Source organism: Zootoca vivipara, chromosome Z2 (assembly GCF_965207765.1).
Source record: "Zootoca vivipara chromosome Z2, rZooViv2.hap1.1, whole genome shotgun sequence".
NCBI lineage: Eukaryota > Metazoa > Chordata > Lepidosauria > Squamata > Lacertidae > Zootoca > Zootoca vivipara.
The window spans coordinates 32,386,930-32,451,255 of record NC_142585.1 but is presented as its reverse complement, the minus strand read 5'-3'; the positions used below and the strand labels follow the sequence as shown (position 1 = coordinate 32,451,255).

The following is a 64,326-nucleotide window of genomic DNA, read 5'->3' as shown; positions in this document are numbered from 1 at the left end:
CACTTTGCATCCTTCAGCCTTAAAACTCGCTGAGAGGACCAACCACTGGGCAGCAATGATCTTATTACTCGCCCTTCACCTTAAGATCCGAGGGCACGTTACAACCATTTAAAATATAATTTTTAAAAAGGAAAAAATAAGAGCATTTCTGTATTAGGCCAGTGGCCCACCTAGATCAGCATCCTCTTCTCAGGGGCCAATCCAGTGAGAAACCTGCAGGCAGGACCCAAGCACAAGAGGAACATTCTCCCCTAATGTGGTTTCCAGAAGCATTGCTGCCTCCAGCTGGGGAGGTAGGCAAGAGCCATTGTGGTTAGTGGCTATGGACAGGCCTATTCAACTCCATGAAACAAGTCTAATCCTCTTTTGATGTCATCTTGCTTGGTGACTGTCACTGCCTCCTGTGGGAGTGAGTTCCAGTTTAACTATTTAACATTAAAAAACAGTTTTCCAAAACTTACAGTTACAGGAGGTAAGGTAAAAGGTAAAGGGACCCCTGACCATTAGGTCCAGTCATGACCGACTCTGGGGTTGCGCGCTCATCTCGCATTATTGGCCGAGGGAGCCAGCGTATAGCTTCCAGGTCATGTGGCCAGCATGACAAAGCCGCTTCTGGCAAACCAGAGCAGCACATGGAAACGCCATTTACCTTCCCGCTATAGCGGTTCCTATTTATCTACTTGCATTTTGACGTGCTTTCGAACTGCTAGGTTGGCAGGAGCTGGGACCAAGCAACGGGAGCTCACCCCGTCACAGGGATACGAACCGCCGACCTTCTGATCAGCAAGCCCTAGGCTCAGTGGTTTAGCCCACAGCGCCACCTGGGTCCCGTTACAGGAGGTACAATAGCAAAAAAAAAAGCATTAAATAAAAATAACATCTAATAAAAAGTAACATACAATATCTTATATTTTAATTTCCAATCTTTCTGCATCAGAAATCTTCAAAGCTCAAAAGAGGGTGAGACCAATTGAAGGAGGAGGCTACTGATAGCTACTAGCCCTGATGGTTAGGTTATGTGTGTGTGCAACAGGACCTCCACTGCAGGATGCTCTTAAGACAGGATGCTCAGTCTAACCCACTTGTGTAGAAAAGGAGGAAGCTGGCTTAAACTAAGTCAGGCTACTAGGTCCATCTAGCTCAAGACTGTATACACTGTTTAGCAGTTGCTCTTCAAAGTTTCTAGCAGGGTTTCTTTCCCAGCCTTGCCTGGAGATGCCAGCAGGGACTGAAACTTGTACCTTCTGTATGCAAGACAGGTGCTCTGTATCTGTATCTACAGCCCCTCCCCTAAAAATAAACTAAGGTTCTGGACCTCATGATTCTTAGTGAAGGGCTGATTTTTCCAGAACTTTTTGGCAGAGGGTCTTTCACCAGTACTGTGTGCAGATGTCACTGAGGACTTAACCTGTGCCTTCTATGTGCAAAGGAGATGCTCTACCCCCCCCCTTCAGCTAAACATAAAATACAATTCTAGTCCTCATAGTTCAATTGAACAGGAACGTGGGGATCTGCATTCTATCGAGTCAGACCATTGGTCCATCCAGCTCAGTACTGTATACACTGGCTTGCAGCAGTGGCTCTCTCCAGCGTTTGAGGCGGAGAGTTTGAGTCTTTCTCCCCCAGCCTCTGGAATAAGATGGATCCAGAACAGCATGGATTCTGAGCAGACTCAGTTGCCTCTGGAATAAGACCTCAGCAAATCCTCAGTCTGATGTTTTCTTTTCCTTTGCAATATTTTTGCCCTCTGAACCGTCTCAGCTCTGCACACCACAAACTGAAGGAGCTCCCAGGAAACAGTGCAAAGGTCACCCACTCTTCAAGAGAACAGCTGTGTTGGAGCGAATCTCCCACAGAGAGGTTGACACACCTGAAATAGCCAGTAGGTGGCATGTTGAACTCAAGAAAAATAAAGTCTCCACCTGCAGAGAGTTTGGAGGTTAAAAGGAAATAACGTATTTACCCAAGTCTAATGTGCCATCGGATCTAATGTGCACCTTAATTTCCACAACGTAATTTGGCCAAAAAAGGTGAGCATTAGATAAAGCAGGCTGCCCCACTTCTAGAGCCCCCAGCAACTCAGCTCTTAGCCTAGAACACCTGTCATGCCATTGTTCCCTTCCTCAGCCTGCTGCAGTCGCCAGGGCCTTGAGTTCGGTTCTCCAGGGAACTGGGTGGCTGATGGTAGCTGAGTCAGGCTCCTTTTTTCCCTTAAAGCACGGGTTTCCACATTTTGCTGAGGCAAGACCTTTAAACCTTGTGATAGATTGGGAAGAGGCAGCTGATCCAGGTTTCTGTATTTTTGTTTCTGAGCTGGCTGGCCTTGGCAACATTAAGTGGAAGAATTTCTGCCCAAGATAGAGGGGAGGGCTTGTTCCAATTGCTTGGGGGCGGAAGATTTTTCTATTCCAGCTAAACTTAGTGTGATGCCTTTGTAAGAGGTCTGGTGCTGACCACAAGCAGTTCCTGGCTGAACCTGCAAAAATGTGCAATCCTACTTTCACTCTTGTTATAGATGGGGGTGTGGCTAAACCCAATAAACTAACAATTTTTCTCTTCACTGGCTGGCCTAGTGAAGAGCAAGTCTGTTGTTATAAAATCATATTGGGGGGGGGGGTTTGCAGGGCACCATTACTAATGAACAGAGAGGGGTGACCGAATCTGACAGCTGCAGTTACCCAGAATCCCTCGCAACACCACCTTCTTCGCCTCTGCTCCACTCCAGAGACCCGCACCCCTCCCGCTCGGATGTAACCCTGCCCTAAGGATCAGCATATGCAAACATCTCCCAAAGATGCCATAAACTTACACATTTCCCCTCTCCACCTCCCCTCCGCCCAGAACAAAACAATGTTTCCAGAAGAAGGAGGGGGGGAAAGCCACCCAAATCCAAAGCGACACTTTTCTACTCAAGTTAATAATACAGTAATACCTCGGGTTACGAACACGATCCGTAACACGATCGCAGTTCATAACCCGAATAGTTTGTAACCCGAACGCGATGCGCGGCGCCATTTTGCGCATGCGCAAAGCGTGATTTTCGCAATTTTCACGCTTTGCGCATGCACAGACTGCACGCGCGCATGGCGAAAACACTTCCGGGTTTGCGCAGTTCGTAACCTGAACTGTTCGCAAACCGAGGTGTTCGTAACCCGAGGTACGACTGTACAGCCTATTATATGTTCTCTTACCATGAACCCTGCCTTTATTATATGTCCTCTTATTATGAAATCCTTATGCGTAACCCTTAATGTACCCTCTATACGTTTCCCTCATTATGTGCCCTTTAACGTTTCTAGGAAATCTATCCACTGCCTCTGTATTAGAATTGCTGTCTTATTCATGACGTATGCTAGGATCTCTCTGTATTAGAATTGCTGTTTTATGTCTCAGAACCTTTATATATCAGGACTACTACCTTTTGCATAGAATTCTCTGTATTAGATATGTCTCCTGTAAAAGGAAATGCTGCATAACCTGTGCATGACCCCAGCCCACCTGAACCTTGCCCCATCACCATCCTGATTCAAAAGACACACATGGACAAAGATGGATTAACTGGCACAGTTTATTCAAACCTCCAGAAGTGTCACCTTTTACATAATCCCAGGGATCATCCTTGCGTGACCTGGGGGAAAACACCTGCCGGCTGGACCCCAACCCCTCTGCAATCGCCAGGAACGGCCCCACCTCAATTCCCATCTAGACTGATCAAACAAAGGGAAACCCATCAGCAACGGAGGAGAACAATTGACATTTCATCATATGAAGAAATAGCCGTATCAACACCCAGTTAATCCCATCAGCACCCATTTTCCTTGTCTTTCCTGTCCCTCCCAGTCCAGGGATTTCCATGTGGGGACAGAAAGGTATAAAAGGGAGATTCACCATTTCCTTCCTACATTCTTGAGGCAGGGACCCTACAGCTGTAGTTCTTTCTTTTCTGTAATAAAAGGATCAGTTTGTTTTTCCTGATAGCATCGTGTGGTCTCTGTCATTTCCCGGCGGAGCTGAACTTAGTGCAAATTTTGGAGCTTCCAACCCGCGTCTGTCCTTCCTAAAAGGCAACGCATTTTGGGGTTCATTTTTTCATAACACTGTTAACATGACAAATGGGCCATCTGAAAGGAATCCTTTGGTCTGGGGAGACAGATGTTGCCAAGGTAAGGTGATGGGGTGTGTGTTTGAAATGACAGGAAAAGAGAGTTTTTAGCAAGGTGTTCTGTGAAAGAGGAGGAGGAGGAGGAGGAGGAGGGAAAGACTGGGATCCATGTTGGGCAGGCTGGCTGAGGGCTGGCTGGGAAAGATGCCTTGGACTCCAGGGCTGCTCTGCTGTGGTGGACAAGCCCCTCTTGAAATGACCCTGCTGTAAGATCTGGACTCCCTCCCTGCAGAGTGAAGGTGTAAATAGGTGAATAAACAATATTTCTTAAAACTATGACATTCTCCGCTGTGTCTCAATTCTTCAAAGGAACACAAACTCTGGGTGAGTGCTGGGAACCCCCTGGCCTCTTGCTACGGCTTAGCAGAGAGAGGGGGGGCACTCGGGTTTTGTAACAACTCTGAGTGGGAGCTAAGTTGGGAAAGGGCTGTAGCTCAATGACAGAGCACCAGCTTGGCATGCGAAGGATCCCAGGTTCAACTTCTAGTTTCTCCAGGTAGAGGTTCTCCATCTGAAACCCTGGAAAGTCACAACCAGTCAGGTGTGAACATTACTGAGTAGAAGGACCAAGGGCCTCAGTAGAAGGCAGCTTCCAATGTTCCTATTTAACTCAGAACTATGAAGACTAGAATCTTACTGGTACTTAATTTTTAGGGGGAGGGCCATAGCTCCGTGGTAGACCACCTGCTTTCTGCCTATGACTCTGGGGAGTCACTGCCAGTCAGAAGAGACAATGCTGAGCTAGGTGGACTGATGCTCTATAACTCTGTGTCATGCAGCTTCTTATGTCTGATCCTTCAGTGGCTTTGCAAAGGTTTTTGGCCCTGAAAACAGCCATAACTGAAATGAATGAATGACTAAATAAATGCATGGACTAGGTGTTTGGAGAGCGGGGGGGGGGGGGATCCATTCACCAGCCTTGCAAGCTCAGCAACTGGTTGGCTTCCACACTCCCTAGGGTTGTCCCTACTATCAGCACAGCATCTTGCTGATAGGCACAATGGCTATGCTCTTGCTCTGCAGATGGAAGCAGCAGGAGAGGAGAGGGCCCTTGTGTTCAGGGCCAGCTTGGAGGTTTCCATTTGGAGCATCTCGCTGGCCACTGGTGAGAATAGGATGCTGGACTAGGTGGGCCATTGGCCTGATCCAGGAGGGCTCCTTATCTTTTTATTTAAGAGGCGCCCTGCTAGATCAGGCCAAGATGGGCAACCCCACCAAACCCAGAATCCTCTTCTCTACAGGAACCCGGGGAGTTTCAAGAAGCCCATTAGCCAGGTATCTCTTTGCAGGGGATATCCCTAGTCAAGAAAACGTAGTTTTGTGGTGCTTTTGTGTGATTGTTCTCGTTTTAAAAACAGGTTTGTCCTGTAAAGGTAAAGGGTAAATGGACCCCTGACCATTAGGTCCAGTTGTGACCGACTCTGGGGTTGCGCGCTCATCTCACTTTACTGGCCGAGGGAGTCGGCGTACAGCTTCCGTGTCATGTGGCCAGCATGACTATGCCGCTTCTGGTGAACCAGAGCAGCGCACGGAAATGCCATTTACCTTCCTGCCGAAGCGGTACCTATTTATCTACTTGCACTTTGACATGGTTTTGAACTGCTAGGTGGGCAGGAGCTGGGACCGAGCAATGGGAGCTCACCCCATCACGGGGATTCAAACCGCCGACCTTTTGACTTGCAAGCCCTAGGCTCTGTGGTTTAGACCACAGCACCACACGTGTCCCAGGTGACCCAGGTGGCGCTGTGGAGGGACCCATGTGGCACTGTGTCCCAGGGACCCAGGTGGTGCTGTGGTTAAACCACTGAGCCTAGGGCTTGCTGATCAGAAGGTCGGCAGTTTGAATCCCTGTGACGGGGTGAGCTCCCGTTGCTTGGTCCCAGCTCCTTCACAAAGTTTTATTCAGGATAACTTCCAGTGAACATCAACATCAGGACAAGGCCCTGTTTCGATGATTCTTCATCAGCGAGGTTTCTCAGGTCTAAGTGTACCAAGTATGTTTGCTTTGCTAACTCCCAAAGCAGTGTGGTGTGGTGCTGAGAAACCTCGCTGATGAAGAATCATCGAAACAGGGCCTTGTCCTGATGTTGATGTTCACTGGAAGTTATCCTGAATAAAACTTTGTGAAGAATTTTTGAAATTATCCTTTTTGGCCCGAGTTCTTGTAATTTTTCGTTTACTTCTGAACTTACCAAGAACTCCAATTTCTACTGTGGTCCCAGCTCCTGCCAACCTAGCAGTTCGAAAGCACATCAAAATGCAAGTAGATAAAAAGGAACCGCTACAGCGGAAAGGTAAACAGCGTTTCCATGTGCTGCTCTGGTTTGCCAGAAGCAGCTTTGTCATGCTGGCCACATGACCTGGAAGCTATACGCTGGCTCCCTCGGCCAATAATGCGAGATGAGCGCGCAACCCCAGAGTCGGTCACGACTGGACCTAATGATCAGGGGTCCCTTTACCTTTACCACACGCGTCCACACAATTTTGTGTGATTGTTCCCATTTTAAAAACAAGTTTGTCCTGTAGATGATGATAATTGCATAAGAACCTGCCCCTGACTTCATCAGAAAAGGAACTTGGCTGGCTGCCTTTCTCAACACGCCCTGCTCGTTTTTTGATTTTGTCAACCCTTAACCCAGCTGGGGAAATTTTGTGTTGAAACCAGAAAGTGTTTCTGCTTGCGGTTTAAGTACAGGGAAGCAGAAGGCACCCTGTGGTGGGCAGAGCCTCTTTAAGATCAGCTTATTACCGGGTGAAATCTGGGCTCTGGCTCCTCAGTGGGTATCAAAGTTCAGATATGAAATGTGAAGCAAGAAGAGGCAACAGTGCTCCTGAGTCAGGTGCAGGCTGCATTTCCCTCCATGCCAAGAAACCACTGAGAGTCTCATGCACACCAAGAACCAGGGAGAAGGATCACAGTTGTGTGTGTTTTCTGGAAGCATTCTGGGTCATGCCATTTCTGCTGGCCACAGAGCCCCCAGCCTTACATCAGGTCAGATCCCCAATCCATCTTGATTAATATTGTCTGCACTGTCAGTGGGGATTGAACATGCGACCTTCTTTATGAAAAGCAGGTGCTATACCACGGGTCTATCTGCTTAAAATTAATAGATTCCAGTCTTCAAGCTTCTGAATAAAGGGATTGAACCTGAGGCCTTCTGCATTTAAAGCAGCTGCTCTGATACCCCAGAGGTACTGCATTTTCTGAATTGGTGTTTATACTGGCAGGCTATGAACAAGGGCTAATTTTGAAAAGCAACATAGACTCAATGCAGAACATGGAGAATTCCCACACAGACCTACCATTTTTTTCCTTTGCAGATTGCATTCTACAGAAAGGAAGAAAACAAAAACTTCATGCTCCTCCCCCCCTTTCTCTTTATAAGCTGCCTTAGATAATATTTCCACCAGGGGCAATAAATCAAAACAAACACCACCAGGTTCTCTCAGTGGTGGCCGAATTTTGGCTAAAATGCAACCCAGCGAGCTTCCCACCCAAAACTGTGATTATGTAATCTTAGCCTTCAACAAAAGCGTTCAAAGTCCATCACTATGGAGAGGCCCTTGGGACAGATCCTGCCGGTGCCTTTTGCCAGAGTCACGATGGAGCAGTCTAACCTGGGAATAGCAGTGCACTTTGGAACACAGCAACACACCCATCAGTACACAAGCAGGGCTGTCACATATAATAAATGATATGTATAGATGCAAATTTAGGCCAATACTCAGGAACCCTTGGGTGCCAGATCTTACTCTGAGAAAAGGGCTGCCAACATGATATTATGGGCCCAGCAAGGAGGGGGCTCTTTCAGCCTGAGGGCCACATTCTCTTCTGGGCAACCTTCCAGGGGCCACATGCCAATGGTAGGTGAAGCCAGAGGCAAAAGCGGCTAGAGCAATTCATGGAATTTTACCTTTTGACACTAAGCTAGATTCTACACTTGTATGAAGAGCCTGCTGGATCAGGCCAGTGGCCCATCTAGTCCAACATCCTCTTCTCACACTGGCCAACCAATACCTGATGCCTCTTCTGGGTGGCACACGAGCAGGACCAGAGCACAAGAGCCCTCTCCCCTCCTGTGGGTCCTAGCAACTGGTGTTACAGAAGCATTGCTTTCTCCAACTGGGGAGGCAGAGCAGAGCCACTGCGGCTTTTGGCCATTGTCAACTACCTCATCCATGAATTTGTCTAATCTTTTTTTTTAAGGCTACCTAGGTTCTTAAAAAGCAGAGACATCACCTTGCCAACAAAGGTCCGACAAAGTTAAAGCTATTGTTTTCCCAGTAGTGATGTATGGAATTGAGAGCTGGACCATAAAGGCTGATCGCTGAAGAATGGATGCTTTTGAATTATGGTGCTGGAGGAGACTCTTGAGAGTCCCATGGACTGCAAGAAGATCAAACCTCTCCATTCTGAAGGAAATCAGCCCTGAGTGCTCACTGGAAGGACAGAGGCTCCAATACTTTGGCCACCTCATGAGAAGACTCCCTGGAAAAGACCCTGATGTTGGGAAAGACTGAGGGTACAAGGAGAAGGGGACGACAGAGGACGAGATGGTTGGACAGTGTTCTCAAAGCTACCAGCATGAGTCTGACCAAACTGCGGGAGGCAGTTGAAGACAGGAGTACCTGGCGTGCTCTGGTCCATGGGGTCACGAAGAGTCGGACACGACTAAATAACTAAACAACAAGGTTGGTGGCCATCACTGCTTTCTGGGGATGAGAGTTCCAAAGTTTAACTCTGCACTGTGTGAAGAAGCCCTTTCTTTTAACTGACCTGAATCTTCCAACATGAGAGAGACTTTTCTCTCCCCACTTTCTCCACACCATTTTAAACACTATTATCATGTTGCCCCTGTTAGGTTTTTCCTTTAAGACTGATGTGGTCAATGATGCTACACAGAGATGTGTGTTTGTAACCTTGATCTGAATATTAACACACCTGTGAGCTTTTGCTATTTTGAATAATTGAAGGTAGAGTTTGCTTACTGTAATGTGATTGGGTAATTGACTATTCATTTTGAATTCTGTATTTAAGCTACCCAAATGGTTCATGGGTGTGGTGGTGATGTAGTGTGAAATCAAGAGGAATGGAGTAGAAGACTGTGGTGTATATAATTGTAAATACAGTAAAAGCAAGCAAAGATACTGAAGACGACTTTGTTATTTCGTCGACCCTGCTGCTGTTGCCACTCGGTTGGTGCATATTGCCCAACAGCCCCATGCATACACACACACACACACACACACACACACACACACCACAGACCACAATAGGTCAATGTTTCCTTATGATTTTTAGTAGCACCAAAGAAATCACTTGTGCAATGGGGGTAGTGAAGCTGCAGATTTTGAAGCCGCCCCAATTTGCTCTCCAGAACCAATGGCTATACTTGCATCTCTTCTAAAGCATTAAAGCAGCTTAGCAATCAGATCCTCTTTAAGAGAGACAGTAAAGATACAAGCTCAGAGAGATGCAGGGTTTCCCCTTCCTGGTCTTGGTGCCGGCAAAGGAGAGGTCTCTTATCTGGTGCAAAGAGCCTGAGAGGATTCTGCACAAGAGGTGAAGAGAAAGAGAGGATTTAACTAAAATAGCCACACCCTGCTGGTTATCTGGGGCATGGCCTATCAGGAATATCCCCATTGAATCAAGAAGGGGTTGGTGAGCTCCTTTCCAGGGGGGAGGGGTTGAGTGTCTCATACAACAATGCTGAACAGTGGAAGATTCAGGACAGATAAAAGAAAGGATTTATTCATGTAGCACATTGTTAAACTATGGAACTCAATGCCACGGGAGGCAGGGGCAGCCTAGGTAACTTTAAAAGAGAATTAGAAAAATTAATAGAGGGCTGTTGATGGCTATTAGTTATGATCACAATGCTGTCTCCACCTTTGAAGGCAGTAATGCTTCTGAATCCCAGTTTCTGAAAGCCACAGGAGGCAAGAGCGTGCTTGCTCCTGAGTCCTGCTTACAGCAAGTTTCCCATTGGGGCATCTGGCTGGCCAGTGGGAGAACAGGATGCTGGACAGGGCCCCCTTTGGCTTGATGCAGCAGGCTATTCTTATGTTCTTATGGGATCCTGAAAAATGGGAGCAGTGGGATGGGAGAAGAAAGTGGGTGGAGGGTGGACAAAGAAAGGAAAGAGGAGGCACCTCCCATCTCTGAACCTTTGGAGAACCACTGCTGCCAGTCAGTGCAGGTAATACTGAGCTGCTGGTCTGACTAATTTTAATACACTTTCCCATGTAGCTCAGTGTTGGAGCATCTGCTTTGCAGAAAGTAACCTCTTCAATCCCTGGAACTTCCAGGTACAGCTGGGATTACCGGTATCTCTTTAAGTCTGAAGCACTGGGAAACCACTGCTGCTAGTCAGTGTAGTCACTAGTGAACCAAATGGACCCCAAGGGTCTGACTCAGAAGCATCCAGCTTCCTGTATTCCTGTTTGAGTCAAACTTCTTCAGAACTATGAGGACTAGAAACTTTAGGGGAAGGGCCATAGCTCCGCTGAGAATGTCCCCTGTCTGAAACTCTGGAGAGCAGCTTCTGCTGTCAGTCAATGCAGGCGCAGCCGGTCCTGAGCTTCAGTTAATTCAGAACTATGAGGACTAGTATCCTTAAAAAAAGGCTCCTCCAGAAGCCCCGGAAAGACACTGCTGCCAGTCTCTGTGGACAATACTTAGCTAGATGGCGGCTCAATAGTTGGACTCAGTGCAAGGCACTTCCTACGTCCCTATTTCATCCAGGCTTTTCTCTAGAACTATGAGGACTAGCATCTTACTCGGCTGGGAATGCCTCCTGCCTGAAATTCCTGGAGAGCTGCGGCCAGTCCATGTAGACAGTGCTGAGCTAAATCGGCATGTGCTCCTGTTTAATTCAGTTCTTTCTCCAGAACCGTGAGGACTAGAAGCTTTCTTTCTTTTCAGGGGAACGACCTGATCAAAGCTCTGACTCAGCCCTAAAGCAGCTCCCTCTCTTGGAAAGCCAAGCCCGGGCGCCGTAAAGCGAACAAGGAGGGCGTGTCCGCCGGGTGTGTCCGCCCATTAAGGGACGGGACGGGCCCGGCTGAGCCGCCTAGAGTTGCGTGCCGTCTCTGCTGCTGCCACTGTCACCTTTCCTTCCGCGTCTCCAACGTTTCGCGCTCCACTACGCGGCTCTCCCGGACAGTGCGCTGTGCGGAATCCCGGCAGCCCCTCTCCACAGGACCCCCCAAAAGGGGAGAGCAAGACTTTTTATTGCTGTCCCCCGGCACCCTTTTGCGCGCAGGATGGAGACCCAAAGCGGGTGGCTCTTCTTCTGGGCGCCGCTCCTGCTGGTGCTGGTGGCACTGGCGCTGGAGCTCAGCCCGCGGGCCAAGTTCAAGGCGAAGATTGGCTTCTACTGCGTCCTCTGCGTGGTTGCCTCCACCTTCACCGCCCCCGTCTGCCTCCTATGGAACCGAGGAAGGACTGTCCACAACATGACGTGAGTTTGGAAGCTTCCCCTGTTTCCTGATCTCCTTTATTTATTTGGGGTGTTTTTTGCATAATAGCTGAGAGTTTGGGCAATTAAAAAAATACATACATGCACCACAGGGGGTTGGACTAGATGATCCTTGGCGTCCTTTCCCATTCTACGATTCTGTGACATCCCTCCCACCGTTTCCTTTCCCGGGTCGGGATTCCTTTCCCACTCAGGGCGTGGAGCTCTGCGCACGCTCGCAAGCTCTCCTCGTGCTTTTCTTTCAGGGATGTTTAACAGGCAGTTTGCAAAGTGTGGCCACGTTTGGAGGCTCACCTCTGCCAAGGACAGGGTCCTTGTTTTTTTTCACACACGTGCCTTAATTTTTTAAAAAAGCAGTCATTTGTATTATGCTTTGCCGCCCTTAAAATATTGCAAAAATCCACAGAACACGGCTCTTGCAATGTCTTTAGAACCCCGTTTTCTCTGCTGCCTTCTAGCAAAACTCTTAATGCAAGCTTTCCGTTTGGGTGACTTGTGGAGCGAGCCTTTTCTTGAGGGAGAGTTTTCCTCCTCCGCTCTTCCGGGTTTGCAAGTCCTGCCTCTTCCTGGAGAGTAGAGAGCAAGCTAGGACAGAGAAAGCTCGCTTTAAACCGTTTTGCTTTCCATTCTCTCAAGAAACCTTGATCCTTCACTTCCTCAAATCTTACTTTACAAGAGCCCCAAATCTCACACCGGGGTGGGGTGGAAGGAGCCGGACTCTCTGCATAGTCTAGAGCAGCGCTTTTCAAACTTTTTCGGCCATTGGTTCCATAAACACATCCCCAGCGCCAGCTTTTGTTGTTTAATCGTTTAGTCGTGTCCGACTCTTCGTGACCCCATGAACCAGAGCACGCCAGGCACTCCTGTCTTGCACTGCCTCCCGCAGTTTGGTCAAACTCATGTTCGTAGCTTCGAGAACACTGTCCAACCATCTTGTCCTCTGTCGTCCCCTTCTCCTAGTGCCCTCAATCTTTCCCAACATCAGGGTCCAAGGATTCTTCTCTTCTCATGAGGTGGCCAAAGTATTGGAGCGCCTGCTACCCTACCCTATAAAAAGACATTGTTCAGAATTTTTTTGTTGGCATCCATCTGTCTGGATAGACAGTGGAATGCGCCTCCAGGGTGAAGTCAAACTGCTGGAGAATCACGGTGCCAATAACAGACAATAAAAGTTAAAATCAAATCAGCAACAATCACACATTTACTCAAAATCCAATTAAAACTGTTTGGCTTAAGTCAACGAAATGGAGGAACCTCATCCAGTGATAGCAACTTTTCAAAGTGTAATAGTCATTTACACCTTCAGCGCCACTCTGCCCCCCTCTTATCTCTTAGCGCGCCCCAGGGAATCAACCCCACCCCCAGTGTTACTGCCCACTTTGGGAACCACTTGGTCAGGGTGTCTTTTTGCACCTCTACCTCTCCTTGCTAGTGCAAAACAACAACAACCCCAAGAACAAAATACGCAGCTGGCTGCTCAGAAGACTGCCTCCCCTCTAGACTTGGGAAAATTGTGCACACCCACCCAGCTATGCCAGTTGTCTCCAGCATTCCTTCCTGACTCCAGTCTAAATTAAACCTGCCCAAAGCATTGATGCGTCATCTGGGTATGTTTAAAAAGTTCAGACCCTCCAAGTGCCCCTATTGTCTAGGGACGTCCCCGGTTTAGAGAAGCTGTCCTGGTTTCTGATTTGATCCCGGAGTGTCCCACTTTTCCTTAGGATGGCCCTATTTTCATTGGAGAAAAGTTGGAGGGTATGGAGTTATCTGACCCACCCACCCCAGCCACCTGAAGGCAATCCTGTATAGGGAAGGGTTTTGTTTTTTAATGTTTAATGTTTATTTATGTTTCAAATATGTTGGAAGCTACCCAGAGTGGCTGGGGCAACCCAATAAGATGTATGCGGTATACCAGTAAATAGTAAAATTATCATTCTGGAATGGGATGTCCCTATTTTTTCATCGGAGAAATGTTGGGGGGCATGAAAGTTGCTTTCTGGCTTGCATGTGCACTGCATATTTAAAGCATATTTCCACCCACATACCAGCAAGAATCCTGGGAACTATAGTTTAAGGGTGTTGGAAATTAAAGTCTTGTGAAATATAATTCCCACGATTCTTTGGGGGGGTGTTTTTAAATGTACACTATAGCACAAATTCAGCCTTTTTAAAAGTGGAGGTGTGAGTTTGGACTAGCTTCTTACTATTATATTCTCCCTCTCCCTCTCTCTCTCTCTCTCTCTCTCTCTCTCTCTCTCTCTCTCTCTTTCTTTCTTTCTTTCTTCTTCTTCTTCTTCTTCTTCTTCTTCTTAAAAAAAAGACTGAAATCTCATTTCTCTTCCCTTATTAGTTTAGCATAATCCAATGAAACATTAATGAAATTGCCACCATCTAGTTTGCAGGCACCTTTTAAAAAAATAAAAAAATCAGCATGTCACCCAACATCTTCAGAGGTGTTTTATCCAACAAATATCTCCTTAGAGCAGACACATTGGAATTAAAGGGCTTGACTGATTTGGGTCCATTAGTGTCAATGGGCCTATTATTTAATGTGTTTATATTTATCTCTGCTTCCTCCCAAGGTGGTATGCAAGGCAGCTCATAGCATTCAAACGCAACATTATAAAATACAAAGTAATTATACAATAATTATAATACATCAAAGTTGGACCACAACCCCATTGCTTTTCTATCTCCTCCACCCACTTTACTTTTGGAAGCCAGCTTGTGCTACACAGAACAGGGGTTGCAGTTCCCTGCATCAATGAACTTAATTTCTTTCTCTGCAAGAGACCCCATGATATATTTTCCCCTAATTAAATGATGTTGCTTAGTGGCTGGCCTAAGGGAGCTGCAGCAAAGATAATAAGCTGCTATTTTGATTCAACTCTTAATTACAACACTCTTGCTGTGTGTGGTTTGCAGAATCAGGCCCTGCCTGGCAGGTGGCAGGTCACAGTCTGGATTTTCACAGCAAATTTAACACATGCTAGTGTTATAAGAAAAAATCTACCCTTATTCCCTTATGGGGTACACAAGAGCCCTTATGGGGTTCTCCATCGGTCGGAGAATATAACAGAGGCCAACCAGAGAATTTTGAGAAGCAAAGACTTTATTTTTGCTGTTGCAACAGGGTCCTTCCCCTCACGCAGGAGAGCAAGGAAGGAACCCAGAACAAAAGAGAACCTCCACTTTTATCAGTTTTCCCATCACCAAGAAACACCCCCAATACATCATTCCTACATCACAGCTATGTAATCAATACCTCACAAAAAGGAGGGTTCAAGGTAGAAATCTGAGCACTTTTGACACCTCTCCTAGTCCTCCTCTCAACCCTCCCAGGTATGAATTCCTAAACACAAAGAGAAATTAACATTTTTGTAAGAGTTGATCACTGTCTTTTGTTTGGAGGAGTCTTCCATTGTGAATGAGATGGCTAGCAGTCTGGCACATTGATGGGGAAATGTCCAGTTAGCAGAGCCTCCAGGCTGACAGGATTATGGCTCCCAAGTTGCTAGTCATGTGGAAATGTGTGTGTGTGTGATTCAGTGGGGTGGGGGAAACTCCTACAACAAGATGGATATCACTTTAATTCTGGTCAGTTTGGGAGAATCAAAATGATTTTCAGGCCTGTCTTCCTGTACTGTTTTCTTAAAAATTGTTATCCCCACAAAATAATAACCAGATGTGTTGTTTTAGTACTTTGGGAGAAGCATTTCTCAAAAATGTTCTATGCTTTACATTTACCAGGAAGGTCCACCAATATTGTCTGGAAAGTGCAGCTTGTTTTTTAACCCTTTTGTGTGTTCTCAGGTGTCAAAGCTAGCTCTCCTCTGGTCTCAAACCTCCATCGTGGCACAGCAGCAACAATCCCTGGTGAATCCCCTTAGGGCTTTCATAGTGACCATGTCGCCTGGCACTCGCCATAGCTGCCACAGGTTTGGACATGTCATGAGAGAGATGCCTTTGCCTTGGCTTTTCTACGGGATTTTATTATTATAGGCTTTGGTCTTGCACTGTAGGGAGTTGCTCAGTTGCTCTTAACACTACAGTAATACCTCGGGTTACGAACGCGATCCATTCCGGATCGCAGTTCGTAACCCGAAAAGTTCGTAAACCGAACGCGACCCGAAGTGCCATTTTGCGCATGCGCAAAGCGCAATTTTTGCGATTTTCGCGCTTTGCGCATGCGCAGACCGCACACGCCGCTTCTGCGCACGCAGCGAAAACACTTCCGGGGTTTGCGCAGTTCGTAACCCGAACTGTTCGCAAACCGAGGTGTTCGTAACCCGAGGTACGACTGTAGTATCCATACTGCTGAGTAACCAACCTGCAAAAATATTATGGCAATTTAAATGTTGCCATGAAATAAACAGGCCTGCATTTCCATTTCAGAGGGGGGTGGGGAGAGTTGGGTGGGTGTTTTAGTGCAATAGTGTGAGTTGAGGTGTCTTCGTCTGGCTGCACATACTGACTTCTGAGCAAGCAGAGATCAGCATTCCAGACCCACCCAAATTTTACTTCTTTATATGCTTCAGGGCATCTAGACCTGTCGAAAGGGGTGAGAAGAAGATAGCCTCTCTTTGTGGACCTTCACTTCCTTGGGTGATCAAGGGACACAACTTGAATTATTTCAGGCATCTAGCCCTCATGGTTACTGAGAGATCTTGAAATTCACGCAGCAGCCTATTTATTATTATTTTAAAGCCCCAATTAACTTGCATTTCAACTGGTTTTGATGTTGGCTTTATTGGGACATTTCAGGATTTAATGTGCAGAAGTTCGGAGGTTGGGCATTGGAGCAAAGCCGCTCCTGTCAGTAACGTGGCATGAAGTGATTGGTAATAGTTCTGCTGGTGTGTTTGCAGAAAATGTGTGTGTGCATTCCCTTTATTGCAATTGGAAATACATTGCACCAACATGGCTGTTCTCCTCCAAACCTTCATGTGTACCAAAGTGTTTTTATGCAATAGACACACATATTCCTCCTGTAAACAGTGTAGGAGAAATATAGTACAGTGGTACCTTGGTTCTCAAACTTAATCTGTTCCGGAAGTCTGCTCCAAAACCAAAGCGTTCCAAAACCAAGGCGCACTTTCCCATTGAAAGAATGCAAAACGGATTAATCCGTTCCAGACTTTTAAAAACAACCCCTAAAACAGCAATTTAACATGAATTTTACTATCTAATGAGACCATTGATCCATAAAATGAAAGCAATAATCAATGTACTGTACTGTAAAATAAATAAAATAGTATTGTAGATGATAAAAATTAAAATTAAAAAATGTCCCTATCTCTACTGATGATAGTCATTGTTTGGATGGGGACTTTTATCCATTTCCGCAGTCACACATCAATCAGTAGCTGAACTGGGTCCCACACAGTCACAAAAACAAATTAACTGAAAAAGCCTCAAAAAGGCAAAATAAATAGCAAAAACAAAAGTTCCAAACTTAATCCGTTCAGGAAGTACATTTGACTTCCGAAATGTTCAAAAACCAAGGCGCAGCTTCTGGTTGCTGCAGGTGCCCCCGAAACAATAGCCAACAGCCACATCGGACGTTCGGCTTCCGAAAAACGATTGAAAACACTTGCTTCCAGGTTTTCGGCGTTTGTGAACCAAGGCGTTTGAGAACCAAAGTACCACTGTATTAAATAAAAGACCTCTTTATTTAAAGTTTCTTTAAACACTTTCCCTGAAATGCCCTACATGAGAACATGGGCGTAGTCTGGATTTTTGTTGAAGGGACAGGCCTTTTCTTCTCTGCGAGGCAGAACCTCAGTTAGCTATGTATTTTTATTGATTTTGGAGGGGCAGCTGCCCCCCCCTGCCCCCGGCTGCACTCATGGGTGGGAAAACTGAGCTGGTGTGAAAGGGAACCTCAGTTCCACCCCCACCATCCGCTATGCCAACTGTTTTCTCTCATCCAAAATTGTGTGTCCCTTTCCCTGGTGGATACTATACACAGAAATGGCTGCTTTAAGAGTATTAAGTTCAGGGTCTAAATTAACTTGAGCTACACCACCACCAGTTTCGTGGTGTAGACCTCCCCAGCGTGCTCTGTCGAGCCACCCCCACCCTACCCCAAAAAACCTGTGGTCACTTTTGTCAGCTGCCAAGATGAAATCTGGTGACTGAATGCAGCCCTTTCTTCAGTACTATGAGGACTAGAACATCTATATACAGTGGTGCCTCGCAAGACAAATTTAATTCGTCCCGCGATTCGCTTCGTATAGCGAAAAATTCGTTTTGCGAAGCGGCTCCCATAGGAACACATAGGGTGTCTCGCAAGACGGAAAAAATTCGTCTTGCGAAGTACGCCATAGGAAACTTCGTCTTGCGAGTCTCCATTGAAATCGCAAAACGCTTTCGTTTTGCGGGTTTTTCGTCTTTTGAGGCATTCGTCTAGCAAGGTACTGTACATAAAATGATACTTAGGTACTTAGTACAGTCGTACCTCAGTTTACGAACCGCTCGGGTTACGAACTCCGCGGCGCGCTTTGCACATGCGCAGAAATGGCGCTCGGTTTGTGACCTTTTCGGGTTACGAACTGCGACCCGGAACGGATCGTGTTCGTAACCCGAGGTACTACTGTATATAAAAATGTAAAAGGGGCTTGTGTGTTGGTCTCCACCTCTCACCAAAACCGCTTGACCAATGCCAATGAAATTTGGACACAACGTCACATGCGAATAACCGAGTGTCCACATACCATTTGCGTACACAGATGATACCCCAGTGCAAGGTAAAACCCTGTTTTGTGGACCTCAAAACTCAGACAGCAGACACTGCCAGGCATGCTGGGAAATAGAAGGCCGAACCTGTGTCTCAGCAACCAATATGCTATAACTGCCAGAATGGCCGTTCCTCCACAAAGGGCCACACCAGGATCCTGCCCCTAGCCACCCATGTCCCAAAACACATCAGCTCAGGTTTGCAAGGGAACGGAGCTGTGTTGGGGGGGGGGCAGGACGGGGACGGGATAGCTCAGGTTTTCAGGGAACGGAACTGAGGACCCACAGTGTGGCAGGGCCAGTTAGTCATTTTATATATATTTTTAAGAGAATAGGTGTAGCTCAGGGACAGAGCATTCATTTTCCATGCAGAAAGCCCCAAGTCAGTCATTGGAACCTCCATATATGGCTGGGAAAACATCCCCTGCCTCAAACCCTGGAGAACAGCTGCTGCCAGTCAGTGTAGACAATATGGAGCTAAAATGGACCTGTGTTCTGACTCCATAAAAGGCTATGCTCCTATTTAATTCAGCCTTTTCTTCAAGTCCATGAGGACTAGAATGTGAGCAAATGTGAGATTTCTCTCCCCCTCCAGAAAAAATAAATATGCCAGGTTGTGAGTGGGGCATGGGACGTGGGTGTCAAAATTCCCCTTTCTCGCGTAGAATATCCCAGACTTCTTTCTCCTTTCTTGTGTTGCTCCACACCCTGACGGACTGGAATTGTTAGTGTCAAGTTAGGTATTCAGAGGTGTGTGGGCTCCAAACACACCCCTTCTGCAGGGGTGTGTGTGTGTGTGTTTGCGTTGCTGTAATGATGCTTTTATGTCAAAAGCTTTATTTAAAGGAGGCAAGTTGAGGCAAGAATTTTGTTTAGCAGGAATGCCTGTGGAGAGCGCTGACACTTTGCCACACGGTCACTTATTTGCATGCTTTTCGCAAGGACAACACCCACCACACAACAGGCAAGAGGTGGGGAGTCTTCCTTTTGCCATTCCCTTCCAGGTAACATTCCAGGGGCCACAGGCCACTTGTAGGTACAGCTGCACACAAGTTGGAGGGTTAGATATGGTGCTGGACATGTGCAGAGTAGACCTGTTTAAATTTTAAAAATGCGGCCTGCAGATACAGTACCCCATGCCTTTGGAGTACATGGTTTCTTCCCCCAAAGAATCTTGGGAAGTGTAGTTTTGCTCCCCAGGGAGCTACAGTTCCCAGTGCCTTTAACAAACTGCGGTGGCTATAACTCTTTGGGGAAAGCTGAGTGCTTTTAACTTTTTTATTTCGTAAAATCTATACAGAGCTTCATGATTTAAGAAAGAAAAACTTCAGCACAGTTAACAACAGAGAAAAACAATAAAATTATCAACAGGAAGAATTAACAATAATTTAAGACATTCGAAAAGTTAAAACAGCAATAGACTAAAGCAGATTAAAACTCACATCTGCTTTCTAAATAGCTGCATAGACTTGTCTACATAAAACTCTTTTTTGCAGGTGCCGAAAAGAGTATAGCAAAGGTGACTGACCAATATCCATAGGCAGGAAGTTCCGGGGGTTAGGTGCTGCTACGTGAAAAAATTGAGTTCTGAGAGATGTGGGACAGGTTTTATGTGTTATGTGCATGCAGCCTAACACTGGCATGTTAAATATAGGGTAGATCTCCACCCTATATTTATTATTTGGGCTTCCCTCAATGAATCCTGGGAACTGCAGTTCACCCTTCTCAGAGCATCCTTAACAAACTGCAGCAGGGGCTGTACCTTGGAGCAGCAAACCTTCCCCTTAAAATTAAGATCCTTGTCATGGTTCTGTAAAACGGTAAAGGGGCCCCTGACCATCAGGTCCAGTCGTGTCCGACTCTGGGATTGCGGTGCTCATCTTGCTCTATAGGCCAAGGGAGCCGGCGTTTGTCCGCAGACAGCTTCCGGGTCATGTGGCCAGCATCAAAAAGCTGCTTCTGGCGAACCAGAGCAGCGCACGGAAACGCCGTTTACCTTCCCGCTGGAGCGGTCCCTATTTATCTACTTGCACTTTGATGTGCTTTCGAACTGCTAGGTGGGCAGCAGCTGGGACCGAGCATCACCCCGTTGCAGGGATTCGAACCGCCGACCTTCTGATCAGTAAGCCCTAGATTCTGTGGTTTAACCCACAGCGCCACCTGGGTCCCTTCATGGTTCTGAGTAAAGGGCTAATTTTAATAGGAACTTGCTACTTATGTTTAACTTAGGGAGATGCCTTCTACTAAGTCAGACTCTTGGTCCACTGTCTACACTGGCTGACAGCAGCTTCACGAGGGGGCTTCTGTAGGGAGTCTTTTTTCCAAGACCTACCTGGAGGAGATGCTGCTGGTTGTTGAACCCAGGACCTTCTGCAAGCAAAGCAAGTGCTCTGCCACTGAGCTGCAGCCCTTCCTCATACATTTGGTGCCCTCCAGGTGTTTTGCACTAAAGCTCCCATCAGTCCCAGCCAGCAAGTCAAAGCCTTGAACAATTCAGCTAAACTCTTGTTTGCAGAGCCTGCATTAACAGCCTGCCCTAGAGATATTGGCTGGCTTTCCTAGTTTGGGGTCCTTCTGACACACAAGAACTCACTCAGATAGTCCTGGCAGACCGGACAGCAAACAACTGGTTGCTCAACCAATCAGTCCCCACCCCCACCCCTCACATTCCCCTCCTAGCAGCTCTTCCCACAGGCCCAGCCAGATGAAGCCTGCAAAAGAAACATCCTAATGTGTGAGCATTAGCCCCAGAAGCCACTTAAAAAGGGATCAAGGATGCAGCATGGCCCACATGCAGAGGGGCGGTGATCACGCTTACTCATCCTCTTAGAGCCTATAAATAGAAATCCTAGAAGCACATTCACCAGGGGTGGCAGAGTTTATTTATTTGCAGGGCATGGTAAGTTCTGGCATCAGGGAAACCCAAAGGCCTTTAAACAATAGAGTTTAAAGTCCTAAAGCAGCAGCTGAAAACTTCTCAGGCCACATGTGGCCCTTTGGCCCTCCCTGGCAAGCCCCCAGTGCTCTTTCCTTGACCACCACCCTGCCCCCAGCCCTCTCCCTATGGGCCCTGCTGTTCCTGGAGTACACGAGCCTGCTTGGAATGTGTCCTTGAGCTGTGACAACACTGCTGGCCTGCCTGAACTGAGATATGTCTATATCTGTATATCTATGTATAGAGCAACCTATGGGGCGGCAGTTGGTGAAAATCTACTCAGAGTAGACCAGTGAAATTAGGGAAGGGCCATGGCTCTGTGGAAGAGCCTCTGCTCTGCATGGAAGGTCTTGGGTTCAATCCCCAGTGTCATCTGCAGGCAGGGCTGGAGAATTACTGCCCGTCAGTGTAGACCAGGCACGTCCAACAGGTAGATCGTGATCTACCAGTAGATCACTGGACATCTGTGGTAGATCACTGGCTCCCCCCAAAGATGCTCAACAAGTTTGGCTCCCCTAGAAAAAGCCCAACATTTTTGCCCTGCACCCCAAAAAGCATGGCTTTCTCCCTCCCTGGAAAAAGCTCACTAACTTTGACCTGAACCCCCCAAAAGGGGGTAGATCACTGCCAGCTTTTAACTCTCTGAGTAGATCGCAGTCTATTGGGAGTTGGCCACCCCTGGTGTAGACAATAAGGAGCTGAATGGACCAATGGTCCAATAACTCAACAGAAAGCAGCTTTTTATGTGCCAGGTTCGCACCAGAGGAAAAGACTCCTGTTTGTTATCAACCAGGGTTCCAGAACAGCCTCAGAACTTTGTGGCTCTGGTTTTGCAATTCTGGGGTTGCACACTTTTTGTAGCAGCCAGATGCCAGGCTGGATAGCAAGCGGCCAGTGGGCCAGTTTTGGGGATACAGTTTGACATTATTAAAAAAAAGTAATACAGTAGTAATGTTTGTTATACAACCTTAGTGCAGTGTTTCTCAACCTTTTTTGGGCCAAGGCACACTTGTTCCATGAAAAAAATCTCGAGGCACACCACCATTAAAAAAGTTAAAAAATTTAACTCTGTGCCGCCCTATATTGACTATATAATTATGACTGTAAGAAACACTTGCCAAAAAGATAGTAATTTGTGTCTCACTTAAGATTGTATTTTTAAAGTTTGGTTGTTAATTTAAAAGAAATAGTGAAACTTTTGTTTCATTAGTTTGATGAATAAAAATGATGTCCTTTTATGATTATGTACTCAATAAATGGGGTTTTTTTGGGGGGGGGATTCCCTGGATGCGCACTTTAATGAAATGTGTGGCGTACACCTATGCAAAATTGTTTTGCTGGGATTCTCGACAGGAAGTGCTGTGTCATTAATTGAAATGATTTAGCCTGCCTAAAATGAAAATACGTGTTAATATCATGACAGACTTATGCTGAAGAGTTTACTTTTCATCAATAAAAGTTTAAACACACCTACACGGAGTTCATAGCCCCGTCGAGGGAGGAGGAGGAGGGGTGGACCCAGCGACACACCCGCCCCGCGGCCGCCTGCTTGGATCCTAGCCGGGTGCGCGGCGGCAGCCATGGCGGGAGAAGGGCCGGCGGCGGGAGCCGAGCACCTGCCTTGACGGCCCCTGGGCGCCCCGTGAGCTGCGCCGGGCTGCCAACGTCGGGAGAAGGAGACCTGGCTGGCAGAGTCGGGAGACCATGAGAGCGTCAGCCCTGCCCCCTCCCACACAGCGCGGACTCCGGCGGGCGCCGCTGGACAACTCCCGGACAACTCGGGAGAAACAACCGGAGTCCACAGCTGCGCTTTGCGCATGCGCAAAGGACTCCCGAACGTCGGGAGCGTCAGCCCCTGCCCCCTCCCACACAGTGCGGCTGTGATGACGGTCGCCTCAGGCGCCACACGGCTCGGGAGTCGGGCGTAACTACCGTGGGCCCCGGACGACTGCCGCAGGCGCAGCGGCTCGGCGCCCCTGGCATCCCGGCACGTCGCGGCACACCAACCGGTGTCTCACGGCACACTACTGTGCCGCGGAACAGCGGTTGAGAAACGCTGCCTTAGTGTACCAAGGGGCTGACCTGACCCAGGAAGGCTATCCTGGCCAGTAGGTCACCTCCAGAAGGGAGCAGGTTCTCTGGCCTCCTTGGTCATCAAATATCCCTGCCCTGAGATTTATATAAGCTGCAAAAGGGGTTAATCTGGCCTTGCCCACAAGATTCCAAGAGCCAGGACTGGGTTTGTGTATAAGGCTATGTACACACTGCACATTTAAAGCAACCCCCCACCCCCCGGTTTTTTTTTTTAAAAAAATCCTGGGAACTGGAACTCTGTGAAAGGTAAAACAAAGTCCCCAGGGCTCTTTGAGGTAAAGCCATGTGCCTCAGATGTTTGGTATGTACACACAACCAATAGAAGAGAGCCCATTTTGTTGGCTGGTTCTCGTTTTACAATTATCTTGTTAAGTTTATATTGCTCCTTATTCCTTCCTAGGATGGAGTGGCTCTCCTTTGAAGAATGTTTGCAGCAATGGGGACTTTTTTAATTTAAAGAAAGCCTTTCTTTGCACATCACATAGTTAAACTATGGAACTTAACTTCCACAGGAAGCAGTAACGGCTACCGACCTAGATGGCTTTAAAAAGGATTATACAAATTAATAAAGGAGGAGAAGGCTACTGGCCATAATGGCTGTGCTTTGCTTTCATAGGTGGAGGAAGCAATGCTTCTGAATACCATGGTTCTAGTTACAAGTAGGTAGCCGTGTTGGTCTGACGTAGTCGAAACAAAATAAAAGGATTTTTTTTATTCTGAATACCAGTTCCTGGAAACCACAGGAGGGAAGAGGGAACTTGTGCTTGAAAACTTGTGCTTGAATCCTGTTTGCTGGTTTTCCCTTTGGGGTATCAGGTTGGTCACTGTAAGAACAGGGCACTGATCCAGCTGGTGGTTTGTAAGATCTTATAAAGTGTTTCAAGGCTGCATATATGGGTCTTCTGCATCAGCCCTTCCAATTTTATTCTCACAACAACCCTGTGCAGTAGGTTGAGTTGGGAATGGGAGGGGCTGCCTCAGACTTCGCGGCACCTGGGCCTTCCTTTGTGCTGATGTTATGAATAAAGTGTGGCATTTTCATATGGGCCTTTTCTGAGGAATCTTCAAAGTCCTTAGAGGTACATGACCAAGTTGTGTGGCAGTACTGGCTATTCCTGTTTTTCAGAGAATACAGTGCCTTGAATCAAGCTTACTGTATGCATTGATGGTTGAGGCCTTGTCAGAATGAGGCCACCCATACAGGCAAGAATAAGGAAAATAAACACACACAAAAAAAGGCATTCTACATACCTAGAGAAGGGATGCGGGTGGCGCTGTGGGTTAAACCACAGAGCCTAGGGCTTGCTAATCAGAAGGTCGGTGGTTCGAATCCCCGCGATGGGGTGAGCTCCCGTTGGTCGGTCCCTGCACCTACCAACCTAGCAGTTCGAAAGCATGTCAAAGTGCAAGTAGATAAATAGGTACCGCTACAGTGGGAAGGTAAACGGTGTTTCCATGTGCTGCTCTGGTTCGCCAGAAGCGGTTTTGTCATGCTGGCCACATGACCTGGAAGCTGTACGCCGGCTCCCTCGGCCAATAACGTGAGATGAGCGCCGCAACCCCAGAATCGGTCATGACTGGACCTAATGGTCAGGGGTCCCTTTACCTTTACTTTACATACCTAGGGACACTTTTGCCTTTTCCTTTTTTTAACAGTTTTCTTTGAGGGGGGTGGAATGGATTTGCTGGTGCAGCTGACATCTGTGTCATGAGGAAAATGTTGCAATGCTTTCTGATGTGGCTGTGGCAGTGGTGGAGCTGAGTGTAACACAATGACCCTGTCGTCATTTCAGTCCTGGGTGAGGGTTCGATGCTGTAACCAGATGCTGTAAAAAGGAGGTCAGAGGAAGTTGACTGTTGCAAAAGCGCCGTGTGCCTTTTGAGAAACACTGTTTCCTGTGTGCAAAGTCTGTCTGTGTGTGTTTAAGGTTGTGGGGTGGAGGGAGAGGTGGAAAGCAGCAAGTCTGCTCTGGACTCACCCCTGGCACAAAGAGAGGCTGCCTTAGACTGAGTCAGTCCATCTAATTCAGTGTCACCAACACTGACTGACAGCAGCACTGGCTTTCCAGGGTTTTAGATTGGAGACATTCCCAGACCTACCTTGATATTCCCAGAGGGATTGAACCTGGGGCCTTTGCATGCAGAACAGGTGCTCCATCTCTGAACCATGGTCCTTCCTGCTGGGCAGAAGGTTGCCAGATAGAGGATGTTCCTCCCCCGTCTGCAAAACAACAACAACTAAAAACTAGCATGCTCTGTTGATTCTGCAGAGGAGGAGATGGGAGTGCCATGGCTTGCAAAACTGCAACCAATTGGCTCTTACTTCAGAACCATGGAATGGAGTCGGACCATTGCCAGAGGCAGGGCATCTCCAGCTAGGGCTGGGAGTGAGCCCCCCCCCCAGTTTGCTCTGATTCAGTGAAAGGCAGCTTCCTAAAAAGAAGAAGAATACCACTTCTGGTGTGGTTTTTCTAATGCTCTTGGAGTGGCTAACAACTGTGAAGCAAGGGCAGAAAATTTAGGTTTGTTTCGTAAGGTTATTAGAATTGGACGTCCTCCCGTTAGATGAGGGTAGGTACAAACGCAAGCATACCTGCGACGGATCCTGGCAGTGCGTTTTTTCCTTGTCTGTGCTTTTACTGTACTAGGCTATGTGTGGACATGAGATGAGCCTTGGTGGACCAGGCCTAAGGGGATCTGAGTAGCCCAGGACCCTGGACCCAATAAATTCCCTATAAAAATTACTCTAATTTGCACATCAAGATTTCCCAGGAAATTCACATCACCAGATTAAGAACATAAGGAGAGCCTGCTGGATCAGGCCAGTGGCCCATCAGGCCCAGCATCCTGTCCTCACAGGGGCCAACAAGATGCCCCCAACAGGAAACCTTCCAGCAGTTGGCACGAGGGCACTCTCCCCTCCTGTGGTCTCCAGAAACTGGCATTTGTAAGCATTACTGCCTCCAACTGTGTATGCAGAGCATTGACATCAGGGCTAGTAGCCACTGAACACCTCATCTCCTTCATGAATTCATCCAATTCTCTTTTAAAGCCATACAGGTTTGGCGGCCATCGGGGCCTCTTGGTACTGGCCCACTGATGAGGCTGTGGGAGACACCCACCTTGAATGGCAGAAGCCCAGGGAGGTGGCACCCACCTTGCCTCTGTCTCAGTGGAGGATCGCCATCCTCAAGTGGCACAAATTTCTGGACATACCTCTTGTAAATATTGTGAGATCTCATGGAGCACTTGAGACTTTGCAAGACTTTGGTGGTATCTTGCAAGACAGGTGTCAGATGACAGAATCGGGATTCAAGAAATTGGATACATGGGCCCAAACTGACAAGAGCTCCACTTGCTCAACTGCTTAGAAGCGTGAGGGAAAAGCAGCCAGGCCAGTTTCTGGGGAGGCAGCCTTCTTGCTGATTTAGTCGATTTGCTGCAGAGCATCCAAGGGAGGAAAGGCGGTTCCAAACCCCAAAGCACCATGTATATTTCATGACTGTTTATTAAGTTTCTGTCCTAGGATACAAGAAAGGCGGTTTCTCTAGCCCAAGATCACCCCCAGTGAGCTTCAGGGCTGAATTGGGAGGGATTTGAACCCTGGTCTCCATCAGGGCCTAGTCCTCATTTAATCCCCACAACAACCCTGTGAGGTAGGTTATGCTAAGAGAGGTAGTTACTGGCCCCCAAGGTCACACCCATGACCTTTGTGACTGAGTGGATGGATTTAAACCCTGGTTCCTCCCAGGGCATAGGGACACGGGTGGCGCTGTGGTCTAAACCACTGAGCCTCTTGGGTTGCCAATCAGAAGGTCGGCGGTTCGAATCTCCATGATGGGGTGAGCTCCCGTTCCTCGGTCCCAGCTCTTGTCAACCTAGCAGATCAAAAGCACACCAAAAAGTTCAAGTAGATAAATAGGTACTGCTCCCCATGATGGGGTGAGCTCCCGTTCCTCGGTCCCAGCTCTTGTCAACCTAGCAGTTCAAAAGCACACCAAAAAGTTCAAGTAGATAAATAGGTACTGCTCCGGCAGGAAGGTAAACGTATTTCCTTGCGCTGCTCTGGTTTCGGTGTTCCATTGCTGGCCACATGACCCAGAAAAAACTGCCTGCGGACAAACGCCAGCTCCCCCAGCCTGTAAAGTGAGATGAGCACTGCAATCCCAGAGTCGTCTGCAAATGAACTTAACTGTCAGGGGTCCTTTACCTTTACCTTTTTCTCTCAGGGCATCCTAACAACTGTACTCCAACACACTACAGAGGCAACAGGCCGTTCTGGGCTTTTGAAGCTGGAAGGTGGGGCAAGTTACACATTATCCCAAGAGTGCACACACTGGCTGGGGCACTCATCCACCACTCGTCTGCTCTCACCTGAGAGAGGGCAGGGTCCACTCCACAGCTCTCATGTGCCCAGGGAGGAGTTCTCTGGAGAGAAGCCAGCTGCAGAAAGGAAGAGGCTTGGTGCCTCATGAGCCAAACAACCAGGGACCTCCCTGTACTCCAGCCAGGGTGGCAAAGCACTTCATGGAAACAGCTGGTCGGTGTAGGCAACAATACTGAGATAGATGGAGCAAGGGTTAGACTCAGTATAAGGCAGCTTCCTAGGGATGCGGGTGGCACTGTGGTCTAAACCACTGAGCCTCTTGGGCTTGCTGATCGGAAGGTTGGCAGTTTGAATCCCCACAATGGGGTGAGCTCCTGTTGCTCTGTCCCAGCTCCTGCCAACCTAGCAGTTTGAAAGCATGCCAGTGCAAGTAGATAAATAGGTACCGCTGTGGCGGAAAGGTAAACGGTGTTTCCATGTGCTCTGGCACTCGTCACGGTCCTCCGTGCACCAGAAGCGGTTTAGTCAGGCTGGCCTCATGACCCGGAAAACTGTCTGTGGACAAACGGCGGCTCCCTCGGCCTGAAAGCGAGATAAGCGCCGCAACCCCATAGTCGCCTTTGACTGGACTTACGTAACCGTCTAGGGTCAATTACCAAGGCAGCTTCCTATGTTCATCATCATCACCATTATCAATATGTTCCTGTATAATTCAGCCCTTTATTGAGAACCATGACGACTTGCTTGTTGTTCTTAGGGGAAGGACTACAGCTCGATGGAAGCACATCTGCTTTGCATCTCTTAGGTTCAATCCCAAAGGCAATTAGAGTGCAGACTTTTAGAAGACATCTGAAGGCAACCCTGTTTAGGGAAGCTTTTAATGTTTAACAGACCAGTGTATTTTAATAGTTTGTTGGAAGCTGCCCAGAGTGGCTGGGGAAACCCAGCCAGATGGGCAAGGTATAATTAATAAATTTCTTCTTCTTCTTCTTCTTCTTCTTATTATTATTATTATTATTATTATTATTATTATTATTAATTTATTTGTGTTGTCATGATTCAACACAAATCCAGCTGTTGAGGGGTGTCTGGGGTGTTGGGGAGGGATAGTACCACTGGTGGGGGACATGCTGTGCTCCTTCCGGGGATAGTCTGTCCACCTTGGGTCCCCACCCTGCACTCAGCTCTCACCTGTGGTCCCTAGAAGCTGTCAGCATGCAGCAGCAACTTCAACTGGCCAGCTAAACCAGGTGAGGAACTTCCCCTGCATGTGAAGACAGGCTGTGGTGGATGAGACCAATAGTGGGTCCAATGATCAAGAAGGTTTGGAGGGAGACCATCTAGGAGAAGGAAAACTCTGATCTTATACCTTTGCTGCCTTGTGGGACATCTTCTGGGAAAGAAAAGACTAAGCAGTAAACCCTACACAATTCCAGAGTGAAGTCCCTAGGATGGTTGGGTGGCACCTTGTATGCCTCCTTCAGGCAACTCCTGCAGCCAGGCTGGTGCCAAACATATAGATCTGGCAACTACCAGGTGACTTTAAGAGAGGATTTTGGAGGAGGACAAGACTATCAATGACTACTTGACATGATGGCTATGCTCTGCTTCTGCTGCTGGAGGCAAAATGCCTCTGGACACCAGTTGCTGGTAATCACAAGTGGAGAGAGTTCCTGCTGTTGCATTCCTGCTTGTGAGCTTCCCATTGGAGGCATTTTGCTGGCAACTGTGAAAAGACAACATTGGATGAGATGGGCATTTGGTTCAATCAGCAGGACTCTGCCTGTGGAGGGCTACTGTGTTTGCAGACCTTCCATCCCCAGAATGGCAGTTGACAGGAGGTACAGGTGGGGAGAGTTGCTGTTGCATTTGTGTCCTGCTTGGTGACTTCCCTTTGCAGCACCTGGTTGGCCACTTTGAGGACAGAACAGTAGACTAGATGGGCCATTGGCCAGATCCAGCAGGCTCTTCTTACCTTCTTAAGGTGGGTGATGTAGATTTCCTGGGAAATTTTCATGTGGAAATTAGAGTGATTTGCACAGGGAATGTATTGGAGTCACTAAACTTTAAGCTTACTGAGATCATATGGTTGACTGTTGCTAGTTCTCCTGCATGTTGCAGAGGCCAAGCTGCCCTCCATTAACATTACAGAATTGAAGAGTTGGAAGGAAACAGAGGGTCATCTAGCCCAAACTCCTGCAGTGTTAGGAGTTGGCCATTTATTTTCTTTGATCCCATGTTGTGCAGAACAGTCTTCCAGTAGAGATTCATCAGGCACTCTCACTTTTGACTTTCAGGCACCTTAGTTTTGTTTTGTTTTTATGCTGACAGGCGTTTGCTGTCCTTTTATATTTTGTGTTGGGGAGGTGAGTCTGGGTGTTGCCCTGAGTCCCTTCTAATTCTGGGGTCCCATGCCCAGTGAGGGTTAGAATCTAATGGAGGTTGTTGCTGAACAGGTCAGACAAGTTTCTTTGTAAGAACTTAGCTCGGAGGTTTTCAACCTTTTTGTGTCCTTGGCTACCTTGACCAACTACATTCTTTCTGTGGCTCCCCTGTGGGGAAACATGCTCTGAGCCTCAGAAGCCCAGTTATGCCACCCCTTGCCAGCAGCCCCTCATCCCTTTTTGAACACCCTCCCTTGTGGAGTGTTCACTCGGCTTCCTCTCCTTTCTCCGCTTCTTGGGAGTCCTCTAGGCAGCAGCTGCAGCCGCCCCGGTCTCAGAACCGCCAAAGGAGACTTGGCAACTGTGAATGTGAGGCTTGCACCTTGGGTGGCAGCAGTGGGCGCTGCCCGGCCTGCATGGCAGAAAGGCTCCCCTTCAGCACCAGGCAAACAGCTCCCAGGCAGGCATTTCACACAGCCAGCACAAGAAAAGCCAGTGCACTGCTTGCCTGCCTGCCTGCCCGGCCTCCCACTTGTCCGCCCATTCCCAACAGCCAGGTCTGACAGACTGGTTGGCTGGGCTCCCTCACCCTGTTAAGCAGAGGCTTGACAGGCATATGTCAAGAATGCTTTGATGGTGTTTCCTGCTTGGCAGGGGATTGGACTGGATGGCCCTTGTGGTCTCTTCCAACTCTATGATTCTATGAACCCACTTGCTTGCTTACTCCGAGGCAGCCAGCACTCCCTGGCCAGCCCTAGGGGCACCATTCACCTGTGGAGCTTGTAGCCAGGGCTGCTGCAACAAACAGCCATGCAAGCAGAGGCAGAAATGCATGGAGGAAGGGAGGGAAGGAAAGGGATGGAGACCAGTGTTGCCTGTGGCACTCCTGACCATCATTCAAGGCACCCCAAGGTACCACAGCACACTGGTTTAAAATCCATGCCTTTGCTGGCCACATACATATCATCATCAGCATCCCCAAAGAATGAGCCAGGTTGTAAGAACTACAGCTAAGTGATGGGGCCATAGCTGTCAACTTTCGTATTTGAAAATAAGGGATCAGCAGCCTCACCTGTCCTGGGGACAGTCTACGGTATATCTAACAATCCAGGATAGCAGCAGGAAATGACGCTGGTATAAGGGAATTTCCAGCAAAAAAAGGGAGGGTTGACAGCTGTGGCTTGGAATAAGGGAGTTTCCTGCAAAAAAAGGGAGGGTTGACAGCTATGGATGGGGCCCTCCAGACTAATGGGGGGGGGAGTGAGCTTTCCTCCACCCCTTTCACCTACTTGCAAGGGGAAAACAAGAGCCAGAGAGGTGTGTTATGTTCTGAGATGGAAGCTGGAGACACAGAGACCCGCTTGCTTTGTGCTGGATCCAAAGTTGTGACTAATGGAAAAGCAAGATTTGTTGGGGTCGTAATGCTATGAGCCCCTCCATCCTATGCTCAGGTTGTGTGTATGTGTAAAAAGAATTACATATCCTGAAGACACAGCAGCATCCACTGACCATCATTCCAAAGACACCAAACCCAGGGTTAAGCACTTGGAATTCCTGGAGTCTCTCACTATTTGGAGATTGGGGTGACATGTAACAATTTATGCCAGTCACTTTACATGTGATTTTATTTGTTTAAAACTCTCCCGTTACTTGACCTCTCGTTTCCTCTCCTGCCCACAGGATCATCAAAAATGTTGTCCGTAGCTTCAAGTACTTATATGGGCTGAGGTTTGACAAGAAGGGCCTAGAGCATTTTGAGGTCGAGGGGCCCTGCGTCATCGTCTCGAACCATCAAAGCATCTTGGACATGATGGGTGAGAATAGCCAGAAGAAGCTTCCCCCTGCCCCAGCACTCAAAACTGGTTCATGTGATGATGACATTTTTCCAGAGTATAACAGAAATACAGAATATAAAATGCAACTGAATTTGTATAAACATTAACAGCTAAGTGAGGCAGCAGTAACTAAAACAACAACAACAACCAGTGCTCACCTAGCCCAGAATATAAAATACAGTTCATTGCACAGGCTGCCTGAAACATGGTACTGTATTCAGAGCCTTTTTCAAAGAGTTGTTTGTGGTGATGTTCCAGAGGTTAACAGGCAGCGAATAGCAATGAACTACAAAGCTGTGGAGCCACCACTAAAAAAGGCACCCTCTCTCTAGAAACCCCTATCAATTTCACTACCCGAAGGCAGAGGGCAAATGACTAGGGCCAACGTTGCCAATCTTTAATGTGCAGGCAGGTTGAAATGGGTACAAATGGCCTTCCAAATAATTGTTGTCCCAAAGCATTTTGGGCTTTAAAGAATTACACACAGAAGTGTTTTGAATTGGGCACCTAAGCACACCAACCACCAATGCAATGGAGATTATAGGCATTTTGTGCCCCTATCAGAAGTCAGGTGGCTGCCTTTGGAGCCACCTGAAGTCTCTGAGCCATCTATAAGGGCAACCCCATACAGTGCTCATTACAGAAGTTAAGCCTAGATCTCATTAGAACACAGATGGCTGCAGCTAGGTCCACTGTAAGACATTTTTAAAAATATATATTAGTTGACTGAATATCTGTTGGCTGATTAAGCACAGATGTCTAAAGATTAAATCAGGGCAGGGAACCCTTTTTAACCTGAGGGCCGCATTCCCTTAGAAACCCATAAAGGAGCCGCATGCTGGGGGGAGCCATAGACTAGGACCTGAGTGCTACAGCAATTGTGACTCTTAACCTTTTGTCCAGTGAATCCTGTGAAAGTCGGAAGTTTTGACAAAAGGACACCCTGCACATCTCTCCATCTTCTAAGTTTAGATCCTATCAAAGCATCAACATAGTTTTGAAATAGGTGCAAGGTTTATCCTGTTTGTTTGTTTGATTGTTTGTTTGTTACCTGCCCTTCACCCCAAGGCCCCAGGATGGGTTACAAAATTTAAACAGTTTAAAACAACGTAAAACCCTAAAAATGAAGCAGGTCCTTCTGCGCGAAGAGAACCCTCTTTGTTAACCTCAGCATCCAAGAGGGTCTGTAGGGAAGGAGGGGGTCTTTCAGGTATTTCGATCCTGAGTTGTTTTAGGGCTTTGAACACTATAGTGAGCACCTTGAATTGGGCCCGGAAATGAACTGATGATTGGTAACCCTCTCATCAGCCCTGTAAGGTAGGTCAGGTGCCAGCAGGGTCTTCCCAGTCCAAATCTAACACTCCTGCCCTGTGTTGCCACAATGGGGGCTCCCTGATAAGGGAAAGGGAGAGGATCCATACTGGACCACCAAGCAGAACTTAGCATCCTGCCTGCTCTCCTATCCCTTTAGGCTTGATGGAGATCCTCCCAGAACGCTGCGTCCAGATCGCGAAGCGGGAGCTCCTCTACTTGGGCACGGTGGGCCTCATCATGTACCTGGGTGGTGTCATCTTCATCAACCGGAAGAGAACCAGCAACGCCAAGTCTGTGATGACCGGAGTGGGCCAAGCCATGATGAAAGACAATGTGAGTTGCAGGCAGGAGGCGGGTTGCAAATATGTTTGCATGTGTACGCGCTTGAGAATTGTGCCGTGGCATTTTGCCTCCAGTAGAGTATTTTATTGGTTTTATCCTAAAATGCCACTGATCAACTCAATGAAACCTGCAGAGTATTACCTGTGTATATCAGTCACCTGTGAGAAGGACAGTTATCCTTTGTTTCATTGCATTTAAACTGTGGCATCTTACACTCAAGAGGTGGGTCCCAGGCAGTGCCCTCAAGGAGCACATGCAATGACACACAGGGTGGTCCTTCTGACTTTATTCTTTGTTTGTTCTTCCATGAATATCCCCCCCAAAGGAGCTAAAGGTGCCTCATTTAATCTCCACAATGACCCTGTGAGGGAGGCTAGGCTGAGAGGCAGTGGCTGGCAGCCAAAATCACCTCCAGTGAGCTTCACTGCCAAGTGACGAGTTGAACCCTGGCATCTCCCAGGTCCTAGCCCACATTTAATCCTCGAAATAGCCCTGTGAGGTAGATTAGACTGAGAGACAATAACTGGCCCAATGTCACACCCAGTGAGCTTCATGTCTGAGTGAGGATTTGAACCATGGGTCTCCCAGGTGCTAGTCTGACACTCTAACCACACTGGCTTTATAGGACATCATCTCAGTAATCCTAACAACAATCCTGTAAGGGTGGACCAGAATTATTTCTTGTCCCCCATCTTGTAGTTGATGGTAGACAGAGGGATCTTACTCTCTTAAGACAAAGTGAATTCATAGGAGACGCAATGTTTGAACCAAAGCTCTGAGAAGCTGAAGTCCTTCTAAGCATCATGGCAGAGTGGGGATTTGAACCCTGGTCTCTCAGGTCATGACCTAGCACTCTAATCACTAGGACACAATGTCTAACTTTGAGAACTGCATGTGTCTTTCCACAGGTCAAGGTGTGGATCTACCCAGAGGGTACCAGGAACGGGAACGGGGAGTTGCTGCCGTTCAAGAAGGGAGCTTTTCATCTTGCCATTCAGACACAGGTGACCAACAGCCCCTGGTTTGCTCATGCAAAGCTTGCACAGTGGTTAGAGACCCCGCCCCATCTTTACTCAGCATTTTTTACTTGTTTATGGGGTGGTTACAAGCAAATGGACACTCATCCTGATTTGCTTGTGTTTAGTATTTACACACCTTCCCATTAATCATTAGTTAACCACACTTTAGGTAAAGGTAAAGGGGCCCCTGACCATCAGGTCCAGTCGTGTCCGACTCTGGGGTTGCGGCGCTCGTCTCGCTCTATAGGCCGAGGGAGCTGGCGTTTGTCCGCAGACAGCTTCCGGGTCATGTGGCCAGCATGACAATGCTGCCTCTGGTGAACCAGAGCAGCACACGGAAACGCCGTTTACCTTCCCGCCGAAGCAGTCCCTATTTATCTACTTGCACTTTGATGTGCTTTTGAACTGCTAGGTGGGCAGGAGCTGGGACCGAGCAACGGTAGCTCACCCCGTCGCAGGGATTTGAACCGCCGACCTTCTGATCAGCAAGCCCTAGACTCTGTGGTTTAACCCACAGCGCCACCTGGGTCCTTTAACCACACTTTAACCCCCTTTAATTGCATGAAATTTGGAAGGCAATGAAAGAGTGCGCCTTTGTGGGTGAAGTCAAACTTTTGGGGGGTTACAGTGCCAGCTGTGGCTGTAGAGACTGATGCAGGAGAGACATGTTTTGTTGCAGCTGGGGCAGACGAACGTGCTTGGTTGTTATGCTGCAGGTGCAGCGTGGCATTTCTTCTCTTTGTTGTCATCCCAGCGGTCATTTCTCCTCTGCTGGTCACTAATATGGATGCACAACTTGTCTATCTCTAGGCACTGCTGTCATCTGCATGGGATTCCCACATGGCGAGATTAATGTTGCCAGCCATCCTGCCATGTTTGCAGACATATTGTACATGCAGTGGAATCACCCCCATGAAATAGTGACAGGCAGAGGCCAGCCCATTATATGAAGCCCAAAAGAAGGTCCTGAGTGCAGCAGTCCTCCTCAGCCGTTATTCCTCAGCAACAGAGGTAGACTGCCTCTGAGCATGGAGGCTCCATTTTCAGCTATCATGGTTGCTGCAGTTGGATCAGGCCAATAGCCCATCTAATCCAGCATCCGATTCTCACACTGGCCAACCAGATGGCTACATGGGAAGTGCACAAGCAGGACATGCAACAACAACTCACACCTCCTTCAGTTTCCAGCGACTGTTATTCAGAAGCATTGCTGCCCCCCCTTATGGCTGCTAGTGGCCATCCATAGCCCTCTCCTCCATTCATTTGTCAAATCCTCTCTTAAAGGCAACTGTGCTGATGACATTGCTGCCACTTCCATAGTATAACTCTGCGCTTTGTGAAGAAGGACTTTCTTTTCTCATTCAGCTTTATTAGATGTTCTGCCATTCAGAGGGAGTGGGGAATAGCTTTTCTCTATCCACTTTCTCCATGCCAGGCATCATTTTGTAAACTTCTATCAAGTCGCCTCTTACTTGCTTTTAATTGCACTGCTGTTGCATCAGTGTCACCTTGCAGAAGATACCCATGCCAAAATCTGTGAACCCAGAGGGATCCTAGGGCCAAAAGTGGGGGTAAAATCCTTTTTAATATGCATGCAGTAGCAGCAATAGCAGATCTCTTTGAGGTCAGTTGCTAACCATCCTCCATGCCTTCTCTTGTCTCCAGGTCCCAGTAATTCCTGTGGTGTATTCCTCCTTCTTATCATTTTACAATTCGAAGAAGAATCTCTTTACATCAGGTATAGTAGCAGCTGGTCTGCAAACTGTCCTCTTCCCAGACCCTGTGCATTATTTGCCAATATTCCAAATTGCCAATATTTAAATTGCCAATATTCCAAAGCCCTCTCAGGGTTCATTCATGGGGGTTGCTGTCACTGGAGGCTGCCCCATTGCATTGACCCAGGACAGGGACTTCTTGGTGGTGGCTCCCCATTTTGTGTAATGTCCTCCCTGGCAAGGCGTGTCTGTATCTCTCACAACTGATTTCCAGGAAGAATGTTTAAACATTCCCAGTTATCCAGGTACTTGATGTCATTTTTTCGTGTGGCAGAACCTGCACGTTGGAACGCCCCGCCTATTGACATCAGACAGGCACCTTTGCAGTACTCTTTTCGGCACCTGCTAAAAACATTTTGATTAGACAAGCTTGCCCAGATGTTTAGAAAGTTGATGCCACTTTTAAGCTGGTTTTAGTGTATTGTTATCTTAGCTTTTTGGAAGTCTTATTGTTTTTTTCTCATCGATAATTTAGTTTATCTTTTCTACAACCTCTTTGTTTTTTGTTTTTGTTTTTACAGTCAAGCGATGTATAAATTTGACAAAATAAATACGTAAATGATTTGTTTACCCTCACCAGGCAGAGTCCAGGTCGAAGTCTTGCCCCCCATCCCAACCCAGGGTCTGACTACCATGGACGTTGATGACCTCACCAACAGATGTTACAGCAGCATGAGGGAAACCTTCCTCAGGCTGTCGGGGAGGCCCAGTGAAGTCAACGGAGAGGCACCCAGCCTTGCACAGTGACAACCTTTTGAAGGCCCCAGTGCAAAAGATGCACACCTTTCAAAACAACCTGTTGCCAAAAATGAAACTTTGTGGTGATTCTTCTTTGCTTAGGATGGAGGGGGGAAGTTTGCAAACTCTTCCTCAAAGTCCTAGGGAAAGGGAGATGGGAAAGGGAACGCCTCTGTGTATATCTATAATTATCATTCCTGTTCTCGTCTTTGGCTTCCCTTCCCCAGACCAGACACCACCAACGCACAGATTAAACTCTCCAACTTGATGCTGTGACTCTTCAGAGTTTTGGGGAAAAGCCTCTTTGACTGTCCAAAATCCAGGCAGAAACGTGTTCTTTTTTTCTCTCTCTCTCTCCTCTGCTTACTTGAAAGGACTTGGATCTCACCTGTTCAACCATTCCCTGTGTTCTAGGGTTACTGTTCCTTTAACCATGCCCCATCTCCATGGGGCTCTAGGTGCCCCCCATCCCTTTGGAGGTTGAGGACAGTGTTAACAACTTTGCCTCGGTTTGTATAACTGGACAGCGAATTATGAAATGATGTCTCCCAACATTGTGGAGGTATTTCACTGCTTGGGGTATGTGTTTTCCACACACACATTCCTTAGACATGCAATTTCTCCCTTCCTAAATATCAGTGCACTTCCAAAAGTCTGGGACCCACTTCTCATTGGGTGGGAGCAATGTCCCGAAATGGGTTTCTGAACAGAAACAAGTAGCAATAATGGGAGGTGCTTTTTATCATTTTAATCATATGTATTTTAGGGGATTTAGGTGCAGAGTTCCAGGGTGGGTTGGAGGGGGAACCACAGAAACTCCAAGGATGGATGGTCTCCATTGGAGCTGCAAAAACGGGCGACCTTCGCTTGCCCTTTTGTGTTGGTTCTCTGTTTTATGTTGTGGGTGGAGGGGAATGTCCCTGGGAAAGGGGGTATTGGAGGTGGGAGAGCTTTGGGCTTCAAATACCAGGGTTTCTTTCTGTTAACTTGGAAAGTCACCCTTGCTTTTTAACAGGGTTTGGGGGAATCTGGATGTTGTTGGATTTCCATCTGCTCTAACCATAGTGATGGATGCTGGGAACTGTAGTCTCATCAACATCTGGGCAGCTACAGATGTTACCCTTCCATGAGGTCAGGCCAAAGGCCCATCATTATGATGGGAAGCAAGTGACATCTCCCCATCTGTTGGGAGTTGCGGACAACAAATGGATGTACGTGTCAGGGGAGTTTGGTAGCCAGAATGAAGCTCAAACTCACTCAAGAGCAGGATAGCATTTTCTTAAACATTTGGCTAAGTTCCCGTTACTGCCTGCCTTCTTTTGTTTAAAGGAAGGGAAACACTCCCAGTAAGTTGCAGGTGGGGCAATTGCAGGTGGGTCCTTCAAAAATCTCGCAGTTGCATCTTGCTTCAGGGGTGTGATCCCACAGCCAGCTTCTGTTGGCCAGGATCTTGTGATCTTGTGTAAGGCGATACTTCCAAAGGATTTGTTCCAATCTGTTTTTAGGGCACAATCTGGGCAAACTCCACTATGCGGGTGGCTAACCCTGCTTGCTCACCAGAGGTTCTTGGGGCTTCCCATCAGCCAGCATGACCAGTGGTCAAAGACAACAATGATGGGAGTTCCACTCCAACAAAATTTAGAGGGCCACAGGTGTTACTCGGCACTTCTTTCATACATAAGAAATGCCCATGAACTAGACTTGTTGGTGTTCTTTTTTGAGGGGAGGGGGGAACTTGTCACGGGAGTGTGTCCCTCTGGCCTGAGTTCGTGGCCTGCTTAGTTCACCATCTCTGGGCACAAGTCATCAGTTTGGGTGTTGTGGTAGGGGACAGGTGTGTGGTGAACTGGACTGGCTCGTCAGATTTGCAGGGATTGCTCAAGGTCATGCTGTTTTAATGTGCTTAGACGGCAAGTTGGGAAATATTGGGGCACCATTTTTGTTGAATGGGCTGTGTGTGCTCAGATCTGCTCTGATTCCTAAAAGACCAGCTGCTCCTCAAGAGTGCCTGTAATAGGTGCGTCTTCTCAGAGCAGATGTATTTTCTCCAAATGAAAAATAAAATAAAATCATATTGTTAATAGCTATAGGATTTGAGAAACTGCAAGATCTCCCCAAGCACTTGGGTGCTTCAGCTAGGGGAAATACCCAAAGCATTAAGTGTGGGGGACAAGATCTGTAGACAGGTTGGCAGGGGCGGGGGGGGGGAACAGACTTTTGCTCCTGTTAACATGGTGACTGGTGGGGCACTTCCTTCTGCACCATGAAGGGGGGCAGCCTGTGCCAACCTCCATGTTTCAGACTTCAAACACTTGTTATCATCATCTCTGAAACTTGGCCTTCTTAGCTGAGAGCTGATGGGAGATGGCATCCCAACACCATCCAGAGGGAGGCCCTCACCCTGCACCCATCAGTCTGGGCTGTTTTTAGAAAAAAATCAAGCAAGTTCAAAAAAAGAAAGCAGACCTGTCTCCACACAGGGTGAGGGAGGTACCCTTCTCTATCTGGGTGTCATCACCCAGGACACATACCACCCTCCCACCCAAATACAACCTTGGGAATAATATGGATTTTTGCTTAAAAGAAGTCACACACACACACTTCCCAAAGTTCTTTGTGTAAAGGGTGTCCTCAGCATGAATTTGAAGGGCCATCAGCAGGTCCTGATCCATGCTCAACCCTCTCTTCAGAGCAAGTGGGGCTTACCTCAGTTGCCCTCTTGTTCCACATCTAAGGCAGGATTGCACTAAGGAAAAATACGCCCACAGGCTCTTGAGCAGAGCTGCCCCCTCGCTCCAAGAACTGAAGGAGGCTTGAAGCCAAATTGCTTCTGGGGTGTGTTTGCTTTACAAGACTTGGTCTAGTTTCACAAACATGTTTGTGCAAAGGCAAGTTAGGCAAAAGCGTCCAACCCCAGGAAAAGTTTCTGTCTCGCCTGCTTTTTAGACTCTCGGTCCCGAGTGACAATTTTGTTTCCAAGCCACAAATAGGATGTGGCCACGGTCTCTCTCTTGCTTAGCGGCAGGTGAGCGCTGGAGCCTTCATCTCTGTGGCTGGGCGTCGGCAGTGTGGCACAGGGCAGCCAGTTGTTGAAACTGCAAAACCCAGCAGATTCTCTGCAGCCTGCCTGCCTTTCAAAACAGCTGTGCTAGTTTCCACCAAGTTTGATTAATAACCCCACTCACTTTGGAGGAATAGGGGAAACAGGGATCAGAGTAAGGCAGCCTGCTCCCACCTGCTTGCACCTTCCAGGTGTTGCTGGACTCTCAGCCCCCATCACCCTCTCTGGCTATGCCCATGGGACCAACGGCACTTGGGAGTTGAACTCTGATATTCCAGAGGGTGCCAAGTTGGGGAAGGCTGCAAGTAAGTCACACCCCTTTGAAAGCATGGGGGGCATATAAAGGGCTGTATTCAGCATTAGTCCTATGCAAAGTAGACCAACTGAACAAACTTGATTTTCCATGGCTAGAGTTGGATAAAGCCTAGAGGTTTTCTCTGTTTCAAGTTAGGAGTGCAAGGTAAGATTAAGGACAGAAGATGCTTTGGCACAGATGATGCAGTCTGCAAACTGGTACCCTTCAGATGCTGTTTGTTTCCCCAATTCCCATGAGCCCTTCCCAGACTCCCATGTTAAATGTTCTGCGGTGGTGATTGGAGTTGCAGTTGAACACCTGGAGGGTACCTTGTTGATGAGCAGCTGATGTGGCCAAACCTTCGTAGTCCATTCCGGGGGCTTTCTAGCCATGGGTCGGAGTGGTTTTCTACCTTCCCCACTGCTTTTCTACTCTATACTAGCTTCTATAGGAAATAACCATAAAGGTGTTGTCCTTTCCAGTAGCTCTTGATATCTTGTCCACACTCTATATAAAATACTTATACAGTAGTACATTGGTTGACAGAACGCCTTGCGGCTCAAACGTTTTGGCCCCCGAACACCGCAAACCCGGGAGTGAGTGTTCTGGTTTGCAAACGTTCTTTGGAACCCGAACGTCCGACAGGGCTTCTGCGGCTTCCGGTTGAGTGCAGGAAGCTCCTGCAGCCAATCAGAAGCCCTACCTTGGTTTCTGAACGTTTTCAGAAGTCGAACAGACTTCCGGAACAGATTCCGTTCATCAACCAAGGTACAACTGTACCGTGATTCAAAAAGTCAAAGAAAACCAAGTTGCTGTTTGCTGCATAAGGAGTGGGTTTTCCAGAGGGAAAGTGGCAAGACAAATGAAAATGTGGGTCAGACCAGAGTGTTTATGCACAGGAATTTGGCGGGGGGGGGTACCACCTTCTGGCCACTTGTGTTAGAAAGAGAGGCTTAGGGACTAGCTGCTTGATCCAGGCCAAACTGTTCCACTTCCAGGCTAAAGATTTTTTTTTTCGGTGATCATTTTGGGGGATGTTAATGGGGACCTCCTTGGACTGTGCAATCCGGTACACCGTGCTTGACCCTGGCTGCAGGATTGGGGCTGCGTTCATGCACAGATCCTCTACATGGGGGACAGGGAGAGAAAGAAATGCCTCTAGCAATCAGTGGCTGCACGCTGTTGGTGTTTTGACATTTTGAGGGGGGAAATGTGTGGCCTGATTTTTATAAAGCACAATTTATTTAAAGAGAAGTGTCTCTGATGTGTTCATTCTGCAGAAAGAGCTTTGCTGTTTGGGGAAGCGGGAAGAGGTCTCAAATGTTCCCTTGGAGTTTGCACAGTTGGGCTGGATGTTCCCCACCCAGCAATGTATTTAATGGTTCAAGATGAAATTATTGGCCTTAAAACGATATGACTTTGAAATTCCACACTAGGATTATCAGAACAACTATCCAACAGAGCCTTATTCCACCTTCCCCCACCCTTGAGATTTCCAGGTATATTGCCACCGAATAGGGAGGCTCTATGAAATTCTAAAATCCTCTACTCTTGAGGCCTGTGTTTATTTATTTCATACAATTTATATACCACTTGATTGTGTAAGAAAACAAAAACAATCCTCAAAGCAGTTCACAAAAAAGGTAAAATTATAAAATTAGCAAGACGAAAAAATAGCAACAATAATTTAAGGCTTTTGAAAAGTTGAAATAACAGTTTTCTAAATATCTGTATAGGCTTGTCTAATCAATGTTTCAGCTGGCACCCATAGGGTGTCAATAGACAGGCGGTTCCCAATGCAGGCACTGCCAAACAGATCAATTTCTTGCCAAATATGAGCAGGTGTGTATACAGCCACTAAATTGAATGGGAGGCTCTATGGATTTCTTAAAACCATCTCCTTGGAGCCCTGAATGTTGGCAACAGCCACCCCCATTTCTGGCAGTAATTTCCCCCAATAGATTGGGTGTCTTTTATTGGAAAAAAACAACTTATTTCCAAAAGGAAAATAATAATAATATTGCATCAGGTCATTACTGGTGCCAAGCCTTTGCACTTTTGCAGAAGTGAGTAAATTGTACCATTAAGTTCTCTCTAGGCAATTATTTTCAAAATAGGGAGGTTTTGTACACACTTCTGGTGGCAGAAGAAAACAGGAGGCATGGCCCAGAGTGGGGTGGAACCTGCAGCTCTCCAGAACATAAGTATCATAGAGATGAAAAGTTGGAAGGGCCCCCAAGGGTCATCTAATCCAGGCATAAACGGCGACCCTCCAGATTTTTTGGCCTACAACTCCCATGATCCCTAGCTAACAGGACCAGTGGTTGGGGAAGATGGGAATGGTAGTCCAAAACATCTGGAGGGCCGAAGTTTGGGGGTGCCTGATCTAATCCAATGCAGAAATCGCAGCTAAGATGCCACCGAACTCTTGTGAGGATGCTGAATTAGATGGGCCACTGGCCTGATTCTGTTTCCGGACACTTAACTCCCGCCAGCCAGCCCCCTCCCCCCAGCTGGCATGGCTCAAGGGCTAGGAATGATGGGAGTTGTAGTCCCAAAGGTATCAGGTTTGGGCAAAGCTGCTTTAAGATAACACAGCCTTCATCCTCTCTTCTTCCACCACCAAAAAAACAACAACCCAAAAGCAAACTAGGTAGTTTACTGAGCTAAAAATGCCAATGGTCTAACTTGGTATAAGGCAGCTTCTTTTGTTGCTTTTTGAGTCCTTTATACAGAACAATGAGGTCTAGAATCTTGCTTAATTTTTAAGGATAGCCACTGCTGCCTGTATAGACAATACTGAGCTAGATGGATCTAGGGTCTGACTCAGTATAAGGCAGCTTCCTATGTACCACATTTGGGGATGAGGGTTGCAAGCTTTTCTATTACCAGAAACTGTAGCTTGCTTAATTTTCAGGACGCCTATAAGAGTTCCTTTCTAGCAGGCATCCTGTGTTTCTTTAACGCCTGATGGCTTCACTTTGCTTCTTTAGTCCACAAAGTTATTCGTTGCTGTACAGATGCATACTTTAGTGACAGAGAAGAGGCTAGGAGTCCCGCTCCATTTGAATCTTCTGTTCTCTTACTTAACCTTCATTTTTGCAAGAACCTGCAGAACGGAGAGAGAGAAGAAGAAGAAGAGTTTGGATTTGATATCCCGCTTTATCACTACCAGAAGGAGTCGCAAAGCGGCTAACATTCTCCTTTCCCTTCCTCCCCCACAACAAACACTCTTTGAGGTGGGTGGGGCTGAGAGACTTCAAATAAGTGTGACTAGCCCAAGGTTACCCAGCAGCTGCATGTGGAGGAGCGAAGACGCGAACCCGGTTCCCCAGATTACGAGTCTACTGCTCTTAACCACTACACCACGCTGGCTCCCGAGAAGTGATCAAAGCCATCAAAATGATATTCCCATCTGTTTGAAATACAGCAAGATGTCATAACCGTCCCTGCCAGCTTTTATTGTAATAATAATAATACCCAGCCTACTTCCGGGATTCGAGGCAGCTAAATCAACACACAAATCAATACGCATAAAAATTCAAAAAGCTAAAAATGTATAGAAGATTACTGTTAAATAGGAATTAAACTCTTAATAGAATTAAAACAATATAAAAGCAGATATATTAAAGGACAAGATAGCAAAAATCTGGGGATTTGAACCCTAGTCTACCAGCTCCTAGTCCTTATTTAATCCCCACAACAACCCTGTGAGGTAGGTTCATTTCAGAGGCAGTGAATGGCTCCCAAAGTCACCCCCAGTGAGCTTCAGGGCCAAGTTGGGGGGGATTCAAACCATGGTCTCTCTTTGATCCCTAGTCCAACACTCTAACACTCTCCCAGGTCGTATCATCTTAGAAGGGGTGTAATTATTAAGAAAAGACGCTGCCCTTCTGAATTTGCCACTATCTTCCTGTACATTTCCCATTTCCCAGCATTTGTTGAAAGGGGAATAAACAGGGTTAATGAAAGGGAGGTTTGTGCAGTCCCGTCCCATCCTGTCCAGTCCCTCCACCAGCACACATTTTATTGTCACTTACAAATCTCCAGCCGCTCCTCCAGGAAAGAGATCTGCTCACTGAGAGAGTCGATTCTGTCCAGCTTCTGCAAAGAGTGCACCAGGAGGGCGATGGGGTCGGCAGGGGTCCCCTCCAACCCTGGCACCTCCACTTTGAGGAACGGCGCTAGCGTGAGCTGAAATTTCTACCCAAAGAAGTTTGGCAGGCCGGGGGGTGGTGGAAGAGAAACAGGTAAACCTTTAGTGAGTAGGTGAGCAACAGGTATCTACCCACAAAGACCAGGTGTGACCCCAGCTGCCACTTTAGATTAAAAAAAGAACAAAACAAAAAAACAACCATTGCTGCCATGGTTAACTAAGGCATCATAACTACAGCAGAAAAGCCACTCATGGAGAGGTTCATAACCAAGACCAGTCAACAAGCCACTCAAAACTCCCACACCAGGAACCCTTCTCTCACCCACCCCAGCATCTGTTAAATGTTAAGAACATGAGGCGAGCCTGGCTGCCGGGGGGCCCATCTAGTCCAGCATTCTGTCCTCACAGCAGCCCTGATGGGGGAAAGTCCCCAAATGCAATAGCAATTCTCCCCTCCTGTGGTTTCCAGCAACTGGTACTTAGAGGTAGACTTCCTCCTGGGCATGGATGTTCTACCATGACAATAGTAAATTACTTGCTAAGGGCCAGGAGCTAACTACCTGTTCCCCACCCTTTCAGAGGGACCCTCTTCCCACCCACCAAGAACTAGCAGAGAAGACTCACTTCCTCCAGAGCGGCCATCCTGGTCTTCAGCTGCCGCACTTCATCCTCCACCATCAGGTTGGTGGTCCTAGCTGCACAGGTTTCACAGCAAAGAGGGAGAAAAAAAATACAAGTAAGACAGTGGTTCCTTGAACTAAAGAAACTGAAGATTCAATCAATCTGGTATTCATAGCTGGACTGTCCCTGGGCATGGAAGGTCTGTGGTAACAGTGGATCTATGCAGAGTCCTCGTGGATCTGGCCAAAGGGGGCTCATCTAGTCTAACCACCTGTTCTCACAGTGGCCAACCAGGTGCCCAAAGTAGGATATGAGCATGAATATGCTGCCCACCTGCAATTCCATCTGCACAGGAAGGGTTTCCATTGACCAGTCCCGCCCAGGCGGAAGGACATCTCTGTAGCCCATGGATCACAGCATGGGGTCGTTCCCACGGCACTGGGGGATGTCTTCTGCAGCACACCTGAGACTCTGAAGACGATGCATGGGTCCTCTCACGTCCTTCTGGCGCAGGTGCCGGGCTTCCGCGCATTATTACTCACGGTACGAGTTTGAAGTGGCACAGCGCGTACCAAAAGTAATAATGGGCGGCAGTCAGCCTTGGCTGTGGGTGCTGATCTTCTTCCAGGAGGCTAGAGGGGTACGGAGGCAAGCAAACCATGGGGGAAGCAGCTCCTTCAGCCCACTGGAGCTCAGACTGGGCACTTAAAGAGGAGCCACAGCATGCTCACGCTCAGGGCCGACTGCTCTTGGCAAGGCCAGCAAGAGGCCACGTCTGGCCACGCACAGATGTTATGCAGCACAGGTAGGCAAAGGTTGACGAAGAGCATCGTCCCCAGGTGGGCTGCCCCAAAGCACAACTTATGGATGATGGAAGAAAGCTGGTTTCCTGCTGCTTAATATGAATCGACAGTGTGATGCAGCAGCAGCAGCAGCAGCAAAAAAAAAAAAAATAGTGCAATTTGAATGTCTCTGCTAACAAAGGGCAGAACATGAGAAGAGCCTGCTGGATCAGGCCAATGGCCCATATAGTTCAGCATCCTGCTCTCAAAGTGGCCAACCAGATGCCCCAAAGGGAAATCCACAAGCAGGATCCGAGCACAAGAGTTGGTGTGAATCAATCAATGTCCTCCAAAGGCCTGGGTGATATCCAGTGAAACTTGAATGTTGGAAGATTCAAGATAAAAAGAAGCACATGCAGCACAGAGTTAAGCTAGGGAACTCGCTGCCACAAGAGGAAGTGATGGCACACCCAGTCCAGCATCTTGCTCTCCCGAGGCTTTTCTACACTTCCCCTTGTCCCACCGCTTTCCCCTGGGGAAATGCGCTGTTTACTGCTGAATCGGAACCAACGCCAATCAGTTTTTTCTACAGATTGACTTTGTTCCGATTCAGTGGTAAACAGAAGGGGCAAACAAAGAACCCCACTCAGACCCATGCTTTTCAGGCACAGGACAAGCGGAAGTGTGGACAAACCCACAATGGTCACCCGGAGGTTCCCATGGGAAGAAGGCCCCAAACAGGACCTGAGCACAATAGCAACTTTCACCTCCTTCCAGCCTGGGATTCAAAAGCACCACTGCCTCTGACCATGAGGGCAGAATTTAGCCAAACAGGCTAGTAGCGATCCACAGCCCTCTCATCCGTGGAAATTAGTTTAATCCTCATTTAAAGCCATCCGAGTTGGTGGCCGTCTCCTGCAGAAGTGAGTTACACAGTTTAACTTATGCACTATTTAGAATAATAAATAGGCAAGCTCCTAGCTTGATGTTCTTCCTCGGGTATTTCATGGCTGAAATGCAAGGCAAAGCTACAAGGGCACCCCCCAAGAGTTCACCTGGTCTACGTTGGCCTTACCTGGGCTCACGGCATCCGTGGGCACTCCCAGAGCCTCACAGGTCCTTCCATCCACACCAAGTTCGTAACCTTGTTGGCAGGTGCAGTGGTAACTCCCAACCACGTTGCGACAGGTGTGGCTGCACCCGTGTCTCCCTCCAGCACATTCGTCCACATCTGAAACCACAAAAGGAATTGTGTCCGAAAGGATGCGTCTTAGTTCAGCCAAGTCACAAAGCCCCATATATACCGCTTGATTGCAGGGGTTGTACTAAATAACCCTTGGGGCATAGCTGCCAAGTTTTCCCTTTTCTCGTGAGGAAGCCTATTCAGCATAAGGGAAAATCCCTTAAAAAAAGGGATAACTTGGCAGCTATGCCTTGGGGTCCCTTCCAACCCTACAATTATCAGGTACTACGATCTCACCCAGCTTCCCTTGCACGTAGCTGTTTTCACCACCATCGGAGCAGATACAAGTATGTTTCTCGTTGCAACCATAGAATGATTTTAGTTGTAAACTGTTTTTAGATGCTTCCAACTGGGGATGAAGGGCCAGGCTTATTCAATAAATAAACAAATTCAATCATAAAAACAACTGCTTTTGTTTTCTTTTTTGCAAGGGAAGTTGAGACTGTGACCACCAGAGACCTGCGCCCACAAATTCATTCTGAGCACCCATGGGAGGCAGCCCTGATGTATTTGGATAGACAGATAGAAAGGGAGAAGAAATGGTTTAAATGGTGCTCAATGGCCAGTTTTAGGGGGGGGGCAGGGAGTGGCCTTTACCTGTCTGGCAACTCCTTCCGCTCCATCCTGAAGGGCAAGAACACTTGTTAGGGGACAGACACTTCCCACCATTCTGGCAAGGGGGGCGGCAGATTGCTGGAAGAGAAGGCCACAGTTAGAACAGGGGTGTATGGGGAGGAAGATTCTTAAATGTGGCCCAGGAAAATGTTTATGCTTTCAAAGTGTGCGTGTTGCTTCTCAAAAATCAATTAGTAATATAATGACTGGGTAAGAGGCCACAGTGGTCTCCTTCATTGGAGGTTTTTAATCAGAGGCTGGGCGCCTGTCTGTCAGGGAAGCTGTAGCTGTGATTCCTTCATTGCAGGGGGTTGGACTAGACGACCCTTGGGTTCCCTTCGAACCCTACAATTCTATGATTCTATGAACACTGGACCTGAGACAGACCAGGGTTCAACACCCCCCCCAACTTGGCCCTGAAGCTCAGTGGGTGTAACACAGGGAGGCAGTCACTGCCTCTCAGCCTGACCTACCTCACAGGGTTGTTGTGGGGATTAAACAAGGAGGGAGAGAACCATGCAGGCCGCCTTGAGCTCCTTGGGAGTAAAAAGATGGGATATGGATGCAACAAATAAACAAATACTGGCAAATAGTGGTGTCCCCACTGCTCACCTGCAGCCCGAGCAAACAGGCATGCATAATTTATACACAAAGCAGCATACATAATTTCACCTGACTAAATGAGGGCACTGGTGGCAAATATCCAGACCTCTTAAAGGGTTCTTTTTTTCTGGGCTCAGAGCCCAACACCCCAAACCCCACAGATAAGGATAACATCAAAGCAAGCCAATTAGCTTATATCAAAGCAAGTGAATATAAACATGTATGAGCTCATTGCTGCATCCACTACCAATTAATTGTGGGGTTATCTCGACTCCCAGGATAGTATTGTCCCTTGCATAGGGAAGATGGAGAAATGCTGCTGGGTGACTGAGAGAAGGCGGAACTGTTCAACCCCTACTTTGCCTCTGTCTTCACCCAAAAAGAAAGCAGTGTCCAACCTAGCGATAACAGAATAGAAGATGCAATGAGGGAGCTGCAGCCTAAGATAGGAGAAGAGGTGATAAGGGAATGCCTAGTTAATTGAAATGAATTCAAATCTCCACAGCTTGGTGAGCTAAACTCAAGGGTACTAAACAGCTTGCAGATGTAATCTCAGAGCCTCAGATGATTCCTCGTCATCTTGGGAAAAAGTGACAAGAGGAACACCACAGGGTTCTGTTCTGGGCCCGTTGCTGTTAAACATCTTTATAGATGACTAGGTGCAGATGACAAACTGGGAGGGCTAGCTAATGCCGCAGAAGACAGAATTGGAATCCAATATGACTTTGGCAGATCAGAGAACTGGTCCAAAACTAACAAAATGAATTTTAATAGGGACAAATGTAAGGTTCTACACTTAGGCAGGAAGAACTAGCTGCATGAATATAAAATGGGAGACACCTAGCTTGCCAGTAGTACATATGAAAACAATCTAGGGGAATGAGTGGAGCACAAGCTTCATGTGAGTCAACAGTGTGATGCAGCAACAAAAAAGGAAGGAAGGAAGGAAGGAAGGAAGGAAGGAAGGAAGGAAGGAAGGAAGGAAGGAGAGGTTTACCTATATTGCATCCAAGCCCAGGGGCACCATTTGCCCGTCTCCACCCAGGACAGCAGGCATACGTTGGATAGGACTGCTTCCGATAGGCTAGGCGTTGGGCAGTTTTATAGATGGTTCTGCAAATAATGCCAAAACACAAAGATTTAGTATTCAGAGCCTGCAAGGCTTTTTAAAAATGAAATGGCTATTTTTACCATTTCCATGAAAAAAGGAAACAAAGGTGTTCAAAAGAAAGTAAGAGGAACATCTGAATGGCCAGAAAAGGCCCATCCAGCTCAGCATCTTGATAAAAACTTCCAGCTCTTATTTGCCTTTTCTTTAAATCAGGTTTTTGCGAACTTGGGTCTCCTGTTTCTTTTGGACTACAGTTCCCATCATCCTTGACCACTGCTCCTGCTAACTAGCAATGATGGGAGTTGTAGTAAAAAAAAAACACCATCTGGAGACCCAAGTTTGGGAAACCCTGCTCTACACTAAAAAGGCTGAGTATGATTCCATACCTGTACATACTGCAGAGCCTGTATCCCTGGCACAAGGTGAGGTAAGGCTGGTACATAGGTTGGGCATGGGACACGAGGTAGGACATCACCTGGCTCTTCAGCCCCATGGAGCACACTCTGGGCCTGCAATGGAGCAACCAAATACAGATTCCCCCACATCAGGTTTACAGCAGCACAATACAAGCCCCCCAACACGTGCCACATCCTGTCCATTTTGCACAAAATTTGATTTGAGGAGGCAGGGGCCTGTTTTTGGCCTCTGTGAAAAACTTCCTCCTTTAAGCAAACCTCCCCAGGCATGCAAAAGCTGACATGTATTTTAATATGCAAACTTGTTTTCGACGTCTGGTTTTGCTGGTAGTTTTAGTGCTTGCTTTTTTTTTGCATTTTATGTAACCCACTTAAATGTTTTGATGATTATGCAGTATATAAATCCAGTTAAATAGTTGCATATGTAAGAATCTGATATCTGGCCTCCTACGCACACATTTACACACACATGTACATATTTTTAAATTACTTGTGGAGCCTTCCTTAGAAAGGAAAGGAAAAAGGAGGGCTAGTGGAATCAATAGAAAGCAACACAATATCCCAACCTTCTTGCAACCTACTAGGAAGTGTGGTGCAGTGGTTAGAGTATCAGATTAGGATCTGGGAGATCAGAGTTCAAATCCCCACTTGGCCATGACGCTCCAAGCAAAGCAGCCTTGGAAATGGTGCCCCGAAGACAAAGGACACTTACCCTGGTCTAGAGGCACACTCAACATTGATCACTGCAAGGATGAAAAGGACCACTGCCAGAAGGCAGCTGACCCTCCTCATTTCCTATCCTCTGCTGGGCCTTTTCTCCCCCACCCCTCCAGTGTAGCAAATATAGGTGTTGGGGGGGGGTGTTTCACAGCAAGGGGCTCTTCAGTGCGCACACCTGGAAACAAAAAGAGAGGGCGAGATGAAGAAATTTGACAGCACTTTGCACGTAGGCAGGAGACTACAGCTGAAATGAACAGGGATTGTGTCTGTGTAAGAGAGGGAGAGAGAGAGAGAGAGAGAACGTCACACTTGCAATCCCAGCCTCTGAAAGGGAAAGGACAGGTAAGAGGTAAAAAAAGCTGCACCTGTCTGTGGGTTTTCAGGGACTCAGTCAAAAACAATGAAAAGTCAAATAATTGAGCACCTATTAAAATCATCAGAACCAGCAAGAGGTGACACAGAATCATAGAATTGTAAAGTTGGAACGGACCCCAAGAGTCATTTCGTACAACCCCCTGCCATGCAGGCATCCCAGCATTTATAATAAACATGGCATGACAATAAAGAAAAATAAAATGAATGACAAACAACATGGCAAGTAAAAGTTGGACAAGGGGGAAAAACCCTTTTTCTCCCTTTCCCATAACACTAGAACTTGTGGTTACAAGGTAGGTATCCGTGTTGGTCTGACGTAGTCGAAACAAAATTTAAAAATTCCTTCCAGCAGCACCTTAAAGACCAACTAAGTTTTTTTATTTTGGTATGAGCTTTCGTGTGCATGCACACTTCTTCAGAACTTGTTCTTCAGAACTTCAGAACTAAAACTTGTGGACACCCAATTGAATGTTGGAAGGTTCAGAACAGATAAAAGAAAGGACCTCTTCATGCAGCACATAGTTAAACTATGGAACTCACTCCCACAGAGGGCAATGATAGCCACTGACCTGGGTGGCTTTTAAAAAGGGACTGGACAAATTCATGGAGGACAAATTCATGCTGAAGGCTATTACCACAATAGCCAGGCTCTGCCTTAACAGAGGCAGCAATGCTTCTGAATCCTAGTTGCTGGAAGAGAGGGGTGAGGGCTCTTGTGCTCAAACCCTGCTTGCTGGTTTCCCTTTTGAACACCTCGGGAGCCACTGTGTAGATTAGAACAGAGTAGGCTACTAGATTGAAACCAGCAGGCTCTGCTTATGTTCTTAATTATATGACAAGGCAGCTTCTCCTTATGTCCCAAGGGGAACTGTCCCATCAGGGCCAGACCTCAACACTTTTAGGGAAAAGTTTAGCAACCCAGGAACAGAGCTGAAGGTTCAACCATGAGCACTGTCCTGCTTGCATTCTGCTCACTGTGGGTTTTCCAAGGGGCATCTGCCCAACCATCAGACGCAGGATGAGGCAGGCTCTGGGTCCAATCCAGCAGCCAAACTCCTCTTAATGTAGAGCACGGGGGTTTGTTTTTATCAGCACCTGAGAAAATCTGCAGGAAACTGTTCTGCAGAGTAATTTACACACCTACATGTAAAGCATTACTGTACGTATTATTAACTTGGGGTGAACCATGGAAGACAAAATATTACTTAATGGAGTGGTGACAGATAGATAGATAGGTGATAGATAGATAGATAGATAGATAGATAGATAGATAGATAGATAGATATAGATAGATAGATAGATAGATAGATAGATGAATTATATGATATGGGGGGAAGTTTCACCCCCAGCAGTCAGAATTCTCCAACTTAAAGGAAGAAGCACTAAAACACCCCACACCAGGCAGATGAAGATATTTGATCATGGAAATAAACTGTAATCGAAAGATAGAAATGCTGAATGCTATTTAGAAACCAGATGGCTGAAAACACTTTTTGGCATCTCGCGTTTGCCACTGTCATTGATCTCCTGCTGCTGCTGTGGTCATGCCTCTGGTCCAGAAGTTCAAACCCTGATTTCTGGACACCTGGCTAACTGGACATCTGGTTAGCAAAGCTGGACCCGGGAACAGCTGCCAGACCAGTTGTCATCACCATAAAAAGTGGGGGGAAACTCCAGGTTCTTCAAATAATGGGGTGTCCCTATAGCACTCTGCTCTACCCAATGCATTTGGGGAGAATTTCTGATCAAATATGCCCGTGAGGAATTACTTTGTTAAGGGTGCTAGGAATTGCAGCGTTCTGAGGTGAAAACTCACAGAGTGCCCAGGGTTTGGGGCTTTAAATGAATGGTGTAAATGTGACCCTGCGCCAGAGAGGGAGGACACAAAGCGACTGATTCAAACTACAAGAAAGGAGATTCCGACTAAACATACTAAACATTCCGGCTAAAACTTTCTAAAAGTAAGAGCTGTTCGGCAGTGGAACAGTCTCCTTTGGAAGGTGGTGGACTCTCCTTCCTTGGAGGTTTTAAAGCAGAGGTTTTAATGCAGATGCTTTAGCTGAGATTCTTGCATTTGCAGGAGGTTGGACTAGATGACCCTTCCAGGGTCCCTTTCTCCTCTACAATTCTATAACTGAGTAGCACACAGCATCTTGGGAAATGTAAAATATCTGAGCCAGCCCCCCTTGGGGTCTGTGGGGAGCTAGACATTACTAAACATTCATAATGCATAGTTGGCGGTTAAAAGCCAGGAATTAGCAGAGGCTCATTTGAGACATAAAAATCTCTTCCAATTCATGCCGAAACTGTGTTAAATCTCACACAACTCCCTTATGTGCATTCTAGGTCCCGTTCCTCCACTCCAAAACAATAAATATATCCCAGAACACCATCAACTGTGCAGTCATGAAATTATGCTTGCAGGAAGATAAATTCCAGCAGTCAGCCCGACTCAGATCTAGATGCATTCCCACAACATTCCTCTCAGTCAGCGCCACTGACTAAATGAGAATGATGCCAGATAATGGGAAACATACACAAATATCTCCACGCTACAGTGCTGGTTTCTGAAAATTTGAAAGCAATGTCACAGCAGCACAGCAGCTGTGGTTCCTGAACTACAGGGGCTGGACTAGGCGGCCCTTGGGGGTCCCTTCCAACTCTACAATTCTATGACTCTATAGTAAATAGGGCACACTGTGGCTTAACTGCAAACCTAGGTTTCACTTAAAACCAACCCGTTCCTCATATAGGTTGCAATCAACAGGGAAATGCTTGAGAGCTCCATTGCAGAGCTTATGTCCTGTGTTCCAGTCTTACCTCATCTCCAGGTAAGGCTCCCAGCAGCCAGCATCACCCATGGTGAGGAAGGACATTTGAACCACCAGCTCTGCTCCTGCGCTGCTAAACTTTTTCCTAAAAGTGTTAAAGTCTGGCCCTGATGGGACAGTTCCCCTTGAAACCCGCTGTTTTAAATGGGTTTTCCTTCATTTGACTGCCCATTGAGTGAACATTGTTTTTGACTGAGTTCCAGAAAACCCACAGACAGGTGCATTTTTTTTACCTGTGATCTTCCCTTCCCCTTCAGAGGCTGAGATGCAAGTGTGATTCTCAAACACACACACACACACACCCTGTTCATTCCCACTGCTCAACTTTGTGCTGGAGAATTATCTTTGGTCTCCTACATGCATGCAAAGTGCTTCCAAATTCCTTCAGCTCATTTGAACAGGACGGACACATAGGAGCAGGGGGAACCTCTCGGTTAAATTAGTGAAGCTGATAATTAGACAATTTCATGGAGCAGTAAGAGGCTATCAACAGCTACAAACCACAGTGACTATGGTCTGCCTCCACAGTCAGACCCAGCAATGTGAAACAGAATCATAAAATTGCAGAGTTGGAAGGGACCTCAAGGGTGATATAGTCCAACACCCTGCAATGCAGGAATCTCAACTAAAGCATCTATGACAGATGGCCATCCAACCTCTGCTTAAAAACCTCCAATGAAGCCCACAACCTCCGAAGGGAGACCATTCCACTATAGAACATCTCTTAGAGCAGCTCTTGCCTTTAGAAAGTTCTTCCTACTTTCTAGTAACTTGAAACTGTTGGTTCTAATCCTACCCTTCAGAGCCGGGGAAAACAAGCTCACTCCATCTTCCATGCAACAGCCCTTTAGACCTGAAGTCAGCAAACGTTTTCAGCAGGGGGCCGGACTATATTTGGGGTGGAATGAATGAATTCCTATGCCCCACAAATTACCCAGAAATGCATTTAAAATAAAAGCACATATTCTACTCATGTAAAAACACGCTGATTCCCGAACCGTCCGCGGGCCAGATTTAGAAGGTGTTTGGGCCGGATCCGGCCCCCGGGCCTTAGTTTGCCTACCCATGCTTTAGAGATTTTAAGATGGCTATCATATCTCCACTAGGTATCCTCTTTTCCAGACTAAGCATGCCCAACTCCCTCAAAGGTGTCACATCCCTCCTCCTCCACAACCAATTTGATCTTACTAGCTCTCAACATCAGACCTCCCTCACAGGACAGTTGTGAAGTCAAAGCAGCATTTAAAAAAGCATGTTTGGTTGAAAGTTTTAAATAGCTTTTAAAAACTTTTTAAAAACTGATAATCTCGTTGTTTTATTCTTTTCCTAAACCACTTTGCTGTTCCTTTGCATATACATACTGTATACATATTAAATAAGGAATAAAGATTGGATTTGAAAAACATTACTGGTCAAAACAGGTTGTATCAGCTATCTAAAATATCCTGTGCATGCATTATTATTTTTTAAAAAACACGCGTAAATACTTTTCTTTATGCATTCGTTTAAAAATGAAGTTTTTCTATGTTAACGGCAAGTTAAACTTTTTTTACCACCACTAGGTGGGGAGGTCCTCTCATTATACATACACAATATATAAATTTAAAGAGCTTTACACTTTGTTTAAAATGAGTCTTCTGTGAAACGGGGTGAGTAGAGAAATAACTATTGTTCAAGCGACAGTAGCGAAGCCCATTCACAACCCCCCCCCCGGTTCAGTCCTTTTGTTTAAGCAACAACTCCTGCAATAAATCTGTGCAAGAGATTCTCCTAAGTTCTGCTGCCTTACTTGCCCTCTTCTCCAACTCTGCAAATCCTGCTTCCCGCGCCACCGAGAGGGACCCCCCGCCGCCCGCTGCAAAATGTTTTGCAAAAGTTGCATTGCACGAGCAAACGAGACTCAAACAAACAACAGGCACCCACCGCCCCAAACTCCCTCCCTCTTTATTAAAAAATACTGCATTAGCAAAAAGAAAAAAAAGTAACCGGATTTTGGAATCTCTCTCACACACAAAAACTCCACACAGGTCCCCCTTTCTCCTCCCAAATCCAGCAGCTGATTTAAGTTTCGCTTTGCCTCAGGCAAAGCGTGCAAACAAGAGAGAAAAATGGGGGGGAAGCAACATTAAAAGCCCCCAGCAACTGTCCTTGCAGCAGGCGCTTTTCCGCTTTGCAAAAAATAAATAAATGCTACTCACTTTTCCTGCAGAGGCGCTTTTGCAAACCGGCCACTTCCTTCCCAACCCCCGAAGAAACCGAATCTCCCTGCCACCCCGCTTCCTTCTCCTCTTCCTTTTCTTCCCGTTTCTTTTAAAGTAATATCCAGAATTGCTTTTTAACATACACCGTGACCCACCCCCAAAAGTCTACCTCGCCTGCTTTGCTTGCTCCTGTCTCTCTCTCAGCCAGTCCACTGATCTCATGGAAAGGATTATCAAGAAAAGATTTGAGCTCTGCACCATCCTTTGACGGGGCGTGGGGAGGAACCGTCCACTTTCTTTTTTTGCAAAGAGGTTGCAAATTGCAAGAAGAAAGGAATTCTTTCTGCACTGTTCTCTCCCTCCTCCCCATTAAAGATAAGAAACTTGCCTTCAGAAAACTATCCCAAGGGGACACTGCCCCCTCCTTCTCCATAAACCGCATGAACACGTGTTTGTGTTTTTGAACCCAGGGGTTAAAAAAACTGAATAGGGAGGTTACCTCTTCAGGAATCAGGAGAACCAGAAACTTAGGTCAGGGTAACAGCAGGTGAGAAAGCTAATGAAACTGGTCTTGAGTTGGCTATTTACAGCCAAATCCTATCCATTCACCCACCCACCCACCCAGAGATAAGCCCTCCCTTGTTACAGTGGGACTTACTCCCCAAGGGAAGCACATCAGGGCTGAGAGCCTACAACATTTGAACAAGGTACTATCAAGTTTGGGCCTTCAGTTGGACATCTGAGAATGGGGTGCAATTTTGCAGTAAATCTTATTTCCCCTTGTTTATAAACAAAGCCCTACTACTCACAGTTGACCCCTTTGAAATAAATGGGCCTGTTAGCAATGCCCATTCATTTCAGTGAGTCTATTCTAGATACAACCAGGAGCTTGCATCCCACCCTTTCAACATTTTTAAACATTTGGCAAGCAATACAACTAAATAATAATTTTTTATTAAATCAGGGCATCATCGCGACAATATATGTATAGCTATTTTTGAAAACACTTGTGCATGGATCCTTGTGGCGATCACAATGAAAAGAGTCTACAACCCTTAAATTACTACTACAAATAATAGTAATAGTAATAGTAATAATAATAATAATAATAATAATCTGCCCTTCACCTTAAGGCCCCAGGTCCAGTTGCAGCAATTAAAATAGTTTTAAACAATTGTCACCAAAATAAGTTAGGTCCTAAGCACATTCTTTCCCCTTTCCAAAAAGAATCCTGAAAATTAGTTTTTTGAGGGTGCTAGGAACTGTAGCTGCATGAAAGGTAAGCTGCAGTTCCCAATATTCTTCAGGGAGTGCTTAAAATGCGCTTTAAATATCAAGTGTGCGTATGCAGCACAGAAAATTCAGTATCTGACAACAGATAAGTCATTTATGGCAGATCATGAGAGACCTTAGTCCTCATTAAACCTTGGAGAGCTGCTGCTGGTCACAGAAAATGTTATCGGCCTAGACAGACAGTTAGTTTATAACTCACAAATTAGAGTCTACATACGGCAGCCTCGCTTGGAACAGAATAAGAGGCCAATGGCACATCTAGTCAATCATCCTGTTCTCACATTAGTCTGCCAGTTGACTGTAGGAAACGAGCAAGCAGGATTCTAAGACAAGAGCCCTTTCCCTTCCTGTGGCTTCCAGCAACTGAGATTCAGAAGCATTGCTGCATCTGACCATGGAGGCAGGGCATAACCATCCTGGCTATAGCCATTGACAGCCTTATCACCCATGAATTAGTCTATTCCTCTTTTAAAGCCATCCAAGCTGATGGGCACCACTGCCTCCTAAGGGAGTGAGCTCCACAATTTAGCTCTGTGCTGTGTGAAGAAATTTCATCTGATGAAAGAGATTTCATCTGATGAAAGATTCCTGAATCTCCCAACCTTCAGCTTCATTTGATGTCCCTGGGTGTCAGTCTCCATGCTTTCTCCATGCCATGCATCATTTTATAAACTGCCATGCCTCTTCCTTGCATTTTCCATAAGCCCAAAAGTCTCAAATGATGCAGCCTTTCCTCTTAGGGGAGTCATTATATCCCCCTGATTATTTCGGTTGCCCTTTTCTGAACCTTTTCCAGCTCTACAATATCATTTTAGCCTTGCTTTATTTACTTGGCAAAAGGGTAGGGACTGTATTGCAGCACCTAAAATGACTCACCTGAAGCATCTTGATCCGTCATCTGTCATTGAACCGAAGTGGATTCTCTCCAAAGGGCACTTTGACTTCTTACTGTGGAGCAAGAGGGAAAAAGCACACTGGTGCATAGTCTCTAATAGGTTGTTTTGTAGGATGTCTGAATCAGGCATCCATTAATTAGGCGAGTAATGCATGCAACTTGCTCAGATTGCCAACTTTCTGACTGGCTCCTGCTCCTGTGTTTGGTTTGGCTTGGTGTTTTTTTTACAGCAGCTCAACCACCACCCCACTGCAGATATTAATAGGTAGCAATGCTTCATTCCAGCTGTGAAAAGAGTCCCTTGCTGGTTTCTGCAGAGCACATTAAAGGTTGGGGACCCTGAACTCAAACTCGCATCTCCCCTGAGGGTTGGCCATGGTGCCTTCTGGGCCTGATGGGAGCTGGAGTCCAATAATTTATGGGGGTGCAGAAGGCCCCCTTCCCTGATATGCAGGAAAGTATTTCAGCTACCGATACATCCTTTTTGTACCACGGATGTAAAATATTTTTAAAAATAGCATTTTAGAAAGTCAGCCAATACTGTAACATCTTTTCATCTCGCTTACAGGGAAGGCAGATTTGCTCTGCCACTTCCCTCACTCAGGTCCAAGAGAGAGTAGCAGGAGATACAGTTGTGGGGGCTTGGCATGGGTAGTCAGAGGTGGTCACACCCATTTCCACCCACCACCCTATTCTCTGCTGCTTTGACCAGATGCAAAGGAAAAGGTCCACACACACACACACACACACACACACACACACACACACACAGCGCCCACTCTCCTACTGCATCTCATAGTAACATCCAATTTTAGAGCTGAAAAATCCTCCTCTAACCCCTTGCAGGGCAGGAACCACAGCTAATCTTCACGCTCTGAAAACAGCAAGAGTGTCTGCTTGTCATGCAGAAGAACCCCGGTTCCATGCCCGGCATGTCCAGATGAAGCTGGACTCCTTTCCAAAACTCTGGAGAGCCACGACCCGTTTGTGCAGACAACACTGAGCTAAAGGAACCAATGGTCTGACTCTGTCTAAAGTAGCTTCCTGATTTCCAGTTTGTTCAGAACTATGAGGACTAGAATCTTGCTTTATGCCTAGGGGAAGGGCCATAGCTCTGTGGTAGACAGCACTGTAATATATCACCTGCGCTAGCTTAGTACTGTCTACACTGACTGGCAGAAGCTCTCCAGGATTTTAGGCTGGAGTCTTTTTCCCAGTCATTATGTGAAGAAGCTCAGGATTGAACCCGAGACCTCAACACTACAGTCCTCTTTTTCTTTTTTCTTTTAAGAAAGCCTCCTCAAAGTTATTTTTCCTTTTTTGTGTGTGCAAATTTTTTATTAAACTTTGAAATATTTACATACCAATTCCAGCTTTTAAATTCGTTATACATTTCTCTTTAAACTTTTACTTCCCACCTTTCCTTACATGCTGTTCTTCATCCCATCCCATCTACATAATGCATTCTAATAAACATTTAGCCTAAGACACATTCTTCCATTTCAAATATTATAATTTTTCTTCCACTGCTCTCAACGTTATTTTCCTATCAAGTGAGAGCATTGGCACATCTAGCTCAGCGTTGGCAGTAAAACTCTAAGGTTTCCAGGCAAGGTACTTTACTTATTCCCAGCCCTACCTGGAGCACCACTGAGGATTGAAGTTGGCACCTTTGGTATGGAAAACAGGTACTCAGCTGCTGAGTTATGGGTCTTCCTATAAACATAAAGTAAGTGTCTAGTCCTCATGGTAATGGCCAAATGGCTAAACTAAACAGGAACACGGGAAGCCACTTTACGTTGAGTCCATCTGGTTCATTATTGCCCGCATTGACTGGAAAGATTTCGGAGAAGAGGTCTCTCCTAGCCCGTCCTGGAAATGCCATCAGAAATTGAACTCAAGACCCTCTGCATGCCACAGTACTATAGACCTTCTCCCCCAAACCAAATAAGGTTCCAGTCCTCATTGTTCTGTATAATAAAGGGCAGAATTAAACAGCAGCATAGGAAGTGCCTTCAAACGCTATGTTCTGCTCAGTTCTGTCTACACTGAGGAACAGCAGGGTCTCTCCAGGATTACCGGTAGAGAATGTCTCCCGGTCCTACCTGGAGATGCCGCCAGTGGGGGGGGGGGCTCAAACCTGGGACCTTCTGCATGCAGAGCATGCACTCTTCCACAGAGCTATGACCCTTTTCCAAAAAATAAAGTAAGATTCTAGTCCTCATGGTACTGAAGAAAGGACTGCATTATATAAAGCCACAGGAAGCTACCTTATAACAGAGCCAGACCATTGGCCCATGTAGCTCAGGACTGCCAGCACTGACTGGCAGCAGTGGCTCTCAAGAGATTCAGACAGCACATGTTCCCAGCCCTACTTGACGATGTCATTGGGTATCGAACCTGGGTCCTTCTGCGTGAGAGGTAAATGCTCTGCTACTGAGCAACAGCCCCTCTCCTAAAATAAAAGACCACACGCCTCATAATTCTGAATAAATAGACTGAACCTCGGACCTGCCACTCTGTGGCCTGGCTCCCCAAACAACCCCAAGCTTTAGAATCCTCAACAGTCATACGATACCTGCCATGTGTCCTTGTCAGCTGTCTGTGCCCCTCTGCGGCGGCCAGGCGATGTGGGCCACTCTCTGTCTCCCTAAGCAACTCCCATCGAACCCAGTTGCCGCCATGGCCAGCACCACCTCTGCCAGACTTTGCAGCTCCATGGCTGGAGACCTGCCCTCCCCAGCCGGGGCTGCTTCTGTGTTTGCTCCCTCTTTCACTCCCTCCGTGGTCCCACTGTGATGCTGTCTGGAGACAAGAGGTCCCTCTGGATGGGGAAGGGCAGCCTTTTTATTCCCGCCTTCCTGTGCAAATCAGGGCTGGGATGGACAACCTGGGCAGGAAATCCCTGCGGGTGTCACTGGCTGATAAGGAGCTTTGCAAGCAGAAAAAAAACACAAGCCAGCTCAGGAGGGACCTGGAGAGAGAGAATTTAATACCTTCTCAGTCTGTAAAGGGATAGGACAGTTGAAAAGACTCCCTTGGTAGATGTTGGGCTCTCCTTCCTTAGAGGTTTGTAATCAGGAGGTTGGCTGGCCATCTGTCATGGATGCTTTAGTTGACATTCCTGCACTGCAGAGGGCTGGACCAGATGAACCTTGGAGATCCCATCCAACTACACAATTCTATCATTCCACGAGGAGGCAGGTGGGACTTGTGAACAGGGGGCCAAACTTTCATCCCCAGAGGGATGGCACTTGAGGATTGGGAGATGGGGAAAGCGTCTGCCAGAGGCCATGAAGAGCTACTGCTGGTTAGAGCTGGAAGAGTCAGGCCCTTGGTCCATCCTTCACAGTATTGTCCACACTGACTGGCAGCTCCTCTTCAGAGATCGAGACGGGGGGGTGTTCCTATCCCTTCCTGGAGATGCAGAGATCGGTTCGATCCCCATGTGGGATGGCTGCATATTCCTGCATTGCAGAGGGCTGGACTAGATGATCCTCAGGGTCCCTTCCAACCCTACAATTATATGATTCTATTATTCTAGTTCACAAAGAACCTTTTCCAAAGGCTTGTTGGTATCTCACCATGGCTGCTTTGATTTCAACAAGCATTGGCCATGAAATCTCAAATGCTACCTATCTATCCACAGTTATACTGCATGTTAAAAACTGAACACTATCCAGGGCCAAATTTTGAAATCAAACGCCAAATACTCAAAGCAAATACAATCACATGTCAAATGTGGATACTGTATCTAACAGGCTGCTAAGTTCTGACAAAAGCATCATTTCCTATGGCGAGTCTGTGCTCATCTCTTTATCCTGATATTGTCTCTCCTCAAACAGGTCCCGCAGGTTTGGGTGGCACTTGAAAAACTTGCAGAACTGTTTTAGCGAGAGCAAATACTAGGTGCGCCTATTGCAGGGGAAATGTTTGGGGAATATTCAAAATATTCAGAAATGAGCCCAGGCTTGGATAGTTCAGTTGGTAGAGCATGAGACTCTTAATCTCAGGGTCGAGGGTTCAAGCCCCACATGGAGCAAAAGATCCCTGCATTGCAGGGGGTTGGACTCTGTGATTCTATCACCCTGTGAGCATTCAGCATCAAAATTAGAGACCTTTTTGAGGAGCAAATTCAATGCAATTCTGACATGGTATAAGATTATGCATGGTCTGGAGAAAGCGGATAGAGAAAACTTTCCCTCCCTCTCTCCTAACTGGTGGATATCCAATGAAGCTGGATGTTGAAAGGTTCAAGGAAGGAATGCAGAATGGAAGTCAGTATAGCACATACAGTACATTTAATAAATAACAACCTCAGAAAACAAGGCACACTCCACACTGTACATTTAAAGCAAATTCCCCCTCCAACGAACCCTGGGAACTGTCGTTTGCTAAAAGTGCTGGGAATTGTAGTTCTGCCAGGCGTAAACTACAGTTCCCAGCATCCTTACTGGGAAGCCATGTGCTTTAAATGTCTGGTGTTCACTCAACTTGAGTTAAAACTAATTCCCCGTCAAAGCAGTCTTAAATTAAGGGTTGTAGCCACATTCAGTGGGAGTGTTTACAGTAGTAATATTAATGGACCCTACGAACCAAGCCCATTCATTTAAATGGGTCTACTCTGAGTAAAATGTAATGGGATACAACTCATCTGTTAAGAATTAATGGAACAAAGATTTATGCAGCAGGCCATCTGAAAAAGCCCCCACCTACTTTGGCCACCTCTGCTTCTTAAGAGTTCCACAAGTTAATTATACATTAAAGGGGCACCACTTTGGGTGACTTCTGAATTTGTATGAAGGAAGGAGAAAGAGATTCCCCTAACCTAAGTGATTCTTTATTTCTGGCGGCTGTGGGATTGTCTAATAAGAGAGGAAGTGCTTTGCCCAAAATGCAAGTAGAAGGCACCTACCCTTTTCCTCTGTGGGTGGTGGTGGTGGTGTCTGTGACAGTTGTCAACACACTCATGGATAAAATTGCATAAATAGTCAGTGGCGGTGCTTTCTAAGAATGTAAGAAGAGACTTCTGGATCAGGCCAATGGCCCATCCAGCCCAGCATCCTGTTCTCACAGAAGTGAACAACTGGATGCCTTTTTTCTGGGAAACCAGAAAAAGTAGAGTTCAAGCAAGAGCAAGGAACTCCCCTCCTGTGGTTTCCAGCAATTGGTATTCAAAAGCATAGAGGCAGAGCATAGCCATCTTGGAGCTTGGAGCCATTGGTAGCCCACTCCTCCATGCAAAAACACCCTGTATCAAAATACCCTGCATTTAGACCCTGCTTTTTAAGACTCATTTTTATTATGCTTTAAAAGATGAACAGCACCAGAACACCCACCCAGAAGCCCACCTGTTCATAAAGAAGGCTGATCACCGAAGAATGGATGCTTTTGAATTGTGGTGCTGGAGGAGACTCTTGAGAGTCCCATGGACTGCAAGAAGATCAGACCTCTCCATTCTGAAGGAAATCAGCCCTGAGTGCTCACTGGAAGGACAGGTCGTGAAGCTGAGGCTCCAATACTTTGGCCACCTCATGAGAAGAGAAGACTCCCTGGAAAACACCCTGATGTTGGGAAAAATTGAGAGCACAAGGAGAAGGGGACGACAGAAGATGAGATGGTTGGACAGTGAATTCTCGAAGCTACCAACATGAGTTTGACCAAACTGCAGGAGGCAGTGGAAGACAGAAGTGCCTGGCATGCCCTGGTCCATAGGGTCACGAAGAGTAGGACTCGGACACGACTAAACGACTAAACAACAACAACATACCCGGTAACAAGCCTACACCGTCTCACTTTTACAACTCCGTCAAGTTTTCTTACAAAGAATAATCTCCAATTTGTTGACTTCCCATGCTAAAGGCTGAACTCAGCCTTAAAATATAGCAAATGCAGAAGTTAAAAAGTTAAGAAAGAATTGTAAGGGGGGGTTGCTGCTGCTGCTGCTATGTGCCCCTGTCTCTT

At 46.9% G+C, this 64,326-nt stretch overlaps 2 protein-coding genes across 3 annotated transcripts; one reads left to right on the top strand and one right to left on the bottom strand.

Annotated features, from left to right (window-relative positions):
- Positions 1-11,193: 11,193 nt before the first annotated feature.
- On the top strand, positions 11,194-41,749 carry AGPAT2 (1-acylglycerol-3-phosphate O-acyltransferase 2). Its single transcript, XM_035113146.3, has 6 exons — positions 11,194-11,625; positions 31,802-31,935; positions 33,428-33,603; positions 34,521-34,616; positions 36,297-36,369; positions 36,987-41,749. Exons 1-6 carry the CDS (start codon positions 11,429-11,431, stop codon positions 37,151-37,153), a joined length of 843 nt encoding a protein of 280 aa, XP_034969037.1. The 5' UTR covers positions 11,194-11,428; the 3' UTR covers positions 37,154-41,749.
- Positions 41,750-42,028: 279 nt separating this feature from the next.
- Positions 42,029-61,185, bottom strand: EGFL7 (EGF like domain multiple 7). 2 transcript variants are annotated; one of them, XM_035113148.3, is made up of 10 exons: positions 60,941-61,185; positions 58,344-58,415; positions 50,760-50,942; positions 50,018-50,140; positions 49,518-49,633; positions 47,900-47,995; positions 47,135-47,290; positions 45,281-45,351; positions 44,541-44,703; positions 42,029-43,609 (listed from the first exon to the last, which is right to left on the bottom strand). In XM_035113148.3, the coding sequence occupies exons 3-10, from the start codon at positions 50,837-50,839 to the stop codon at positions 43,587-43,589; spliced, it is 828 nt and encodes a 275-aa protein (XP_034969039.1). In that variant the 5' UTR covers positions 50,840-50,942; positions 58,344-58,415; positions 60,941-61,185; the 3' UTR covers positions 42,029-43,586. The 2 variants fall into 2 exon arrangements, with proteins under 2 accessions (XP_034969039.1, XP_088520853.1); XM_088664727.1 differs by lacking the exons at positions 58,344-58,415; positions 60,941-61,185 and adding an exon at positions 56,172-56,388.
- Positions 61,186-64,326: the final 3,141 nt, after the last annotated feature.

Bases quoted from the DNA above. Each gene is read 5' to 3' on its own strand.
- AGPAT2 (XM_035113146.3), top strand. From the start codon at position 11,429: ATGGAGACCCAAAGCGGGTGGCTCTTCTTCTGGGCGCCGCTCCTGCTG. The intron at 33,604-34,520 runs GTGAGTTGCAGG...GTCTTTCCACAG, and splicing joins AAGCCATGATGAAAGACAAT to GTCAAGGTGTGGATCTACCC. The intron at 36,370-36,986 runs GTATAGTAGCAG...TACCCTCACCAG, and splicing joins GAAGAATCTCTTTACATCAG to GCAGAGTCCAGGTCGAAGTC.
- EGFL7 (XM_035113148.3), bottom strand. From the start codon at position 50,839: ATGAGGAGGGTCAGCTGCCTTCTGGCAGTGGTCCTTTTCATCCTTGCA. The intron at 49,634-50,017 runs GTATGGAATCAT...CATTATTTGCAG, and splicing joins AGGCTCTGCAGTATGTACAG to AACCATCTATAAAACTGCCC. The intron at 44,704-45,280 runs GTGAGTCTTCTC...TTCTTTGGGTAG, and splicing joins GGATGGCCGCTCTGGAGGAA to AAATTTCAGCTCACGCTAGC.